The sequence below is a fragment of the Mytilus californianus genome, unplaced genomic scaffold, assembly GCF_021869535.1.
Source record: "Mytilus californianus isolate M0D057914Y unplaced genomic scaffold, xbMytCali1.0.p SCAF_27, whole genome shotgun sequence".
NCBI lineage: Eukaryota > Metazoa > Mollusca > Bivalvia > Mytilida > Mytilidae > Mytilus > Mytilus californianus.
This window is the reverse complement of record NW_026262676.1, coordinates 1,021,826-1,093,914: the sequence shown is the minus strand read 5'-3', so window position 1 is coordinate 1,093,914 and position 72,089 is coordinate 1,021,826. Positions and strand designations below refer to the sequence as shown.

General features: G+C 34.3%; 2 protein-coding genes across 2 annotated transcripts; both read left to right on the top strand.

Moving 5' to 3' along the window:
- Window positions 1–25,981: 25,981 nt before the first annotated feature.
- Window positions 25,982–34,747, top strand: LOC127732754 (uncharacterized). The gene is made up of 5 exons (XM_052241946.1): window positions 25,982–26,811; window positions 27,858–27,919; window positions 28,881–28,952; window positions 30,937–31,026; window positions 34,712–34,747. Exons 1-5 carry the CDS (start codon window positions 26,409–26,411, stop codon window positions 34,745–34,747), a joined length of 663 nt encoding a protein of 220 aa, XP_052097906.1. The 5' UTR covers window positions 25,982–26,408.
- LOC127732770 (uncharacterized) lies at window positions 34,434–42,333 on the top strand. Its single transcript, XM_052241955.1, has 3 exons — window positions 34,434–35,988; window positions 37,420–37,615; window positions 39,250–42,333. The coding sequence occupies exons 1-3, from the start codon at window positions 34,927–34,929 to the stop codon at window positions 40,452–40,454; spliced, it is 2,463 nt and encodes an 820-aa protein (XP_052097915.1). The 5' UTR covers window positions 34,434–34,926; the 3' UTR covers window positions 40,455–42,333.
- Window positions 42,334–72,089: the final 29,756 nt, after the last annotated feature.

The following is a 72,089-nucleotide window of genomic DNA, read 5'->3' as shown; positions in this document are numbered from 1 at the left end:
CAGTTAAATCATAAGATTAGATTTTAATCCACAAAGTTTCCTTTAAAAGAACTATTACTTTTTCATGCATTATATTGTCTTCAAAAATATCAGGTGAGCGACACAGGGTCCTCGGAGCCTCTAATTAAAAGGTGATATCTGTTCATGTTCTCCTCGATGCAAAAATATTAACTAAGGTTCATTTTTTTCTAATATTTGTTCGAATGAAAATGAGTTCTGTAGTCTTCAGATAAATGTTGGGAGGACTTTCTCTGAATATTCTTAGATGCGGGCAGTTTTGGTCGTCTTGTCAGCATCAAAAGGAACATAATTTCAATCATGCTATTGTTTGTTACAAACAGGGTTATTAAGAGCTATTCTCTGTAAGCATCAAAGTTGGCTGGAAATGGTGTACAATGATTGATTGATTGATTGTTGGTTGCTTAACGTCCAGTGGCAAATATTTCATGCATATTCAGGACGAGAACAAGTTAACAATAAATACAATAGGTAGGTTCTGTAATAGGGGCTTCCGGGATGAAGGTCGGAGAAATTAAGACTGCCACGGGAAATGAGGGTATATTGGATAGGGACAGAAATTTAGCCTTACAACATGTCACCTACGGACCCCTCAAAGAGTTGTTGCAAGGGTTCTTAACGTGCAAAGAGCGTGGCACTCTCTTTACACGAGGCATCGGATTTAACGTCCCCATTCTGACCGGACGTGGCTGCAAATTTGTACATCCCGCACAGCCAAACGGACGCCCCACTTTAGCACGGGTTTTACTGCCGGTCGGAGGAAGACCAATGGTGACCATACTTCTATGCCCCAGTCACCCTTGGGGGTTGGTGTACAATGAATTTTTAAAATATTTGGTCACATTAAAAAATCACCTTTTTTACCAATTTAGCCTTTTCTGTATTTTACCTTAAATTGCTTTTTATTTTTTACATCAAACAATGATATATACATATAAAGATATCTGATTTCAATCTCATGTCCAAAATTTTGATCAAAACAATTGTGTTTTAGCTTGTTTTTACAGCTAAACAGGTGTAACTGAACCAAATGATCACCAATTTAACCATCAAATCATTTACAATTTATCAGAAATTTTAATATACTCTTATTTGGAATGTATTTGTTATTTTCACCAAAAAATCAGGATGGGTATTTTTGATACAACAAAGATATTTGAAATTTATAATCTGTCAATATGGCTTCTAGGAATCTATTTTTAGAAAAAGGGAAACCCACATTTGACAGGTATTTTCCTAAACTACACATTGCAGCCAGTTTCATCAAAATAGTTTACATAAACAAAGAGTCTGTTCTGGTCATGCATTTAGCACTTGGTAGCTTTGTTTTTTCCTTTTTGGGCAAGGGTTATCTCTCTTTTTACCAAAGATGTAGTTCTATAAAAGCAGGTAGGTGAAAAAACTAGAACATCTGTTTATTAATATCGGACGTATTTTGATATATATAATACATTGCTACAGTTGTTTCATGATGAAATGAAGAGATTTTAATATGACTTGCAAGTTCAGTTATGTAATAAGCTAGGCTGAGTGCCCAGATGACAGTTTCTCTAATTGATTGTGTAAGACATAATAGTGTCCACCTGGACAGTTTTTCATTGAATTTTGGTATTTAATAATGTCCATTGTCATGAAATATTGTCGCTTAAGTGGACAGATTTTTACTCCAAAAACCATGAAAAAGTGTCCACATACAGGACAAGTTTTCATAGAAGTTGCTATTAAATTGTGTCCACCAAGGATAGTTACACAAAGGTCATTAACAAGTTTAAATATACTTGAATTTTAATAAAATTTAAACAATTGAACAGGTTAATTTACAAATGTAAACAAACAAATAATAGATGGAAGTGAACGTAGAGACATTTAAGTTGCCAGAAATACCCAGTTAATGCTAATGACAATGAATGAACGAAGTGTGTAAAGAATAAAACAACTTTACTATATTAATTATGAAAAGAAGGCAATAGAAAATATAGAATTTTGGTATTAAATAATGTCCATTGTAATGAAATGTTGTCCCCTAAGTGGACAGTATTTTACATTAACAGTTACCGGTATGAAATTTGGTCCATATGTTTTAACTTAAATAACTATACATGTACATATTAAAAATATAAATAGGAAGATAAGGATGGTAAGAGTACCAATGAAACAACTCTTTGTCAAAGTAACAAGCATTAAGGTTCGCAACTATACTTGTAGGTTTGAAAACGTATAGTCTACAAGGCAATGGACATCATTTAATACTTTAATCATATCAAAAATTATCCTGGTGGACACAATATCCTGAGATAAAATGTCCCCCTCAGGCCCTGGACAGAATGATGGTATTAAATAATGTCTATGCCCATGGACAGTTTTCCATACCTGAGGACATATTTTCAAATGAAATTGTGTCCATGGACAGTATTTTATGAGGGACACTATTTAATCCTACAATTGCAGTGAGAATAATATAGTTATGGTTCTGACTGAATGCGGTATTTTCCCTAACGATATCAGCATCATCGTATATGAAATATGTCCCCAGCACTATTGCCATCTCCTTGAAAGAAATGCGAACAGAAGAAAACGGGTTTACTGTGAAATTCCACCAATAGCAAGTACTCATCCAGACACGACAACTTCAGACATAACCAAGTTCAGGTGCAAGAATACAAGGAAGAAGGAAAGGCAACTGACTTTGGCAAATGTGGTCATCATCAGGAATACAATTGGCATTGTTATTCCTATTGGGACTTGTAAGTGTGTTTATTATTTATAAAAACACATGATTGTGAATTAAAATTTATATAATAGCCAAACATAACAAATATGTATGGCTCATATTTGATTGATTAGTTGTTTGTTGCTAAACGTCCAGTGGCAAATATTTCATGCATATTCAGGACGAAAACAAGTTAACAACAAATATATTAGGTAGGTCTTGTCATAATAGAGGCCATTTGGGGTGATGGTCGGGAAAATTTGGACTGCCACTGGAAAAAGTGGGTATATTGGATAGTGACAGAAATTTTGCCTTGCAACAGGCCACCTACGGACCCCTCAAAGAGTTGTTGCAAGGGTTCTTAACGTGCAAAGAGCGTGGCACTCTCTTTACACGATGCATCGGATTTAATGTCCCCATTCTGACCGGATGTGACTGCGAACTTAATACATCCCGCACAGCCAAACGGACGCCCCACTTCGGCAAGCGTTTTACTGCCGGTCGGGAGAAGACCAAGTGACCATATTTTCATTCCCCAGTCACCCTTGGGGGTGACTCATATTTGAATCACTAACTATAGTATAAGCATGATAAGTATGAACTATAAAATTGAAAATAGCCTGCACTCAACCATTGCTTTTGTCATTATACAATAGGCGCTGTTAAGGTCAGAATGTCTTTTCAATTGTCTTCATGGATCCCCATTTTTATTCCAGTTGGTCCTCGTTTCTCTGTCCGGACATCAGTCACAAAGCTCACAACAAATAATAATAATGCCACTTAAACCATAAAGCTTTTCCCCTACTGTATTTGACAGGTGAAGAGGGGACAAGCAAATACAGCAATACATTCCCACTGCCAGGAGATCTAGTTCAACTATCCTCCTCCCCACACCTCAGGACTGTTGTTTCCCATTAAGTGAATCAGTGATCTCAGCCTCTCCTGCTATATCTGTGTGGTCATGAATGTAGTTGAAGTGGTCATTGAGTAAGCCAACTACCTCGGGGTCCTTCTGCATTTGACCATTTGAAAAAGTCAGACCTCTTGTTTTTCTTTACATTAATATTGCCATTACATTTGCTGATTTTGTCTCTTTGCTGGTTCATTTATGGGAAAATTTGTAACTATTTATAGATTAAGATAGATTTAAAAGATTAACGAATAATGCAATAGCCTAATCTTAGCAACAAGTAAACATTCGAATCAGGATCTTTAAAGGTCTTGCATATTGCATGTAATTTTAAAACGCTGCAATCAAACAGACCAAAGAATTAGAGTTATTTTCTTAGATAATGTTTACCCCTTAATTAAAATTAACAAGTGGAAAATGGCATTATGAAATTTGAGTTTTCTGTCGGTTTTCAACATATCATAATTACGAATTAAAAAAAACGTTTTTGATTTTAAATAATTAGGTCTCATACCATTGAATTGACTGACTAAACACTGTAAATGTCGATAAACTTAAGATCTGTGCATATAGAGGCATAAAATACAAGGTTACATACGTGAATAATACATCACAATAATTTTACTTTTTAAACGCAGTCCGGCAATCTCGAAGTGAATGAAGATTTTATTTAGTATTAATAAGTTGGATTCATAAGCATGTCAACTGAGAAATACTTGTTTTGCCTTGATAACTGCTTCGTTATAGTCATGTGCAGTGTTGATATAATAAACTGTACCATTTGTATCTTTCAAGTAGATCTTGTCGTTGAAAGTCCAGCATTGTGTAGCACCTTTTGTTTGGTAAGTTATATGTTGTGATAGTACAATCTGTTCCTATATTTGGTCAGATCTGTGTTAATATGATTGATTGTTGGTTGCTTAACGACTAGTGGCAAATATTTCATGCATATTCAGGACGAGAACAAGTTCACAATAAATACAATAGGTAGGTTCTGTAAAAGATTAAGGGATTAAGGTCGGCGAAATTTAGACTGCCACGGGAAATGAGGGTATATTGGATAGGGACAGAAATTTAGCCTTGCAACAGGTCACCTACGGACCCCTCAAAGAGTTGTTGCAAGGGTTCTTAACGTGCAAAGAACGTGGCACTTTCTTTACACGAGGCATCGGATTTAACGTCCCCATTCTGACCGGACGTGGCTGCAAATTTATACATCCCGCACAGCCAAACGGACGCCCCACTTTAGCACGGGTTTTACTACCGGTCGGAGGAAGACCAATAGTGACCATACTTCTATTCCCCAGTCACCCTTGGGGGGCTGTGTTAATATAACCGTTGTTATAAATCCTGGAGGATTTAAGATGTTTTTGACATCTCAAGATTCTGACTTTTGTGTTGGCATAAATATATTATACATTGAAGGATTATAGGATTTCAAGGTTAGAAGGATCGTGCAAGGTATTAATGATTACCATAAGAAGTTTGTTGCAGGATCGGAGTAAAGTGCCAGAAGATCAGCTTGAGGCAGGAATGGAGTCTTTTATAATAAAAGCATATTACAACATGTGCCACCTTGACTGCATCAAAGCAGCTAAAGAAGACTTGCCATTTCCCGCTTCTCTTAACAAGCTATGGAAGACCATAGAGTTCATTATATTTTGATAACAATCATGCATTGCTACAATGACGTTAACATAAAGTACTGGTAATGTTTTTTTGGATATGAATGCAAACAAGTTTACCAATTTTTGTGAACAAATGACATAATTATCAATTTATCCAGCATATGTTAAAGCTTTAATACAGACAATCTAACAACGTTTGAAAGTTTGTACGAAATACTTTCCCAAAAATGAGTAAACCCTTTGAAGACTACTTTAATGATGACCTTATAGATGAGTTACTCGAACCAAGTGTACCTTGGGTTTAAGAATCGTGAATGTGTACGATTCATACTCTGGAATGACAAACAACATTGCCGAAGGAATGAATACAGTCATCAAGGGAATTAATGAATGGAAAGAAGTTACAATAGACAGTGCCGTATTGAACTTTCATTATCTCCAAGTGTATTATTGTCATGAATTACTGAGAGGATTATGCGGGACTGGACACTACTATATAAAACAGAGACATATTTCTGCATCAGTTAATCAATCTTAGGTAGAAATTCCAAAAGACGTTTGCAATCCCGATGAGATTGTCAGTCGGGTTTAAGCTGAATTGACAAAAGGGGAACCAAATGATGTAAAATGTCAACAAACAGCTGCCTTTTAGGGCCATGCCAATTTACTTTTATGTAATTTGTTATAACAGATTATTTTCTTAATTCACTCTGTTTAACCGAAATAAATTATTTATGTACTCTAGGCTCCTTATTTTCTGACGACACCCTAACACCAACCACTAAAAAAAATACGTATGTCTCAAATATTTGCAGTGAAATTATTTCTGTATTAATAAAGAAAACACAATTATTGAGACTGTCAGGTGTAGTTACCATCTTCACAATTAATAAAACACAAGACAAATGTCCTCAAATGGTTTTCACCACAAATGGCATCAGTTCATTGAAATAATATACAAATGCATCAGTTCATTCAAAAACTATTCAATGGCATCAGTTCATTCAATTAATATACAATCTACAAAAGAAAAGCGCATAATTAGAATAAGAACTCTACATATATAAAGCATGAACAGTTATACTGAAGATTAATCTTCGTATAAACAAATACACGTAAAAACTACTCGTTAGATTGTCTCCACCCTTGTTGATAAATTTTCTCGTACACGCACGACTTTAAATACCAAGAGAACTTCTTCCTTTATTATTATAACAATAAGCCCGCTACCTGAACTCAAAAATTCATACGCCTGTCGAAAATAAATATATTTATTAATTTGATATAACAAATTATCAATTTAATACAACCAATTATCAATTTGGTATAACATATTATTAATTTGATATAACAAATTATCAATTTTGATATAACAAATTATCAAAATTGTGATAATTTGATATTATACTATTCACAGCGGGGCCAACTGAGATGGCTTATGATATTTAAAAATATTAATATAATATAGAATAACAAACCAGAGTATACTGATTTGTATCACTACAATATAATTAGTTATTACGATGAGGTTGAATTCCCTGTTATTTATTCGTCATCCACGCACGAACTTGTGTCAGAAAAAAAAAATATATATCTCTGAATATTAACCTCACTTTCAAGTATAGAGATGCGATTTTGTTTCTGAGACAAGTGCTTTTGACCTTCATCCGATGTTCAGTATTCAGTACTTTGAAACAGTTGGGTTAACAATATGGCTACCATTACTAAAAATAGAACATAGGGGCAAAGTAGCAGTTAAGGCAATACATACATATCTTGAAATTGTTCCATAAAACAAAAATATGGCAGCAATATTTACATAAATTAAGCAGGTCAAGATATATCTGTGCAGATGTTTGCGCTGCCTAAAAAGGGGAGAGGGTCAGTGTGGCAACTATTCAAAAACTGTGGTTGTCTGGTGAGCCATTCAGGCTCCTGTGTATTTGTATTAAACATGTTAAATAACTTGTTTAGGAAAGGAGAGAACATTGCGGCATCAGATACTATCAAAAGACAAAAAGACAAAAAAAAAAAAGAAAAGTAAAGCAGTTGACTACACATTTCTAAAGGAAGATGGCTTACTGAGGTATTCATTTTAAATTTGACAAATAAATACGCAGTCATTTTTTACATGCGAAATAAATACCACAATGTACCATTTTATAACCACAAATTTGCATTCAGTGATTAAATTTTTAAAATTCTATTTAACAATAGACATTTTCCCTTTAATTATTATTTTTTTTTTCTGAAAAAAAAGAAAACTATTCTGTTCCAGACTATGTCAAACTATTTTCTATGATAGATGTATAGTTTTAAATCAAAGAAATGATGTGGATTTATTAATTGAGTGCTACTATTTATAATATGCTGGTTACTTTTCTGAATGATGACATCCCAAAATATTATGTGTATATTTTTGTTCATTTTAAGGGATAATTTGGAACTGATAAAAAATATAGCAAGATACATTTGCAACAGAAAACATGAGATTAAGGCATGAAAACCTGCAAAGAAGTAATCGAGAGCTGGAAAATCAATTCACAGAGGAATTAAATCAAAATGAAAGGATGGAGAATGAAGTAAAGAAACATTATATTTCATTATTACTATTCAGTTGTATTTTTCCCATGAACTATATTTTATTATAATTATAATTATTGACTGTCCCTATGGTATCTTTCGTCCCTCTTTTATTAGTTATATGTTTTCCAGGGCACAAATGGGCGAAAAATAAATGTTCTGGACCAAGGTTGATATCCCAAATCTAACAAACAACATACCTAATCTATAAGATAATAGTGAATCAGATCTACAAAGTATATTAAATACACCACAAAGTACCCATCACCTGAAGAGGCAAAAAAGCCAGCAGATTTAATTGATCAGCCAACAGTATCGAGTTATGACAGCTCTATCATCAAATGAAGAAACAATCTAGACCTATATAGATCAACACAATCAAAACAACCAGCGTACTTAGGATCAGATTATGCATTGTCTTCAACATTACAAGTCATACGATCTTAAAGCCTCTGACATGATTGCACAACTGCACTAATAACAACATCATCAAAGCAACCGTCAGCTTCAGAAACAGTTGTATCAACAGGAATATATCCAATCAAAGTCTCATTAAGTCAGATGCCGCCTTTTCGCGGGTATGTTAAGGCAATTTTTTCAGGGGCAAATAACTCTTGTGATGCTCATGAATATAAATGAGCAACGTTGCGTCTCCATAGTGACGACACTGTCCGCTTCATATCTCTGGTCATCAATCGCTCTCGTATTTTGTTCTTTTTATTGATAAACTATGCAGAATTAGATAAAGAATGATAATTTGTTGTAATTAAAAACCATATGTCACATTATTTTACAAGCCATAACTTGTATTGTATGAAAATCCTTCTTGTCGATCTCGCAACGGAGGCGTGGCGTATTTTCCTTATTTGGAAAACCGATTCAACAGGAAGCTTGAAACCCACATGTTTTGAACGGACGGATTGTTTTTGTTGCATGAGGCGAAGAATGGCCCATCTACCCAAGGATTTCAGCATACAAGCAGAATCGTACGACATAACTTGACTATGAGTAAGTATTCGGTCGTCTTTTAGCTGTTTTCTGTAGCCGACTATCTTCATTTTGACAAAAATCTACCCTTGAAGTTGCATCTTCTCCCCCTTTTTTCCATCTGTTCAGTAGAATTTAGAAATTATCCCTGAACCAAGGATTTGTATAGTTTACTATGCCTGAACTATCTTAAATGCAAGTCCATTGATGGTCCACAGTGTTTATGTTCAATTTAGTTGAAGTTTTAGAATACCCATTAGTTGTCCTGGAAATTTGTTATGCTATAGCCTATACAATGTAGACCCCACACCACCCCCCCCCCCCCCCCCCCCCCCAAATGTAGTTACACTTTTTGATATAAAAAAAATTAATGTGCTCTAGCCTATTCCGTGGTTGGCCAGTTGGCATTCAATCTGTTTGAATTCATGAATCATGGATATTATTTCTTTTGAAAGCGAGTGATATCAGAACCTGAGATTGGCAACTCTGATAACAAGTTACTGGTCTAAAATGAATCTGAAGGCAACTGTAGAAGAAGAAGACACTAGACTGAATTTTCAACAAAGACCCCACCTCAATATTATCAATATAAACTGTATTGAGCACCTTTATTATCACAGAGTTTATAACTTCGCAGACAGTGTGTAGGCAAGACACTGCCAGATGTTTTGAAGTTAGCTATGTACATGTTCAAACTACACTTTCCCTCAATTTCAAAGCTGCATCATGCAAGGTCAGTTTTTAGACATGCCAAAACAACAAAAATTCTAGATTTTTATTCACATAAAGACTTGAAAGACTTAAAATTAAGTGTAACTGTATGCTGATTGATTTTTTATTCTTTGGCTACCGCAGGCCAGATTCTTATTTTCTAAAGAAAATTTTGCATAGCACGTATACCTATTCGTCTGTAGTGTACAAAAAAAATGTAGTACTTACTAAATAGAAATTCTGAGAGACCTAACAGAAGTTTTTTAAAAATCTGGGCTGTTGGTCCTGTGCCCAAATGTAAATCTTATATATACAAATGTATATACTCTTATTTTATTCTGTATGCTACTTTGTACATCTGTACGTACATGTTGTAGTTCTTTAATGTGTATATGAATAAAAGGAGATGTAGGGTAGGGTGTACATTGTTCATTGTTTGTGTACATAATCATATATCATGAGACAGCTACCGAAGTTCTTTCTGTTCGACATGTTGTACTACCAGAATAAAGTTCATTTTTGTTTCATTCTGTTTAATTATATAACAGTCTTTATGAAATATGTTACATGTATTAAAAGGGAAAATAAATATTATAATTATTCAGCCTAAGGCTAAATTGATGTCATGTCATGTCATATGGAGGTGTCTTAAAAAAATATTGAAAAACAAATGTCACCCAGGGAATCAGACAAGTATCAAATAAAAAAGATTTACATTTGTATCTAGCTTTCCTCTCTTACAAAATAATATAAAATAAGTAATATCAAAACTGGAAAACATATTATGATTGCCAACAATTCACAGCATGAACAGATCCAAATGAAGTAGAAGTTAACATCTATAGGTCACAGTGTTCTCCCAAGACACTTTATTTAGCATCTTGGTAAACTGGGAAATTAGAAATATCATCTTGTTAAGGTTTTTGTTTAATGTCACAAGTATCATTTTACTCATATATATGACAATATAGAATTATTATTATAAAAATTATAGCATCACATTCATAACATTATCTATACAAAATCTTATTCAGATACAGAGGCGGATTCAATGGGGGGGTCCTGGGCCCACCTTTTCTGGGGAAAATTTGGTTGTTTATATGAATAGGAAATCACTGAAGCATGACTTTCTTAGGCAGTCTGTGCAGTGGGCCCCAACTTATGAAAATTTCTGGATCCGCCACTGAGATAGCATCACTTTTTAAGAAATAAAGCATCACATGATGCTGAAAGACCGTCAGGATCGCGAACACTGGGTTGCTGTATGGCGTTTAATGCTAATTTGGTATAGGGGCCCCCCTTTTGTTTGAAAAATTTGGTTGATTATATAGGGAATCACAGAAGCATGACTGGAGTGGGCCCTACAGCCGTACAGGTTGATCTAAAGTGAACAGTTCTAACTTTCAACACAGAGATTAATCTAAACAAGTACGATTTGATCAAAAAAAGAATTTGAACACATATACATTGTATATGTAATGTATAGTGGAAAAATTACATGTGCAATTAATTACAAACAGAAGACCAACATAAAAGGGCTAAAAGTTGTAGATATCTGTAAATTTACAAAAAAAACAGCAGTATCAACATTTGAACAGTAACTTCATCCATTAATTTTTTGTCAAGTGTGTGTATCAAAACATTAATTTGATTAAATATTTCTTTTTATGCACTGTATTTACAATTTCATGAGTAAGTAGGTCAGATCGATTTCAGATTTTTATGAAAGTTATTGGGTCTTTCATCACAATTATTTATAGGTCACTGTACAGCTTTCAACAATGAGTAAAACTCTTATCATGTGCATTTATACATATAATTACCTGAGTTATGCTACATTAAATACATAAATTAAAAATAAAGACGGACAGCAACCACAAAAGAACAACATCAGCTTTAGCTTGAGAGACTGGCATATTAAATGTGACATAGTAAACATGTTTTTGAGAGTTTTACTGTGACATTAACATGATTAAGAAAGGGCATTAAATATCATGTACATGTATGGGTACATATAAAATAAGAAAATGTGGTTTCATTGCTAAAAAGACAACTCTCCGCAACATGGACAAGCAACTAAATGATGTAGAAGTCAACAACTAAAGGTCAGTGTAAGGCCTACAACTATGAGCAAAATTAAAACAACATAGCCATTTAGCTTAAATGCTCGTCTTGTAAATTGTACAACTGCCTTTAACAATTGAGGGTGTTACAGTACAAAATTCAATAAAAAGAAACCAGAAAAAAAGTTCAACCCTGAGAAATCCAATGAAAATTGTGTAAATAATGACACATGAAACATGCAGTGGTGGATCCAGGTTTAAAATTTGAAATTCAGGTTGTTCAATAGGAGGCGGTACCCCGTACTTTTAATTCCCATGTTACAGAAAGTTTCATGTACATTCACCAGCTAAATTTAGGATTTTTGTCGAGCCTGCGACCTTTGTCGCAGAAAGCTTGACAAAGGGATAGTGAGGCGGCGGCGGGGTTAGCTAACTTCTTAAAAGCTTTATATTTTAGAAGGTGGAAAACCTGGACGCTTCATACTTTGTATATGGATACCTCATGTTGCGAAGTTTCTGTCAGTCACATGTCCAATGTCCTTGACCTCATTTTCATGGTTCAGTGACTACTTGAAAAAAAAGTTAAAGATTTGTTTGTAATATTAAATTTTCTCTTATTATAAGTAATAGGATAACTATATATGGTATGTGCGTACCTTGCAAGGTCCTCATGCCCGTCAGACAGTTTTCACTTGACCTCGACCTCATTTCATGGATCAGTGAACAAGGTTAAGTTTTGGTGGTCAAGTCCATATCTCAGATACAATAAGCAATAGGTCTAGTATATTCGGTGTATGGAAGCACTGTTAGGTGTACATGTCCAACTGGCAGGTGTCATCTGACCTTGACCTCATTTTCATGGTTCAGTGGTTATAGTTAAGTTTTAGTGTTTTGGTCTGTTTTTCTTATAATGTATGCAATAGGTCTACTATATTTGGTGTATTGAATGATTGTAAGGTGTACATGTCTAGCTGTCAGGTGTCATCTGACCTTGACCTCATTTTCATGGTTCAGTGGTCAAAATTAAGTTTTTGGGTTTTTTTTTCTTTTTTCTAATACTATATGCAATAGGTCAACTATATTTGGTGTATGGAAATATTTTATGATCTATATGTCAGTCGCCCAGGTTTTATTTGACCTTGACCTCATTTTCACGGTTCATTGCTCAGTGTTAAGTTTATGTGTTTTGGTCTATTTTCTTAAACTATAAGCAATAGGTCAACTATATTTGTTATATGGAAGAATTGTTAGCTGTACATGCCTGTCTGGCATGGTTCATCTGACCTTGACCTCATTTTCATGGTTCATTGGTCAATGTTTAGTTTTCTTGGTACATGTTAAGTTTATGTGACAGTTGTAATAAAGCTTTATTTTTAGGACTATCAACATAAAATCAATGATTAGTAAAGAAGGCGAGACATTTTAGCGTGTGCACTCTTGTTTATATTTTTGTAATATATTTAAAAGAATCTACTATAAGGTGAAAAATGTCAGTCAACATGAGAGATAATTAAAACCCTGGTGACTAACTCAAGTATAGATATCAATGAATACCAGCAATAAACAAGTTCAAATTCCATGGACAATGCAGAAAAATAAAATAAATATATCAATAGCTCAATCAAAATTGATGTCAAACACACAAAATGTGCAAAAGGAGAAGTTATGGGAAAAGAAATATTTAAAGAAGTTAAACATAAAAGCAACGATTTGGTATTAAACATGAATCCCAGGAAAAGTTGAACTTGTGCACGTATGTTCCATTAGATTGTATTTGGACAGAAAACATACTTTCAGTCGTGTTAAATTTACAGATACATGTACATGTAATAATACAGTATTGCCAATTAAAAAATCAAAATTAGATATAGGAAGATGTGGTATGAGTGCCAATGAGACAACTCTCCATCCAAGTTACAATTTAAAAAAAGTAAACCATTATAGGTCAAGGTACAGCCTTCAACACGGAGCATTGGCTCAACAGATGAGACTTCTATATATTTCGTCCGTAAAGTTCCATTACACAGATTGCCCTTTTGCATACATTATATAAATATGTACCACTCAAACTTTATATACTGTAAATTCAGAAATTATTGAATGCGAATAATGTGACTAGGTTAGTATCGCAATAATAAGAACTTGCATTCTTATAACTGAAACATACACATTTATGCAGAATTATTTGAAATCACAATCAATAAACATTTTTTGGTAAAATTGAGAATGGAAATTGAGGAATATGCACGTCAAAGAGACAACCCAACCAAAGAGCAGATAACAGCCAAGGCAACCATTCTTGAATAATTGCAATAATAAATGCATGCAAAAATTTCAGTATTGACAGTTTTGAAAAATTGCTGGGTATCCTGATTTTACATGTTTTATAAACTGTTTTTATTTTAAATAATAAATCATTTTTTTGATAATAAAAAGTTGAAAATTGACATATATATATATATATATATGTGAAATCCCATTTCAAATAATTCTAGTGTTGGTTATTATTATATATAAGTTTATCCAGATTTTTTTTAAAGAGGGGTCAACAAGAAATCTGTAAGAAATACATGGTCACACAAAGACTTTAATGCCATTTGTCTGTTTTTATATCAAAATTAGGAGATGTAGAATGATCGCCATTGAGACAACTATCCACCAAAGTTCAAAGGAAGTAGGATTTAGCAATTATACTTTATAGGCAACTACCGCCTTTGACAATGAGAAAATCCATAACGTACAGTGGGCTAAAAATGACTTGGACATAACAAAAAAATTGAGAAACTTAACAGCCTAATTTATAACAAAACAAATATGACAGACATGAACCAATTTAAAGGAAGCCACTGAACAAATGGTCCCTTTAATACTGTAACACAACAACACAAATTCATTATTTTTGTCACAAAATGAAATGTGATGCTTGATAACACAATATACATGATATAGATTGATTGATTGATTGATTGATTGTTGGTTGCTTAACGTCCAGTGGCAAATATTTCATGCATATTCAGGACGAGAACAAGTTCACAATAAATACAATAGGTAGGTTCTGTAATAGATTAAGGAATTAAGGTCGGAGAAATTTAGACTGCCACGGGAAATGAGGGAATATTGGATAGGGACAGAAATTTAGCCTTGCAACAGGTCACCTACGGACCCCTCAAAGAGTTGTTGCAAGGGTTCTTAACGTGCAAAGAACGTGGCACTTTCTTTACACGAGGCATCGGATTTAACGTCCCCATTCTGACCGGACGTGGCTGCAAATTTGTACATCCCGCACAGCCAAACGGACGCCCCACTTTAGCACGGGTTTTACTGCCGGTCGGAGGAAGACCAATGGTGACCATACTTCTATTCCCCAGTCACCCTTGGGGAGTGATATAGATAAAATGTATGCGAGTACTGACTGGGACATCAATTTTGAAAATGAATATCCTGGCCTGGTAAGAACTGGAAAAACACAAAATTAAAGAAAAAAAAAAAAGTGAAAATAATTTTTCACACAGCAACCCCCAGAAAAAAATATGTCTGTGTAGCAACAGATGAAAGGAAACATTGCATTTTTCCCACCCTTAATACCAATTTATCTTCCATTTAAAGTAAAGTGGTTCTCTATACTTTTCAAGACTTCAGATTGAACTTGTCATACTCATTTCCAAACATATTCTACAACTGAATATGTCAGAACTGCTTCTTTTCTTTTATTCTTCTGTTATATAATTTTTAATGCATACCATTAGCATAAATTTGAAAACCCATATTTAATAAAGGATTTATATAGTTAGAGATCAAGGATTTCATTTATATAGTAAGAGATCAGTGATTTATATAGCAAGATCTTGCTATACACAAAATAAATAGTCTTATATGAATATAAACCACCTGGGGCTGGTGGAATGTAAATGGTTGATAAAAAGAACCAAGGACAACCCATAACAGAACTCATATTACCAAACTATACACCATAAGACTACTCTTCAAAGTTGAAGCGACCAAATTTGCATAGAGATTGGTAAAACAATTTATATTTATGTTGAAGGTGGAACTGCACATATTTTGTCAGTCCTTTTTTGAAGAAAATTCAACATTCTACATACAATTGAAGCCTAAAAAGGGGCATCAAACACAGACAACTTGTTTTACTATCGTCGGTTACTGCAAAGGTCAAACGATTTCAACATATATTGTCAATAAGACCAATTTATGTTGAGGTTTAATAATGTCAATATTCCCGCATCGTCAACTCTGACAACAGAGTTGCGGTTCTTTGATGATTGTACGAGTCTTCAGTGCGCTTGAATAACATAGACAATTTATCGAAACCATAGTTACCAATTCTAAATTCACAAAAAGCGGGTTACCAGAGACGATATTTCTCAAAAAAATGAACTGAAATAGAAAGTTATAGATATAACCTAATAGAAAAGTGCTGCGCGCTTATTGAATATGAAACTGTAATCAAAATAGGAACGAAACTATGTACAAATTTAACGTTATATGCTGCCGGGTAAACTAAAGATATTATTTTTATTTAATATGTTCACTTCTGGAAAATCGCGCAGCACTTTTAATTAACGGGAAAGCATAAGGATTCGTTTAAAAAAAAGTTTGTTGATTTTTATTCAGTGTAGTAACCCGTTTTTTGCCAATTTGGTTAAGGAATTTTACCCTTGTAGAAGTCACGTGACCTAGGCGATCATGACCAAAATTTCGGTTTACTGAATCCTTACTACACGAATATATAAATTCAACAACTTAGATTCCTGAATTTTGGGTTAAACAATTTTATTCTTGATATATCATAATTTTGCCACTATTTACGTTTCAAAGTTCCTTAACCTACCTGCGTTAACAGGAATATTATCATCAACACCACTTTCGACAACCATACTGCAACATGTTGAGACACAACCTATTTCAATTTCGAACTTACCAAACAGTAGACCTAGCAAAGAGGTATCATCATGTGAGACAAAGACAATAACCCAAAATTTTATTGGTGCACTGTCGGAATTTGTTAGTCCAACTGATACGCTTGTTGCTCTTCCAGATACAGATGGTCACAGAAAAAGAAGTGAATTAATTGTGTGTAAAGAGAATAAAGAAATCTTGAACGTGGCGTATGAGGAAGGAATGACAAACAGCAGCAGATACTGTCAAGATGCCATTAGGAGTGTAGCTGAGAGTTTGGCATGTTCAGAAGATATGGCAAAGGTAAAGAAATACTAAAAATAAACGTTGATTTAATCAATTGCTAAATATTATTCAATACACCTCTTTTATATGAATTACTAGATACCAATTTTTAGCTTCGTTGAACTATTTTAAAATTGATGACAACTTCATAATCGTCTTTTCTGTTAAGTGTTTTTCTATATTATATATTTATAGTTGGTACTTATTTTACAATGTTCTTATGATTTTTGTATATAAGCTAAGGGTTTTTAAGAATAAAACTCATTGTAAAAATAGTAGCGTTAGTATGATAGAAGAATTACCAGTTGAACAAGAAAGGAAAAGAAGGATTATATTTAACAGTTTCTTCCAATGTGGTATTTATTTGATTCGATAAACTGTACATACTGTTAATAATTGTTAGTTAGTTTATTCAAGTTATAAAAGGATTCCGTGTTCGTCTTATTTTGCAAATAGAAATCAATGATTCTAAGCTCAATGGGACAATTCAAAGGGATGGAGTCCATTATTCCTAAACATATTCGTCACCCTTACACAGTAGCAATGGCAGAGAAAAGTCAATTTTTTCAGCTTCCCCTTCAGCATTATAATGAAGCGAAAAATGAAAATGTGACCATGACGGCGTAACAATTACTATGAACATCGTCGAACCAGAAAGAGGCCCGGGTTATTGGAAAATGAACAATAGTATTATTAAAACCGACCTATTCAAAAATACTTTTGAAATATTCTGGAAATCTTGGAAACTTAACATAAATAAGTTTAAAAATAAAAAGGAGTTCTGGGACTTAACAAAAACTAAAATAAAGGACATAACAATAACTTTTTCAAAGAAACTTAGGTTAAATGAAAATGAAGTTTAAAATTGGGAAGATAAATTAGAAAATCTATAAGAAAATGATGGAACACAACAAAATCTAAATGAGGTTGAAAAACTAAAAAATGATCTATATAAATATTACGAACAAAAAACAGAAGCAGCACGCATAAGATCAAAAATAAATTGGTATGAAAAAGGTGAAAAATCCACAAATTATTTTTTTAGATTAGAACAAAAACGAGGAAAAGAAAAACTATGGTCAAAAATAAAAGCCGAAAATGGCACATACAAAAAAAATATCAATGAAATCTTAGGCGAACAATTAAAATATTACGAGAAAATTTTTACCTCGGGGGGTTGTAATAGAGAGGCTGGGGAAAAATTACCATATAATGTAAATAAAACTCTATCTGAAGCAGAAAAACGTTTATGTGATAGTGAAATTACAAAAGATGAAATTTTCAAAGCAATTAAATTAATGAAAAGGGATAAATCACCAGGGGAAGAGGGCATAACTGCAGAATTTTATCAGGAGTATTGGTTTTTGATACAGGATGAGCTTACGCAAATATTAAAAGAAACCTTTTTTTGATAAAACACTTTCCGAATCGCAGAGACTTGGAATGATAAGCTTATTATATAAAAGTGGGGAGAGGGAGGATATTAAGAACTGGCGACCTATAACATTATTAAATGTAGACTATAAAATCTGCTCAAAAATTCTGGCTGAACGTTTGAAAATAGTTCTACCATCAATTATAGAAACAGATCAAAAAGGGTTTGTTAAGGGCAGAAATATTTTTGATTCTAATAGAATGCTGCAAGATATTTTCGATTTTATAGATATGGAGGACGAGGAAGGACCAATCCTTTTTCTTGATCAAACACAAGCTTTTGACTGCAGAATGGGAATGGTTAGATGCATGTTTAGAAAAATTTCAATTTGGGGAAACCTTTCGGGAATGGGTTAAAATGTTTACTAAAAAATGCTAAAACCTGTTTAATGACTAACGGTTTTCAATCAAGATATGTCCCGATTTCTAGATCAATCCGTCAGGGCTGTCCAATATCGCCGATGCTATACATTTTACACGCAGATCCGATGGCAGCCACGATTAGGACTAATCCAAAAATTCAAGAGATAAATTTACCCCACCCTAACAAAGAAAATGAAAAGAAAGAGGTTAAGATTAACATGTTTGCAGACGATACACAATTTTTTAATAGAACAGAGGAATCAATCGAGGAAACATTTAAGGTTTTAGAAATATACGAGAAAGCGTCTGGAGCTAAGATAAATTATGAAAAGACTGTAGGGGTATATGTGGGTCGTTGGAAAAATAAAACACCAAAATATAAAAAAATTAGGTGATCAAGTGAACCAATTAAAGCATTGGGAGTCATGCATGGATACAGTGTTGATATAGAAGCTATATGGTTAGAAAAAATAAAGAAGATTTAGGCGTGTCTTGAGGTTTGGAAATCTCGTGACCTAACATTGAAGGGCAGGGTCTTAATATTAAAATCATTGATTATATCTAAAATAGGTTTCGAAATCGAAATGAGAGGTATACCTGAAAAATATAAAAAAGAAATAAACAATGTCATGTGGAATTTTATATGGGAGGGAAAAGTAAATTTAATTGAAAGGGACGTGTGTTGCTTACCAGTAGAGGAAAGGGGGATTGGTATGATCAATATAGACTCGTTCATTAAATCCAAACAAATCAATAGTATGCAAAAGATTTTAAGATCAAAAACCGATAACTGGAACACAATAGCCAAATGGTGGCTACAGAAGTTTGATATCAAATATAATTGTGATAATTTTTTAGCAAAGTGTTCGGATTAACGAGGATTACAAATGGAAAATTTTCTAAAATACTATCTTGATTTAATTAAAACGTGGTCAAAATTTTTAAGTATACAAAGTCCAATAAATAAAAACTATATCCTAAAACCAACAACTTTTTGGAAACATAAAAATTCAATACAACAAAAAACCAATTTTTGTTTCGCTAACTTCGAAAAAAGTGGAATTCATACATTAAAAGATATTTGGGATGAAGAAACGAAAAATATCAAAAGCGACAACTTTATATACAGTATCCTTAAAGATAAAAGAACTGGATTTCGGAATGGACAAGACTGAAATTACCTATTCAAAAATTGTTCAAGGACAGACTAAAAACGTCAACGTTGATCCCGAACCCCCAAAAAATTGTTATTGATTAAAAATACATTTGAATTCTACGATAAACAGAATAAAGTAGTAATCCCAAGTCAGATATCTTTGAAATTAATCCAATATTCGTTAAATTTAGGTATAGTTCCAAACTGTCAAATAAAATGGAATATTCAGTATAATTCGGAATTACCGTGGAAAAAGATCTGGATAAATTTAAATAAAAGTATGTCCTCTAGGAAAGCAAATCAAATTAGCTGGAACATTGTTCATAACATTATCTATACGGAGCAAAAACTATTTAAAATCGGAAAATCAAATAATGGTAAATGCCATTTTTGTAAAACAGAAAACGAAACTCTCACACACCTTTTTCACAGCTGTAACATTATAATGGTTGTTTGGGAACATATTTGTGATGCGCAAGAGACCAAAGGACATAAATATTAACAATTGTATGTCATTTTAAAACCTTCAACAATGAGCAAAACCCAAACCGGATATCCACGGATGAAAGGTAATAATATGAGTGTCATTCCATATATAATACTCTAGTTTTATGACTGTACATTAATAACCAAAAACTAATTCAGACATGAAAATCATAAAAAAAATGTAATTAGGATCTTAACGATAATGAAATTGCCTATTACCTTTTATTATAAATTAATTGGCATTTCTATGTATAATTGGGTTGCTATTAAGAAATTCTACCTCATTGAAAGATGCATTTATCTAACTTTTTTTACCATTATTTTGAGATTGTTTATGCATGTGCTTGTCATTTTCAGTCATCTAAAAAAGAGGAAATATCCAGATGTTAGATAAATATAGGGTGGTAACAGGAGGGGATCACTTGACTAAAGTGAGGTTTGCTGGAGCTATCAATCTTCGACTGATGTCTTCTACTTCAACAGTGAGATTGGAGCATGTCCAACCTGTTGTATGTGAACTGTGGCATTTAAACAGGATTATCTTGAGGTGAGTGCTGCCTTCATGTTTAAATAATACATGTTATATTAAAATCAATCGGTCATTTTTGAAGAAATGTACAACAATATGCTACACTTGACTGTACTTCATTTTTAATTTCATGACAATCAAAAAGTATGCTCTTCTTAATTACAAAAAGATGATCTGGACGCAATCGTGAGTATTTCAAGATACTGACAGAGTCCCTTATTAGGAGAAAAGGCTCGTGAAATTTTCAACATTAAAGAGACAACAGCTATATTTCCTACAGGTATAGACAAGGCATGCCGGGCAACAAAACAGCTTGCCATGCGTAATATTGGTAGCTCCATACTCGGCATGCTTGGTTTCCTGCAAGAGAGAATGATTCTTACAGAAGACGAAAAGTTCAATTATTGCTGTAATTTTTGTCTCAGAGGCTTGATTATCTGCAAGTTAGATGTGAAATGTCTAGAAACATTTCTAGGTTATAAGAAATTAATTTATGAAAGCTGAAACATTTAGTTTGAATAATATTTATAAATACAATTTTTATTTATAGTAATACAAAGAGAAACTCCAAATAGCCTGATTCCATCAACTGATTCTATGTACATTATCATAATTGGGGACGATACTATAAATCAGGATGTATTAAATCAGGAAGCTATTAAACCAAGAGTTCAAAATGGTGAAGTTGAAATCATCCCTTCGTAAATTTTACGGACGCCATCACGAGTTGGTTGACCGTTATGGAATAACCGTTTCACAAATGATATCGGATATGTTTCTTACGTCGTAACTACAATTCCCTTCCCTTTCATGAATGTGACCTACCGAATTAGACTTTTTACCGGATTTGTTATCACATAAGCAACACGACGGGTGCCACATGTGGAGCAGGATCTGCTTACCCTTCCGGAGCACCTGAGATCACCCCTAGTTTTTAGTGGGGTTCGTGTTGCTTATTCTTTAGTTTTCTATTATGTGTCATGTGTACTATTGTTTGTCTGGTTTTTTTTTTTCATTTTTAGCCATGGCGTTGTCAGTTTATTTTCGATTGATGAGTTTGACTGTCCCTCTGCTATCTTTCGTCCCTCATTTTGATATTTTTGGCCCATCTGAATTGCTGACAATTATTTCGTGTTCTCATTTTATTTATAGCTAATTAATTGATTTTTTGCCCCAATATAAAAGTCTCCAATACAAAATGCAGTAAAAATAGTCGATCTGACTCCTGGTGTAGTCTATCTTTCTATAAAAACAAATATTAAAATGAATATTTCTTAAAATTTTTGGTTCGAATGGAAATAACTCAATGATGAGAAAATAGTATATTTGAATACCATAAAGATGAAAAATCAAAAATGAGAGTACATCATATCATGAAAAGTGAACTTGATGACTAAGGAAACAGCATATCAAAATTTAAAAAAAGGGAATTTTCAAAGCCTTTGCATGTAAATGAGCTGACACTATTTAGTTACCACCCTCCAAACATGCATCTTCAAAACAATAACAGATTTTTCATTTCAATCCCAGCTAAACACAAAAATAATTGCAACAAATAAACATTATGTCATAGAACACACATCTGTCTGAAAAGAAATCAAAAAGTGAAAATTCAAAACATGGTTTTGATAAAGCCCTTGATAATCTCAATGATCCAGTGGCAGTCCAAATTCCCCTCGACCATTATCTCGAATGGCCTCTATTATGACAAGACCTACCTATTGTATTTATTGTCAACTTGTCCTGAAAATGCATGAAATATTTGCCACTGGACGTTAAACAACCAACAATCGATCAATCAATTCCAAATGGGGAAACAATTGTCTAAACAATAGATTAACATTAAAAGTTCTTTGGCTAAATCCACAAAAGGCAATTAGTTATTTTTCTCAGCTCCAGGATTTTCCTTTCTTACGTGTGTAGAATTGCTTTACGTAATTTTGTTGCACTAATAATTTTTTTTTGACGGGCCTTGCGCCAACAATCTATTGATTGTCATATTGACTTGGCTGCTAGTGAGTGGTACTAGTTGATTTTCACCGTCACTCTTCGGACAAGTTGTAAATACGCTTCTGTCTTTATCAGGTTTAAAATGAAGAATCCTCTTGCACATTTTGACAAATAAATGACATTTTTGCAGGACAAGTAGATTGAGAGCCGGATCAGTAGATTTTTAAGATCTTCTTCGGTCTTCTACCGACCGGCAGTAAAACGCTTGCCGAAGTGGAGCGTCCGTTTGGTTGTGCGGGATGTATCAAGTTCGCAGTCACGTGCGGTCAAAATGGGGACGTTAAAGCCGATGCCTCGTGTCAAAAGAGTGCCACGCTCTTTGCACATTAAGAATCCTTGCAACAACTCTTTGAGGGGTCCGTAGGTGGCCTGTTGCAAGGCTAAATTTCTGTCCCTATCCAATATACCCTTATTTTCCAGTGGCAATCCAAATTTCTCCGACCATCATCCCAAATGGCCTCTGTTATGTCTAGATCTACCTATTGTATGTATTGTTAACTTGTTCTCGTCCTGAACATGCATAATATATTTGCCACTGGACGTTCAGCAACCAACAACCAATCAATCCATGTCCACTTTTAAACAACACATTCCACATCAATTTTATGTAATAGCTTTTGATCCATCCAGTCATATGAATTTTTATAATAGACAATTAATGGGGAGAATACGACATCAAAAATGTCGAACCCTTTCACATTTACTATAAAATATACATGGTCCATGTCAGAAACCTTTAAACTAGTCGCTTTTCTCTTATTTTATGTTTTTCAGCCAAAATAAGGTCCAAACAAAAATTTGCGTCGCTTCGCTAGGAGAAATATTCATGTACGTCCCCTTTTCGAAAATCCTGGATCCGCCCCTGAGGTGTCTCAATCTGTTTTACATTTTATTGACGAAAACTTGTACCAATTATAATATCATCCAAGGCCGTCGGAAGGGGCGGTACGTAGGGTTTGATCGGACGCCCTCTTTCAAAACAAATATATATATATATGTATACATTTAAGAATTTTCAAGCAAGGATGAGCACTTGTCTTCCACGCTGACGGGTAAGCGCCAGGATAAGACACACATGATACAGTTTGTGTGAACATCTTTGCTATTATATAGAGAGTCGGCAAATTTCATTATATCTACCAACTCATAATTGCAATTTATGAAAAGAAGTACGTACGGTAGTCTTAAAGAAAAGATTCTCCTAATCTCAAAGTTGTTTATTAGTGTCAAGTGTTTTTCAGAACAATAACTGGTCTTATTTAGATTATATACTTCAAACCTCATTTCTGAGACTGATTTATTTGCTTTTTGATTATATAATATATAAAACATCCACTGGAACAACGCAAATGGCAAAATTAAGGGTACTTTATTCACATGATTTGCACCGCTTGACTTTGGCCCTTTTGATTAAATTACTTCCTTTAGTTTAAATTGAAAATATAGATTATATAAAATTTGCGGATAACCCAGTTCTTTTCCGTCATGGATCTTAAACTAATGTTTCTTTGAAAACTTCCTTTGCGGAATATTTACAAAAAAAATTGTGTAATTCTAATGTAAAATGCTGAAAATTTGACTTTTTTCAAAATGGGAAGGTTGAAATCATTATATTTTTATAAGGATTTAGCCAAAAACTTAAGAAAGCAGGGAAGTGTAATGTTAGTTAACTTTAAAATTCAACATACAAGGTGTTTCCCTATATGTGGACAAATCATGAACAATATCTTCTTGTATCTTGATTTCTGTTTTTAAACGTTGCATTTTGTACGATTTTATACGATTTTTAATATAGCAATCATTCTACAGTTACGCTTCCGATTTTCAAACTGAAAAGGCCGAAAATTTTCAAAGTAGACGTACATTTGTACACAATCAGAACCATAAAACATGTTCAATTCACATATATGCGGACAAATTGTTGATACAGTTTAGGAATTGGCATATTGGCATTTCTATATAAGGGACATATATAATCCTATTGTAATGGCTGCCGTCACGATAAGGCAAAATGGCCGATATGCAAAATAGCAAAGTACCCCAAATTTTGCCATATGGGTGTTTCGGTAGCGACATCCCTGAATGCCTCTTGACAATAAATGGGGCGTTTCAAAATAGTTTGACTACGGTTATACACACTTTTATGAAGTGCAAAATTACAAGAATGTTAATGATTATAATTAATTGAAATACTAATTAGAATTTGTGTCACCGGGGTACTGAGATAACATATATATATATATATCATCTAGAACACAATGATACAAGTTATAAATCAAGGCAGGTAACAATTACTGTAGAAAAAGAAGTAGAAGAAAATAGGGGGTGTTTATGAACTTGGATAGTATGATTATACCAACACCTACTTATTAAACAAGACGACTAGTAAACCAACCGCTGTATAATTTCATTTAATAAAAACTTATGCCCATATTCCCTTTATTAAATATATTACATGTAGTTTTATTTCCCTAAACATTACATTTAACATTCCGTTATTCGTAGCTTGTACTAGTACCTTTTTTAAATTAATTATTCAAAAAGTAAACATGGCGGGCATGTTTAAACCGTAAAAAATTTCAAAAAGTAAATGTGTAGTTAACGCTTATTATAAATAATGGAACTTGATGAATCCATTCAGCGATCAATAGTGACACAAACATTAGAAAATGAATCCCGACAGATGAAAAATAAGAAGCTTAAAGATGCCGGGAACACATAAGGATTCAATGTTTTACAGAATGTACCATATGACGGGAATTGGTTTTTTTTTCATGCTGTTGGCCTGCTATGTGGGAAAGATGGGCTTCTTTTTTCAAGAAGAAAGCTTCTCCACCAAAAAAAGTCTGCAGTGCAAAGTCTTTATTTTAGCCAGAGGAATGCAATGTGATTTAAAATTATAATTAGACGTTTTTACTTTGTCTATACCTTATACTCATTGCTATAAGTTGAGCATTGCTTATTATGCTTGTTTCAAAAATTCTAATAGGGAACATACTTTACATTATTGTAGCAATTAACCAATTTTGAAGACGTTTATTTAAGCTTTACTTTTTAGTTATTTTGCAATTATGTGAACATTTCATGTCGGAAAATGTTCATCATTTGCTCCCAAAATTTTGGCTTGGTTTTCATGTTCATCATTTGCTCCCAAAATTTTGGCTTGAAGCGTGTCTGATGATGGTTATTAAGTAGTAGTCCGCCTAAGAATCAGGCAGATACCAAATAATGTTAGGAACATGAATTTGGTCAATCTGATGCATTATTTGTATATAAACAGTTATTCTCAACCACTTTCAGCTGACATAGTTAAAAAAGTGGTATATATTATAATTTGTCTATTTTAGCATGTCAGATTGTGCCCTAATGCCTTTAATAATGTACTATAAAAGTACTGAAATATATATTTTTCATTGAAAAAATACTTGAAAAAACAAATGGGAAACCTTAATATCTTTACAAATTAAGAAAATAAAGTGTCATATTTTATTAAAACAATAATTGTTTCTGTGTGTTTTTGTCTCATTAGTACACATATTGTCCTTACAAAAAGACTGGACAATGCTAAAAATAGGTTAGAGTTATCTCCCATTACCCACAATGCAATAGATTTCAACAATGGCAGCCCCCATGGGCTCCTGCTCAATTGGATTTTTTGCCTCAACAAAGTGTGGAATATCATCACTGCACCCTTCACATACAACTTTATCAAGATTAAAGGACTGCCAGAGGAATATCCAAGCTCATTTGTTGAAAGTTGGATTGAATGCAGGTGTAACAGGAGTAGCAGACGTCACATACGAGGGGGAACTTATTTCAAAAAGAGTGGGTTTGTTCACTGTTGAGAGTGACTTCAGTGTTTGTCCATATCATAGAGATTTCCTTGGAATAAACTGGAGACAAAAGGCTTTGTGCCAATATCCAATTCATGAGGGAAAGGCCAAGCCTTATCGGAGCTTTACAACGGCCATGAGCAGACGAATGTTAGCCGACTTTGGTGTATTTGTGCCCATTGGCTCTGGTAAGTACAATGTACTTTATTTTGTTTGTATTCCAATTCATTAATTATATTGTCAAATATATACATGTTTGTTCATAACTGATGCATTGAGTTTGTTTGGTAACAAACGTTTGAAATCTTTAAAACAGGTTCAGTATGTTGACATTTTCAAGGACACTTCTCCCTAAGTAACTGATAATATACATATATGTGTATTTTAAAACAAAGTGCACATTTTTATATTGACAAATTACCCATACATGTACCTTAACATTCTCATTTTTTTTGTATTAACATATGCCCCTACATGAACTTTATTTTTGAAATCTGCCATGTCATATGATAAAGTTGTGCATGCAGGTTCTGTAGAGGCATTTAAGACTGCCCTACAAGAACACCCATAACAATGGGGCTCTTCTCCACTTTGTATAAAAGCCATAAGCCCATAACAGGATTCTACACATACCAATACAGATACAGATACCCTCCCCCTTTTTCCACCACAAACCTGAACCCCCAAAAAATAAGTTTTACATTATATAACCACAGTTTTTTTTTTATAGGTGAGGATCAAGTATTTTGAAAGGGGGACATAGCAAGTTAATGTTTTCACTTTTGATTGATACTTGTAAAAGTTTATGCATAAACATGATGAAGTTTATCATTTACTTTCAAATTTTCAAAAGTTCAGAATGTATCACCTCCTCTAAATATCCAAAATACATCTAAATATATACTTATATAATATGAATGTTTCTTAAATCTTTAAGTTTTATATGTTTGTAAATATTGTTTATGCTTCTCTTGCAAATGTCTTGGTTTTGGGATTTTATACCAATTAAATAATTTAATTTGACTTAGACAGTACATGATTTTTTAAATAAAGTATTTATTATTATAAGCTACATAATGGAACCCCCCTCCCCCAACTTAAATGCTTCCTATCAAAATTGATTTTGTCCCCATATTTAAGCTGAATATACATGATATATAATCCATTATGACATAGACATAAATATATATTCTTTATATGAATTTTATGCATTCTTTTTTCTTTTTCTTTCAAGGAATATGCAGAAAATGTAATGGAGAATACTTGAAAGCATATACATCATGTACAGAAAAAAAGGTAACATAGTTTTATTACATATACCAATAGAAAACAAAATGTAGGTATAACTGCAAACGGTTTGGGTTTTCTTATACAGTATCTCCACTACCGGAGGGTTATGATTCTTTTTCTACACTTCATGTGAGGTGGATGATAATTCTGATCTATGTAAATAAATTGCTAAAGGAACCACCATTAAAATTGCATTGAATTTATCATTTATTTTTATACAACCGCAAAAAAATTTTTGGGATCGTATAATGGTATGATGTCGTCGTCCGAAGACATATTGGTTTCCGGACAATAACTTTAGTTTAAGTGAATGGATCTCTATGAAATTTTTTTAGAAGGTTGAATACCACAAAAGGAAGTTGGGATTTATTGAATCATGTGAGGGAGAATTAAAAAAAAAAAGATGTTTTTAATGACAATACTCTCAATCAGAAAATTAAGTAGCTTCAGGTCTGTCATTTTATTTTTGCTACCTATACATGCTATATACAAACATGATAAACTAGGCAGTTAGTCTTCTCAATTGAATAGTTTCATAATTTTTATGTCAGGGCCTTTCATAACAGACTATATGATATGGGGTTGGTTGAAGGCCGTACAGTTGCCTCAGCCTGTAATTGTTTTTATCCAATTCATTTAAACTTTGTTTGATATTTGTCTCATTAACCAATTACATGTACCTGTATACCATATCTCATTAGTTTTTGTATGTACATGTATGTATATGAAATACAATAAAAAGATGCAGATGTATGCCGGCATATTGTTTATGACATAGTATACAATAGACATGATAGAATACCAACATCTGCACCTTGAAATTTGCAGTAAAATATAATATGCCATAATATTAAATGTTAGTAAGAATTGATTGCTTTTTTTCATATGATTTATTGTCTTCACTTTGTAAATTGTATCAATCAAAAATTAAATATAATCAATGATAAGCATTGTATTTTTTATGTAGGATATCAATGGCAATTGCATGGATATAGAGATTGATGATCCAAATGAAGACAAACCTAATGTTAATAAATTTGTAAGTATATTTTAGTGTGGCACACATACATATATCATGTATATTGTTCAGTATGATGAAGTAGTAAGCAGGTGGGTGAGGGGAAACAGGGTAGATAATTTTTACAATTAAATAAGAGCCAAATGATGTTACATGTGTATGCAGTTATAAAAGGTTGGTGAAAAATATATACAAAAGGAATATTCAAACTCATAAATTGAAAACAAACATATCATGAGGGAAAGAATTTTTTTTTTGGAAGAGGGGAGGGGGCAATTTTTTTTCTCAATTCAGATTTCAGAAATTAACAAATAAAATTTCTTCCAATATTTTTTTCTTGTTGGCAAAATAAAGGGTGAGGGGGAGGGGGTAACAAATTTATTTTTTTGGAGAGGAGGGGGGTCAATACGCAACAGCATAGTGTATTGCTTAAAAGCAAAAAAAAAGGGGGGGGGGGTTCAATTCGCAACAGCATAGTGTATTGCACAAAAGCAAAAAATTGAATATATAAATATAAATTCAAATCATATAACCAATTCTAAGTTCTTTGATTACAGTTAATCTGTGTCAGAAACCTATTATTGTAAAATATTTAATTACAATCCAAATTCAGACATGTATTAATATAAGCGTCGCCAGTAAAACTGCATTTGTGACAGTCAAATCGACAATTGACCGTGGCAACTCTTCAACTACAGTACTGTTATTCCTTCAGTGTGCTTATCAGTCTATATGATTGTGACCTCATTTTTTTGTTTGTTTTCCAATGCTAAGTTTTAGTTTTTATACGACCGCACAAAAATTTTGCGGTCGTATATTGGTATGGCGTCGGCGTCGTCGTCCTAAGACACATTGGTTTTCGCACTCTAACTTTAGTTTAAGTGAATGAATCTCTATGAAATTTTACCATAAGGTTAAATACCACAAAAGGAAGGTTGGGATTGATTTTGGGAGTTATGGTACCAACAGTTAAGGAATTAAGGGCCAAAAATAAGCATTTTTGTAACTTCCAGACATAACTTGTGTGTTAGTACATGGATCTCTCTGACATTGTACCACAAGGTTCCATATCACAAAGGGAATGCTGGGATTGATTTTGGGGGTAATTGCCCTAAACGTTTAGGAATTTGGGGCCAAAAAACAAACATTTTTCTAGTTTCCAGACAATAAATTGTGTTCAAGTGTATGGATCTCTCTGAAATTGTACTGCAAGGTACCATACCTCCACATTTTAGGAATTAGGGGCCAAAAAGGGGGCAACAAACAAGCATTTTTCTAGTTTTATGAAAATTACTTGTGTGTAAGTGTATGGATCTTTCTGAAATTGTACTACAAGGTTCCATATCACAAAGTGAAAACTGGAATTGAGTTTGGGGGTAATTGCCCTAAACGTTTTGGAATTTGGGGCCAAAAAACAAGCATTTTTCTAGTTTCCAGACAATAAATTGTGTTCAAGTGTACGGATCTCTCTGAAATTGTACTGCAAGGTACCATTACCCAAAGGGAAGGTTGGGTTTGAGTTTTGGGGGGATGAATCATAAGGGGGTTCAAAAAAATTGAGGGGGGATTTTTTTTCCTTTTTTTTCTATAAAAATTTTCCATTTTAAATTGGTTATTTCTGATTTATAAATAAAAGCAAAATAATAATGATATGGTTTGAATAGGTAAATTAAAAATGTTTAAGTTCTTAGACCACATTCATTCTGTGTCAGAAACCTATGCTGTGTCAAATATTTAATCACAATCCAAATTCAGTGCTGTATCAAGCTTGAATGTTGTGTCCATACTTGCCCCAACTGTTTAGGGTTCGACCTCTGCGGTCGTATCAAGCTGCGCCCAGCGGAGCATTTTATTTTAGTATATGTAAGGAATGAAACAGGTGAGAAATTTTAGCAGTTGCACTCTTGTTTTTTAGGACATGTAGGAGTAGATTTGTATAAGAGAAATATATTGTTGTTACAAAAGTCAAATTTAAGTCAACAAACTTGCTTTCTCTATATTGTAGTCAAAATTAGTGGCTACAACAGATGATGAAGATGAGCATTGTAACTATACACTTCGCACGAGAAAGACAAATTCATCTACCCTTGATAAGGTAAGTTAGTCACTGTAATCATAACACATTTAAGAACAATATAACCAAATAAAAAAGGTTGAAAACTTCTTGCAGAAGAATTGTATCCATCCAGATAACTTCATATTCATGGAAATTAATATTATCAGACATATAACATTAGAAAATGAATGCGCTTATTTATCTGTATATCTTGAAATAATTCTCGCTTAAATTTATAAAAAAAAAATCTCTCTTACAAACGATGTGTTATTTGGTCCAAGACAAACAGAAAGAACCCACATGAGAAGCAGCATTCAACAGTTGAACACAAGATAAAAAAATACTATTTCAATTATTTAAAAAAAAAAAATGTGGATAGTGTCCACATGTGGACACAGATGATGCCTCCGCTTGAATATCATATAGTTATAAAGGGACATAACTGAAGAACGGTAAAAAGACGCTACCCAAATTTGAACTTGATCTGAATTTTGTGGTAATAAGCATTGTGTGTAAGTCTCATAACATTTGGTTGAGGCTAACTTAAGTAGAGAACAGAAACTAAAAATTCAGCAATTTTTCTATTTGTAAACACGCATAACTCTAGAACGGTTGTGTATAAGTTTTATAATATTTGGTTGAGACAAGCTAAAGTTAGAGAACGGAAATGAAAAATTCAGCAATTTTTTATGTTTATAAAGGGACATAACTCAAAAATGGTAAAAGTGTCGCCACCGAATTTCGTACTTAATCTGTATTATGTAGTAATAAGCATTGTGTATAAGTTTCAGGTTGAGGCAAACTAAAGTTAGAAAACGGAAACAAAAAATTTGTACTTGATCTTAGTTTTGTGGTAATGAATATTGTGTATAGGTTTCATAATGTTTGGTTGGGGCAAACTTAAGTTATAGAATGGAAACTAAAAATTTTGCAATCTTTTGATTTATAAAGGGGCATAACATAATAATGGTTAAAGTGACACTACCCAAATTCAACTTGATCTGTGTTTTATCTGTGGAAGTCAAAATTAAACATTGCATTGTATAAAGCATTGATTGTAGTTGATTCAACTATAATCATGGACAAAGGAAGATAACTCCAATTTTAAAAATTACTTGATATTTAGAAGAAAATAAAAATTTTGCAATGTTCCCATTTATAAAGGGGCATAACTCTAGAACAGTTAAAGTGACGCCACCAAAATTCAAACTTGATCTGTGTTTTGTGGTAATAAGTATTGTGTATAAGTTTCATAACATTTGGTTGAGGCAAACTTAAGTTAGAGAACGGAAACTAAAAATTTTGCATTTTTTCCATTTATAAAGGGGCATAACTCTAGAACGGTTAAAGTGACGCCACCAAAATTCAAACTTGATCTGTGTTTTGTGGTAATAAGTATTGTGTATAAGTTTCATAACATTTGTTAGAGGCAAACTTAAGTTAGAGAACGTATTTTGCAATTTTTCCATTTTTAAGGGGCATAACTCTAGAACGGTTAAAGTGACACCACCAAAAATCAAACTTGATCTGTGTTTTGTGGTAATAAGCATTGTGTATAAGTTTCATTACATTTGGTTGAGGCAAACTTAAGTAAGAGAACGGAAACCAATTTTGGGACGTACGTACGTACGTACAGACGGACAAGGGTAAAACTTAATGCCCCCACCGCTACGGCGTGGGCATAAAAAGCTCTATAACAACATGAACAATATGACCTCTCATATAAAACAAAAAGTAAGACCAGATGCTCCTGACTAGTCAGCATTACTTGTTGCATGTATGGTACCTGTCATGTAGGGCAGCACCAAACACAACTTTTATTGCGAAACTATGGTTATCACAATACTATAATAAATACATGTACATGCAGCATAAGCTTTGACAAACATCTTACAACATTGTATAAAAAAGTACAAATGTAATATAATGAACTCCCTTTTGATTTTTATAAATTTTAGACTATACGTTTCCGATTTATGGGGCTTTATTCATTACAAAAATGGGGATTTTCCAGTTTTCGGACAATAACTCAAAAGTTATGAAACTTTGGTAAATTTTTTATATCTATTTTTGTAAGCTCCCTTTTGATATTTATAAATTTTTGAATTCAGGTTTCCGAGTTATAGGATTTTATTTGTTTATAGTCTGACAACAGATTAAAATGAGATTTACTAAGCATTGCGCAACAGTACAGTGTTTTGCACAACAGCAAGAAATCTTTAATTGAATATAAATTCAATTCATATAACCATGATTACCAATTTCAAGTTCTTCGACTACATTTATTCAGAAACCTATAATATGTCAAATATCTAATTACAATCCAAATTCAGACCTGTATCATGCTTGAATATTATGTCCATTTTTGCCCCAACTGTTCAGGGTTGGACCTCTGCGGGGCGTATCCAGCTGCGCTCAGCGAAGCTGTTTATTCTAGTTTCCAGACAATAACTTGTGTGTAAATGTATGGATTTTTCTGAATTTGTACCATAAGGTTCCATACCAAAAAAGGAAGGTTGGGATCGATTTTGGGGGTTATGGCTTTTTCTGTTTAGGAATTAGGGGCCAAAAACAATATTTGTATAAATTGTTTATTTCTTGACCAATTTCAATGGGGTTTTATTCTTGAATTTTTGGGGTTCTTTAATATGCTGAATCTAACCGTGTATAACGTTTTTGGATTTTGGGCCCTGTTTTTAAATTGGTCCACATTGAGATCCAAAGGGTCCAAAACTAAAATTTGTTTGATTTCATTAAAAATTGAATTATTAGCGTTCTTTGATATACGAATCTATCCGTGTATTTAGATTTTTGATATTTGGTCCTGTTTTCAAACTGGGATACATTAAGGTCCAAAAGGTCCAAAATTAAACTTAGTTTGATTTTAACAAAAAATATTCTTGATTTCTTGGGGTTCTTTGATATGCTGAATCTATACATGTATTTAGATTTTTGATTATGGGCCCAGTTTTCAAGTTGGTCCAAATTTGGGTCCAAAATTAAACTTTTTGTGATATCAACAAAAATTGAATTATTGGGGTTCTTTGATATGACGAATCTATTCATGTATTTAGATTTTTAATTTTTGGTCCCGTTTTCAAATTGGTTTTCATTTAGATCCAAAGGGTACAAAATTAAACTTAGTTTGATTTTAACAAAAATTTAATTCTTTGGGTTCTTTGATATGCTGAATCTAAACATGTATTTAAATTTTTTATTATGGGCCCAGTTTTCAAGTGGGTCCAAATCGGGGTCCAAAATAAAACTTTGTTTGATTTCAACAAAAATTCAATTATTGTGGTTCTTTGATATGCTGAATCTAACTGTGTTTGGGTTTTGGGCCCTGTTGTCAAATTAGTCAACATTGAAGTTAAAAGGGTCCAAAATTACACTTTTTTTTTTTTTAAAAGATAAACTTTGTTTGATTTCTGACATCAAAAATATAATTAATGTTAGTCTTTAATTTGATATGCTGAATTCTAACCATGTATATTAAGAAATTGTTGAACATCCTTACATATGATATTGTTTAGGTCTTTTTGAATGACAATTGTTACCTGCATGATTTTCTATTTATAGAATTTATACACATATTCACAAGACAGTGAGGGGCAAGTTAGTACAGTGTGCAGCAGTCAAGATTCAAGTTGGAGCCAAGGGGACGAAGCATTGCCTCTTAAAGAAATCCAAATTGCTGATATCAACAAGGCTATTTATGTTCTAGGTCAAGGTTGTATCAGTCCACTCAGATCAAAGCTGAACACAAATATAGATGAAGCAAAAGACAGAACCATCCGATACTACAAAAGAAAGGCTGAGGAAACATCTGAAGCTCTATATAATGCTATTGCACCTAAACAAGGAACTAAACTAAGGAGAATTTCTGATCAGGTTCCAGTAACGAAAGGTGATGATGACCTTCTTCATGTTGTTTCCCAGATGTGCAAAAGTATAAAGGATGCAGATGTAAAGTGTCAACTTTTGTCTCTTGTTGTGAACCAGTTTTCAAAGACTGATTTGTTGACATGGATTCCTGAGATCACAAAATATCAAATAGATAAAGCCAGAAAACATGCATTTGTTAATGGTCCTGGCTCATGTATACAATCTTCAAAGACACAACAACATAGACAGAGAATAAACTATGCCATGTTACAGCATGCTGTAGAATTCTTCAGTGACCCATCTTTCAACCAAATATCATCTTACACTACCCATGACCTAAAATTAGACTCTGGAGATATTCTTGTTATCCCAGATGTTGTTAGAACAGTCATCCATTCAAACTTGATTAAACTGTATAAACTCTACTGTGCCGACAATGATTTCAATCCTCTAAGTGACTCAACACTGTATCAAGTTTTGAATGCATGTGAAGCATCCAAAAGGAAGTGCCTTAAGGGTTTAGACAACATTGCTGTAGATGGCACCACAGCATTTGACAACATTTTGTCCTTAATTTCCAAGCTGAACAAAACAGAGGACTGGAAGAGTACAGTTAAGAGCAGACTTTTAAATAGCCGACTGTACTTAAAAACAGATTACAAACTGCATATAAGAAGAGAAGATGAATGTGCCTTCCATTGCCTGCAGTATTCATTAAGTGATCCAAAAGTTGGTGCCCTTAGTGTTGGATGTGAACATTTGCATCAAAAGGCATGCGACAGATGTCTGCTGCTTGGAGATATTGTTGAAGAAGTTCGGTTGGCCATTTTATCCAGCTGTCCAGAGGATCAAGAAGCTTTCCTCCAAGACCTGGAAATATCAACAAGGCAGATTGAGGACTGGAGATCTCACATCTTGAGAACAATCAACCAAGATGATGCCAGGTTTGATCTTCTGAACAGCATACAAGGCAATGAAGTAATTATTATCATGGATTGGGCAATGAAATACCTTCCACAGATGTTTAGGGAAAGAATGAAAGATTTCTTTGGTCAAAAAGGGATGCACTGGCATGTGTGTGTTGCCATTTTTAAAGATGAAGACAACAGTTTAAAGGTAAGAGTAATATTATTTAAATGATAATCCTATTTACCATTATAATGAAACTAAATGTCATCAAACATGGCAGCCATTATTACTGAAAATTTGAAATATATATGCAACAAAAATCTTTAAAAACTCTGTAAACAAAAACATTACATTACAAAAATTATTATTGACCCAACAGCTAAAAGTGGCACATTGATTAGGAAAAACTACAAGTAATGCAAAAAAATTAAAAATCTTTAAAAAAACAATTGTTACTGAATTTCATGGAAATAATTCACCAAGCTTGGCCACCACTATTCCTTAAAGGTGTAATACCACCATTGATTTTCCCCTATTAGTCTTTGTTAAATTTGCACTTTTCAAAAAATTGTGCATAATGTATCTTTTTTTCAAATAAAGAAATACTTGGCATGAATAAAGTTTTATCATGTCCAGTACTATAGAAAAAATTTCACATAACATTTCATTGCATATCAGAAAATAACCATCACTGGAAGTTAACCAATCAAATTTTCCCCCTTTTTAAACCTGTGTACAAGCTTTAGTAACCATGTAACCTCAAGTTTCCAAAATATTCTATAGAAACCCCAAATAAAAAAAATAATGGTGCTTTGAAATACCCAAGATATATGTTTAAGACCCAGAAATGTTTTACTGCAATGAAATGTAGGATCAATTACCTAGGACTGTCAAATTCAAGGGAATATTTTTTTCGACCTATTTTCGTATGCAACCGGATGTGACGTACTATGATTTGGTGGTATTACACCTAAACAAACATTTTTTTCCGAAATGATTGGACAGTAACATGATGGCTGCATGGAACATAGTTAGGGAACCAACAAACCCTATGGGAACATTTTTTAAGTACACATGTATGCTTTCACCAATCTGAACCAAACTTGATAAGAATGATATTTGAAAATTCAATAAGTTTGTCAGGTACTTCATTATCAAGCATGGTTAGGTCTGCAATTTCCCTTGAGTACTCTGGATTCCTAAAATATTGGCATTGGTGACCAATAGATAAATAAATCCATTCCCCATTTCCATTCTCAATTTTATTTATATTAAGGTAGATAGGGTGTCTTCCTCCATCTTGGATTTTGTAATACCTGAAAACAATCGGTCTAGATCTTTAATAGAATGTGCAAATTTTGAGAGTAGTAGGTAATTCATGTGTAAGAATTTTCATTTCAATAGTTCATAGTAACAGAAGAATTGAATAATAGAAAACAAAAAATTACGGATTTTGGAAAAAGGAGGATGAAAGAAAAAAATTGTAATGTCAGCCTACAGAAGTTTTACATACTTTTAACCACGGTCTAAATGACAGCTATTTCGCAGGTGTGTTTTAGTTTTATTTATTTGTAGAAAGTCATATTAAACACCATCCATACTTTGACGGTATACAATAAGAACTGATTTTTATTTTAGCACAAGACCTTTACTCATTTAATGGACCATGTGAAGCAGGACTTCTTCGCTGTTTTATCCCTGTTGGAGCACACACTATCTTCTATTAAGAAACAGTTACCACAAATCACAGAGGCATACCTTAGATCTGACAACGCTGGTTGTTACCATTGTGGTCAGCTGTGGCTAGCAATACCAAGTTTGTCAGAAAGAACAGGTAACATTATATTACTTTCACCGAAATACAAATATGGAGTTTTTTAGGATTTTGTTTTGGTACCATGCTCAACATAATAGGAGGGGGAGGGCATAGAAATAACAGTGAGTTATGTCCCTTGGAAATGTTAATGACATAAATTGCTTTGTAAGGGCTCCTACATATACCATAATTGCTAGGTTTTTATAAAACTTGTATCAAACATTGTCAAATGCTTATTCAAGAATGAGCAATTTCTGGGAAAAATTATTACACCAGGGTTTTTGATATCATAAACTAGTCAAAACATTTACTAAATTTTATCATCGGTATAAAGGACATCATTCGTAAATATAACTCAACATGCAGACATCTTATACGTTCGGGTATTTCACATCCAATCTTTTATGGTAATATTCTTTACAAAGCACAAAAATGTCAGTATTCACCTCAAAAGCTAACAAAACCTTTAAACAGACTTATTAAGAAGGGATATAGTTATGATACTGTTGTCAGGTCATTAAAGATTGTATATTTTGGCTTTAATATTGATTCACTTATACATGTTATAGGGTCTTTGCATCTGAATTAAACACATTTATTCTAAAACCAGTTGTTGGCATGACACGGGTTATGTTCTTCTCATATATTTTATGACAGTATAATACTAAACCCCTAACAGGAGGGATTGTGCCCGATATTCATATGATGAAGACGTAATCTTGTCATAATGTCAGTAACTGCTAGTAGTCTGTTGTTATTTATGTATTATTGTCATTTTGTTCATTTTCTTTTGTTTCCTATTCTGACATCGGACTCGGACTTCTCTTATACTGAGTTTTACTTTGCGTACTGTTGTGCGTTTGTTTTTTCTACATAAGCTAGAGGTATAGGGGGAGGGTTGAGATCTCAAAAAACATGTTTAACCCCGCCACATTTTTGCGCCTGTCCCAAGTCAGGAGCCTCTGGCCTTTGTTAGTCTTGTATCATTTTTAATTTTAGTTTCCTGTGTATAATGGAGTTTAGTATGACGTCCATTATCACTGAACTAGTATACATATTTGTTTAGGAGCCAGCTGAAGGACGCCTCCTGGTGTGGGAGTTTCTCGCTGCATTGAAGACCTATTGGTGGCCTTCAGCTGTTGTCTGCTCTATGGTCGGGTTGTTGTCTCCTTGACACATTCCCCATTTCCATTCTAAATTTTATACATGTATATCCTGCTCCACATTTGTAAATTTTAATCCATCTCCAACATAAAGATAAATTAAGGAACAAGTGAAATGTACTGTAGGATAATATACCTTTTGAAAGGAATTTTAAAATTGGTGTATTTGCTGGACCAATTCACTAACATTTAAAGATGAATGCGAGGAAAAAATAAATATTTTAACTTCAAGCCAGTTTGTGTTAGTATCACCAAGATCTTGTTCACACTCGTTACAAAAAGTAAGTTTGTCAGGGTCATCTATCTCCAAAAAAAAGAAATAAGGTCAAAAGACACTACCAGAAGCCCTCTCGACCAATCATATTATCTTATTCCTTAATATGCAAATCATATAAGAATTATTTCAATATATATGTTTACTCTCATCAATGTTTGTAGGTTGTATCTTTATAAATATGAAAAAAACAAAAGCATTATTTATTTTTTTAGGGATACAAATCAAACGTTATGATTATAGTGAGGCCCAGAGTGGCAAAAGCTACTGTGATGCTAAAATTGCCCATATGAGACAAAAAATGAGAATTTTCTCTGCAGAAGGCCATAACATCACTACAGCTATGCAGATGAAGGAAGCGATTGATAGTGGAGCTGGAGTTAAAGGAGTTTATACATCAGTTGTGGATGTTGATACAACAAAGCATCAGCTTAAAACACATTCTTGGAAAGGTGTAAGCTTTATCACGAATGTAGAGTACACAAGTTCTGGAATAAAAACATGGAAAGCATACAGAATAGGAGATGGTTGCTTTATCGACAACAACAAGGTAAAGCAAATGTTTCGCGGTGAACAACCAGCTACTTGTTTACAGATCATCAGTGATGACTTTCAAGATCATGAGTCATCAGGGCATATCAATCTAAAACAAGGAACATCAGCAGAAATTCATGAACAACATGTATCATCCAACCAAACTGCCTTAGCAAATGAACAAAGTTCCTCATCATCAAACCAATCAATAGTCATAGAACAACAAATTCCTGAATCATCAAATTGTACTACAGTCTTAGAAGAATTGGACACTTCATTACAAGACCATGAAGGCAATAATGTTGACAACGTATTTTATTGCCCAGAGTATGGCTGCACCAAGGCTTATCAGTCATTTGAAAAAATGCAAGATCATATTCTCATTGGAAAACACTCAAAACAACTATTAAATGACTCAACTTATGACAGAGCTAAAAAGATATGGGCTGAAAAATGTGAAAATCTTCAGGCTTCTACTCATGTCACTATTGAATCTGATCCTGGAACCTCTAGCAGCAACAATTTCAATATACCTGCAATGGGTTGGGCATTAAAGAAAGAGAAAAAGTATGTCAGATTTTCACAGAATGTGAAATCATATCTTACAGAATTATTTAAGATTGGAGAGGCTAGTGGCAAGAAAGAAAATCCAGCCGCTGTTGCTATGAACATGCGTAACATGTCAGAAAATGGAAGTCGAAAGTTTTCCCCCAATGAATGGTTACAACCTAGCCAAATTGCATCATTTTTTTCAAGACTTGCTATGAATGCAGGAAAGACAATAATGTGTATAGACAGCTGTGATTTAGATGCTGGTGACAGTGATTTATTGGCCGTGCTGAATGAATTAGAGAATCAAGAAATCCATGAAAACTTAAATTTATAGTCAATCACTCTGTTTGTCTGTTTGTAACTAAATCTTGAAGACATTTTATTTCACTGTGACAAAATTTCAATGTGAGGGATATCAATCCTTTGGCTTTCATTGCTCATACCTCAGTTGACTGAACATAAAGTTTTGTAAGAAAGTTTATTGAAAGGTCATCTATAAAATTCATGTTTTATGCCCCACCTGTGATAGACACATTGGTTTTCTCACTCTAACTTTATATAAGTGAATAGATCTCTATGAAATTGTACCATAAGGTTAAATACCACAAAGGAAGGTTGGGATTGATTTTGGGGGTTATGGTACCAACAGTTAAGGAATTAGGGGTCAAAAATAAGCATTTTTGTAACTTCCAGACATAACTTGTGTATTAGTATATGGATCTCTCTGACATTGTACTACAAGGTTCCATATCACAAAGGGAAAGCTGGGTTTGAGTTTGTGGGTAATTGCCCTAAACGTTTAGGAATTAGGGGCCAAAAAAAACAAGCATTTTTCTAGTTTCCAGACAATAACTTGTGTTCAAGTGTATGGATCTCTCTGAAATTGTACTGCAAGGTACCATACCACAAAGGGAAGGCTGGGATTGAGTTTGGGGTTGATGAATCATAAGGGGGTTCAAAAAATTTGGAGGGGGGATTTTTTTTTCTTTTTTTATTCTTTAAAATTTTCCATTTTAAATTGGTTATTTCTGATTTATATATAAAAGCAAATAATGATGATATTGTTTGAATAGGTAAATTAGATTTTTTAAAGTTCTTAGACCACATTCATTCTGTGTCAGAAACCTATGCTGTGTCAAATATTTAGTCACAATCCAAATTCAGTGCTGTATCAAGCTTGAATGTTGTGTCCATACTTGGCACTTGCCCCAACTGTTCAGGGTTCGACCTTTGCAGTAGTATCAAGCTGTGCCCAGCGGAGCATTTTTTTTCCAATTTTACTTTTCCTCTAAAGCTTTAGATACATATATATATTGTAGCTTGATGCAAGGTGTAGTTAGATTAAATAAATTAGAAGGATGAAAACTACACACCCTCAATATATCATAACAATCTGACTATCTTTTGGATTATGGCATATGAAATGTGAATTTTTTAAAAAGTGATTTTTGAAATTTTTTGCCTCCAGTTTGAGCTATTTAGGCTGTGGGCCTCTAGTTTTTAATCTTTTAAATACTCGCACCCATGTAGACAACTGATTGTTTATGTTGCCATTAACTTATAATTCTAACCAAGTTCATGTTATTTTGCTGGTCTTCATTATATGAAGCATTGTATTGTAAAATAGCAAAAAAGGGTTCCGATGATCCCATTTTTTTCTGAAATTTTAGCAGTTAGGCAATTTGTTGAAGGTCATTATATTAAGGTCAAGGTCATCAAAAGTTGAAAACAATTAACAGAATTGATAACTGAAGTATTTGATTGACAAATGTTTTGATTCAGTTTACTTAAGTAAATATTTTTTTTAATTGTCAATTTCAAGGGTCAAAATGGTAATTTGTTGTGCCGTGAAATTTGAAGTTATTTTGATAAACTTTTTTCCGGCAAAAAATAAAAAAAACACGATTTTTTTTTTTCATCAAAATATTCAAAAACAGCATTGTTTTTAATATCAATAAATGAAATGTTCCTGTGAATGTGTTTTTTTTTTAAACCATTGTTCAAAAATGTCAAAAAACAGCCTTTTTGGACAATTTCGCTTTCTCTGATTATATGTTCAACAGAAAACATTAGTGTTAACATAGAAAGTAAGATAGGAGATGTTCATGTATAGAAATGCATTCTTAAATGTAACTTTTTAACATATACTTTAGTTGTTTTTGCCATTTCTTAACTGGATGTGATTATTTTGCATTAAAAATATAGTCAAATTAGTGAATTTTGATGTTTTCAATGACCTTTCAAGCAGTATTACCTTATCTTGCGTTACCATGGAAACGGTGAAAAATTAAAAAGATTTAAATAATGAAAATTAATAATATGGGTAAGGTGTTATAAAAAGAAAACTTAATATGCAATTTTGTGATATCAATGTACCATGCTCTGCCTGACTCTTAGCTGGAACAGTACTTAAGAGTTTCTTTAAAGATTGATTGATTGATTGTTGGTTGCTTAACGTCCAGTGGCAAATATTTCATGCATATTCAGGACGAGAACAAGTTCACAATAAATACAATAGGTAGGTTCTGTAATAGATTAAGGGATTAAGGTCGGAGAAATTTAGACTGCCACGGGAAATGAGGGTATATTGGATAGGGACAGAAATTTAGCCCTGCAACAGGTCACCTACGGACCCCTCAAAGAGTTGTTGCAAGGGTTCTTAACGTGCAAAGAGCGTGGCACTCTCTTTACACGAGGCATCGGATTTAACGTCCCCATTCTGACCGGACGTGGCTGCAAATTTGTACATCCCGCACAGCCAAACGGACGCCCCACTTTAGCACGGGTTTTACTGCCGGTCGGAGGAAGACCAATGGTGACCATACTTCTATTCCCCAGTCACCCTTGGGGGGGGTTTCTTTAAAGAAGTACTAGCTACGAGATATGGAAAAGATAAGAATGTCAGTTTGTTCGGTTCAATCATTATTATAAGTGAAATGATACTTCTTTTTCAGCAGCCAATTTGGTTCAATTTTGTCAAAATAATTGCCAGTGAATAATTCAAAATCCTTAAATCGGTTTTCTTGTGACATCCATTTTAAACCAAGATATGCAAAAAAAAATACCATGTAAAAAGTTTAATCATAAAGAATTTGATAAGCATCTTCCTTAATTTGTTTTTTAGGAAATGACCTTGTTATTGACAAGCATGGAGTTTCGGTAAAGAAACTATTCCCTTCTGAGGAGGGACTGATTGGAAAGATACTTAAAAAAGTGTCAATCAATTCCACAGGAGGTGAATATCACTGTGGCTGATTGTTTTTGTTAATATAATTTGTTCTTTGAGGTCCCTGTATTGAGTAAGGGTTTCTTCAATATTTTGGTACGGAGACTTTCTGCACTGGATAGTTTTGTGTAATTTTTGCGTTATTTCACATGTACCTAAGCATAAAAGGATTATAGGGTGATCCAAGTATTTAATGGTGTCTATGAGTGCTTTTAAATGGTTTGTACTATCTACAGATCCCCCTCTCTTGTGATTTGTAAAAACAAATCCCAATTTAATGGTGATGAACAACTTGTGCTTTTCCGATTTGTAAATGTCACTAGACATATCACAGAAATCACGTGATATGAAAATACAGGTGTGTGTAAACATGAATCGGTGTTCTAAATTTTTTTATTACATCTGTATGAACATTTTTCTATAAATTGTGATGACGAATTATGGCTAGATGAAATGCAAAAATCTGATTAAATGAGTATTGTCGATTTTAGGGAAAAACAGGTCCATAAGTACTTTTACCTACCTGCGTATGCAACATTAGGGTTTTGACCCATATTTAGTGTTCATTCAACAAGGAACACTTCATTATATTCCCACACAGATGAAATGATAATGTAAATGATTGCAAAAAGTTTGTGTTACATGTATACAAGGTAAAAGTAAGATATTTCTAAAGGACACTTAATACTGTATCTAATATTTTAGTTTAGTATACCTCAGTAATCATTTTCTATATAAGATAAGTACACAATATTTTCACTATTTTGCAAATTACAAGCTTTGAACTATTGGACCTAGGAGAAACTATATGACCGCAAGCGTCGTTATATTTCGCGGAGTTTTAAGTGCAGCTACGCGATTGGAGGATTTTGAAAGTAACGCGGGAGCAACGACGTCGTGTTTTACCTATTGTATCCAGTATAGAATTGACGTCAGTGCAAGACGTAGCCTTAATATTTGAACATATCTATGAAGTAAACGTTTCTACTTTTTAATATTACAATAGTTGATTTATCACCGCCATTTATTGTCTGTTGTCTTTTTCGATATAAAAAAACACTTACTGACTGGATATTCGTGGAATAGTAAGTTAATTGTTCCCTCGGCTACAACTATTGCTACAGGATTGGCTGTTGAGAATACTGCTGGAGCTACGACGTCGCGTTTTACCTATTGCATCTAGGGTTGACATCGGTGTAGAACGTAGCCTTACCGTTCAGAATATATATGAATTAAATATGAAACAGTATGGTGGTGTTGCTTCTATTTATATTATGATAGTTGATTTAGCCCCGACATTTATTGTCTGCTTTCTTTTTCGGTATAATAAAACACTTACTGACTGGATATACGTTGAATAGTAAGTTTATTGTCCCCTCGGCTACAACTATTGCCCTCGGCTACGCCTCAGGACAATAGTTACACATCGGGGACAATAAACTTACTATTCCACTCATAAGTCATGGGTATGTGTTACGTAATTATCTTCCTAAAGGAATTTCACCACAACTCTACATCTTTGGTGGCAATGACATATATACCGATGAACACCTCTTGCAAACATTTTCAGCATTCATCACTGTAACAGATTGTGAACTGGTCAACCATTTTTTTATCAAACGCAAACTAGGATGGCCTACATGCAGAGATCGTAAATCTCATTCGACATATGGTGGTTTCGATGTACAATCGAAAACAAATGTTAGACAGAGTATTCTCAACATAGCAAAAATAACAATGACCGTGATTCCATGTCTGCCTATTTCGAAAATTAAAGATGGTATGGACTGCTACCATTTGTTATGGAACGTTATTACTGAACCTGTGGATAATAAATTTGATGGATCAATATAAACCTTATCCTACTAAAAGTAACAAATGGTGGGCCTGATCAACACAATACACTTGAAAAAGTAATCTGTACGAACATACTTTATTTCGTGAATTTGACTCAGTTATGCTGATTCATGTGAGATGCGCTCCAGGGCAGAGCTGGGTAAATCATGCTGAGAGAGTAATAAGCATACTAAGCTTCAGACAAATTGAATTGGTGGGTTATACTCAAATTTTCTTTTACATGTTGAAGATTGACTACTACTTGAAACACTTCATTACTTTTGACTTGGAAGGAGTTATAGAACTACCATCTGACTTCAAAGAAAACGGAGAACAAAAGGTCCAATGGTTACTGAATGTATGTTCAAGTGTTATTTTATAAATACTGATATGTTTCAGATGATTATTTGGGTTCTCGATTAAGAGAGAACATCTCCCTGTAGTTATTGCATAAAAATATTTTTAGGAAAACCATGTGGGGATCAAACACTTCCTGATAATATACCGACCTTGATGCAGTCATTGAGAAGTCCGGGAGCAAAGTTGAAAGTGTCTCTTTAAATTCAAGCCTTACCTCTTGTTCATTATCGCGTCCCCATACGATTGATGATACTTTCAAGTTGGTTGTTGATGGGTTGCAGATCTGTAAAAGTAGTGATTTGGATGGTTTTTTAGAGATGAGCTGTAATTTTCTATGGATGGTAGATGAAGAACACGACCTATTCGTTGTCATGGATGTATGTGTTATCATTGTCTGCCTGTCACAAATCCCTTTACATTGGACATACAAGTCATCAATTGTCAAGTTCTGGTTGTCTGAAGAATATAAACTGTTCAATAGTAATGGCCTTTTGGCAATAGTTGGGGCTGGTCCAAAAGAATTTGTCGGAAACACCATTAAGTGCAGACGAAGCGACTGGTCTTGTTGAACATGAGTAAAGTGCATTTAAAAGTTCTTGCTGTTGGTCATTTTAGGACGCTGTACACATTTTCACTTTTCTTCTTTTAGTTTCTTTTGCTTTCTTCACTCTGGCTGCTTTATAGAACTTGATTTTGTTAATTGTTTCCGGGACAACCTTTTTGACAAAGTCTGCATTCCACTTGCATGGTTCCTCTGTACATGCTGTTTTGGTGTAACCCAGCTTGACAGCCGCCTCTACTTTGAAGAGTAAAGCACCTATGTGTGAACAGGACTCTGACAACCTGTAGTCAAAAATAATATTATAATATTTCCGAAAAAAAAGAATTAAGATCTATTGAATAGAATAATTGCCGTTTACAGCTTCTCTCTATCAATAATTATATTCAAGATAATAACCAAAACTGCAAAATTTTCTTGAAATAACCAATTCAGGGCAGCAACCTAACATAAGATTGTTTGATTCTTCTGAAAATTTCAACAAAAATATTTTAACAAAAATTAGCACCTGCTCTATCTATAAAAAAATATTTTTAAAGTGTAGTGTATTCATTTTTGACACATCATAGAATAGTAAAAAAAATGTCGCTCAAATTAAGGGTCGGTTGAAAACAAAACTTTACGACAAAAGAGATGATTTCAGCTTTCCAATTGTGAACTTTCCATTTCTAAGTAGCAACATTCCAGCAGCACCTGCATACGGTGTATATATCTCCCAATTGATACGATATTCCCGTGCTTGTATTTCCTATCATGATTTTCTTGATAGAGGGTTGTTGCTCACAAGGAAGCTATTAAATCAAGAGTTCCAAATGGTGAAGTTGAATTCATCACTTCGTAAATTTTACGGACGCCATCACGAGTTGGTTGACCGTTATGGAATAACCGTTTCACAAATGGTATCGGATATGTTCCTTACGTCGTAACTACAATCCCCTTCCCTTTCATGAATGTGACCTTCCGAATTAGACTATTTACCGGATTTGTTATCACATAAGCAACACGACGGGTGCCACATGTGGAGCAGGATCTGCTTACCCTTCCGGAGCACCTGAGATCACCCCAAGTTTTTGGTGGGGTTCGTGTTGTTTATTCTTTTTGGAATTTTGGATCCTCAATGCTCTTCAACTTTGTACTCGTGTGGCTTGATAAATATTTTGATATGAGCGTCACTGATGAGTCTTATGTAGACGAAACGCGCGTCTGGCGTACTACATTATAATCCTGGTACTTTTTGATAACTATTAAAAAGAAACAATTTAACAGAAGAACACAATGGCATCTATCAAATTTAAAAACACATTCACTGCTTCGCGTATATGACGACAGAATATATATACGTCACATAGGAAGAAATTTTGTCGTTCAATGTTTATACAAAACAATTTCAAAATTTTACATGGACAATGTTGACATACAGGATTAAAAAATCAAAAGTATGTTAGAATTAATTTCAGATATAGACCGAGATTTAAAATAGTCCAAAAGTTCTATAGAATTCATAAGAATCCACAAATGGTTAATTCCACTACGCGATTAAATAATTTAGACGTTTGAGGGTCATCGTATTTTCTAAATTAAAATAGAAATATAACATAATTTTACTAAAACATATATTGAGACTTTTTCCTGTGACTTTTTTTCCTAGGGATTTTGTGACTTTTTTTCCGTTTACCATAATGACATATAATAGAACAATAGCATACTGACGGGATCTTTTAAAGTACAGAGTCACGTTATAAGAACTAAAAAACACAAAAAGTCGCATATACAAAACACACCAGCATAAATAAAAGATAATGCAAAGACGTTGACGGGATGTATAAGTACCGAACCACGTCAAATGTATAACACAGAAAATAATCAAACAGTAAAGGTCATATTAATAATAGATCAAAGACAAATGAAAGAACACTATAACACGTTGTTATTATAATAAACAACGTGTAAAGGATAAGTAGTTATCAAAAGTACCAGGATTATAATTTAATACGCCTTTCAGCATCCCGGTAAGTTACTGTTAATTTTCATGGTTTCAGCATCCTGGTAAGTATCTGTTAATTTTCATGGTAAGTCCGGTGCCACACTTCGATTACTTGCTTATGTGAAGAATCGCCAGCTTCTACATAATTATCAGCCTTCTGTGATTCTGTTACCGATGGGAGGAGGTAATGAAATAAGCTTGGAACCGTTCGAGTTAAGTCTGTTCGAAATCTCCTTAGATGCTTTCACGTCGTACTGCCAATCTTTTAGTTGCGACGTGATCGTCATGGGCTTTTGGAAGCGACTTCTGTGCAGAGATACCACTGTTGACGAGTAGGGGAAATTCGGGATAATTCGATCACGCGGGCAACTTCGATCACGTCGTTTAACCCTTTTTAGTACATTTGTCCCCATCTCTGTTGTAAAGCCAATACACTATGTCGCATTGCGGCATTTCTGTCGACCAGGTGCATGGGGTGTCACATGATAGCAATCTGTTTCGCGTCGTTTGATTGGCCAAAGAGTACCGTTATCCGCCACACCCACAATTCCGAGGGAATTTTGAAAACTTTATTGGATTTTACTAAACGGTTTTATAGCTATACAAAAGTAAGTAAACATATCATTTTAGTGTTAAAACCTTTCATTCTTGAAATTATAGTGTTAAAGAATAGAAAAACTTCTTATATGCATTTTAAAGTCTATTTCTGTCACTGTTATAGGACTTCTAAAACGATCGAAATTACCCGCAACATAATTTCTCATTGTCGGCTAATTTCGATCACATCCTTTTATATTTTTATTCAAATCATTTAGGATTTACAAATGGATATTCATAATACTGATGACGATTTCTGATGATTTTTCTTTAAAAATAAAATTGCCGATATTATATCACAATCATTTTTAATTTGAGTAATTATCGATCATTGTAGTGGCGGATCTAGAAAGGGGGAGGTGCCGGGGGTAGGAACCCCCCTTTTTCATTGGAAAATTTTGTAGATTTAGGCAAAACTGGACAAAAAAATGTCTCCTTTCTTCCTGCACCCTGGGTGGACCCTTCCCTTTTCTAAAATTTCTGGATCCGCCCCGACAATGTAACGAGAGTAACAAAATATACTGTGAACAACAAGTGGAATGTCGAAATGTGAAGTTCTGACAAGATAAAATAAAAATTTGCAAAGTTATTTGCCTAGACTACTCCTGACTTGGTACAAACAGAGACAAATTTATGTCTCTAGTAGCAAACATTATAAAACAATACAAAGACAATAGCAAATGTTGTTGACATTAAAATAATAAGTTCCTATATTTGGAGACAAAACCATAAACATTTACCTATGACCTAAGACGTGATAGTAAAACTAATGTACCTCAAATTAATTATTTTGTTCACAAGTTTGCCGTTTTCCTACCTGGCTGCACGGTGGGTGTGTCGTTGTCCGATTTCTTCCGCTGCAAAATGGTTGTTTTTATATGGGTTGTTGGAATTTGTTCTTAAAAGATTACTATAATTTGCGAAAACAGTGGATTCAAATATTATATACACGAAACCATGCCATATATCCGATTACGTTATATTCATTCAATGCCACATTTGACCAAATTCATATATTAAATATATTTTTGCAGCATGAAATATCTCATTATACCCAATCTATTGGCCTTCGGCATGCACCACTGGGGACATCGACATCTGGAAGTTGGGCTGGGGTATAGGGTTAAACGGGAACCAGAGAATCCAAAGGATCCTAATGCAGTGGCCATACTATACGACGGGGAAAGAAAGGCCTACCTCAAGAAAAATCACTCTTTTGTGATAACAAGAATTTTAAAAATGAACATATCAAACTTGATTAGACTAAAACCAAAAGAAGACGCACTGGTCAAGAACAAACATGTGGGACCTCAGCAGCTATGTACGATTGGATTAAAAGTAAATGAAGAAATAAACTTGAAATCAGCAACAGACATTTTAAAGTTACATGGTTTCCAGTTTGAAATCAAAGATGCTAAGTGACTTATCTGAATGAAAAATAAAAAGATATATAACAATTTGTTTATTCAATAGACCTACAAAATACTCATAAGAGCTAAATCTTTTGGTTGCAGTTTTAAAAATAAACTTCTTTTGTTTTCCTCAGATGAAGCGCGATATACATAATAAGAGGCTCCAAGGAGCATGAATCGCTCACCTGGGCACCTGAAGTCTGACAGGTGTGAATGAAAATGCTGCAAATATCGGTTTCAATTTGCAAACCAAAATTTATTTATAAAGATTTAATAAACTTCCAACATTCATAGGCTCCCAGTTCTAAGGTCTCTGTCATATGCATGGCTTTATGGTTTTGTCTCCAAATGCATTTTATCTCTATGTAATCAATTATCTTGTAAATATTGTGTTTTAATGAATTTTCAGCAATGCCAAAGAAACGGAAGCAAAGTGTTTATAGGACATATACCGATGAAAATTTCATCAAGGCAATAGATGGCATCAAGAGTGGGCGAGTATCACAGAGAAAGGCGGCATCTCTCTATTCAATACCCCAAGCCACGTTAAGCGACCACATGCGGGGTCGAGTTAAAGATAACACACCTGTCGGACGCAAGCCAGTAATACCCATAGAAATAGAGAAACAAATCGTAAACAAATGTGCCCAGGCTGCCGAAATGGGATTGGGCATGAATAATGCCCAAGTAATGGAAAAGGTGGGGCACTTAGTCAAAGAGCTTAATCTTGATCAAAACTTCAAAAACAATACACCAGGCAAAGACTGGTGGTATGGGTTTAAGGGAAGAAATCCCACTGTTACACTTAGATCTCCGGAAAAATTGACAAGCATCAGAGCAAGAGCGCTCAACTCCGTAAAAGTAGGGGAGTATTTTCTGGATTTAAAGAAAGAGATGCATAGGTTAGGGTTGAATGATAAACCAGAACTAGTTTGGAATATGGACGAGAAAGGTGTACCACTTGAACACACCCCAAGCAAAGTAGTCGCTGCCAAATCGTCTAGGACCATACCTGGAAGGGTTTCAAATACACGTGAAAGAAACACAATAGTCGGGTGTATCAATGCTCGAGGTGACAGAATGTCCCCACTTATTATCGTCAAAGGAAAAACACAAAAAGCAGTAATGAGCTACAACACCGCAGACGGGCCAGTAGGTGCAACATGGACTTACCAAGCCAAAGCATGGACGGAAGATGTCCTAGGGATTGAATGGTTCACCAACATATTTTTGAAGAAATGCGGAAATCAGCGGCCGCAACTTCTAATACTGGACGGTCACCATTCACACGAAGTGCTTGGGCTAATAGAAAAAGGTAGGGAAAATATTATATAACACTATTAACTCTACCGCCACACACTACACATTATCTCTGTCACTTGGATCGCACTGTCTTTGGTCCTCTAAGTAGAATTTATGATAGGATCTGCTCAGAATATTGCCAAAATCCTGGCAATCTTATTAATAAAATGACTTGGCCAGGTCTGTTCAGGAGGGCATTCGAAACGGCATTCAAACCAGAGAACATAATAGCAGGATTCAGATCGTGCGGAATATTCCCATGGAACCCCTTAAACATTCCATCTGCTGCCTTTGCTCCTGCCTCTGCCTTTGATACCAACAAGCCTGACACAAATGAACATCCGTTACAATGGGTGATCCGTAGGTCCTTCGAAACCGAGTCTAGAGTAGAAGAAGTCACCGTAGTGAGGACTAACCCAACAGCCGGCCCCGAAGCTAGATGTATCACTACTGAAATCACTGACACCGTCCCGTTAAATGAAATTCAAGTGGAGTCATACGAACAGAATGTCATCGATGTTCCAGGAAGTCCAGAAGATCCGCATTTTATGCACACTCTCTCTGCAGATGTTCTTTTACCAATTGTTGACATTGAGACCAGAGAGGCAGTTGAATTCCTGATTTCACTCGATAGCAGTTTCAGTGAAGTTATTTACGAAGTCGACTCGGTGATTCAACCAGTAGCAGAGACCCTATCTACACCTTGTTCGTCAACTACTATTGATTGGAATGCATCCGTAAATGCTATCTTTAGCGTTGATCCGCCGCCGCAGAAAAAGGCTCGAATAAACAAAAAATCTGTGACAGGACACAGAATATTGACATCTGATGAAGTAACAGAGAGCAAGCGAAAGATCGAGGACATGAAACTGAAAAAAGAGCAAGCAAAGGAAAAGCGGCTCAAGATTAGAGAAATGATAAATGCTAAGAAACAAATAGAAAAGGAAATAAAAGCTGTGAGATCGGAAATTGATATAAATGTATAAAATTTAAATTAAAAATGGTTGGTGCTTTAAAGTTTCTGGTTACTAGTACTTGTCTTACTTACGAAGTCTAAAGGTTTGACCCTATCTGTCTACATTGTATGCCTGTCTGTCTGTCCGCAATATGTTGTCCTCTATTCCTCCTTCACGACTTGCAGGTGTAATTTCCAATGAGACAACTCTTCACAAGAGACCAAATAACACAGAAATTAACAACTACAGGTCACCGTACGACCTTCAAAATGAGCAAAGCCTATACCAATGTCTTGTTTATACTCAAGTTATATCACTTCTTTGGAAGACCTGGTATAGATAGAAAACAAATTATACAACCCTCATCTTTGCCAGCCAAAGTTACGATCACTTTATTATTCTCTACACGGATCGTAACTTTTGGCTAGAGAAGGTGTTTTTAAAATTTTAAATGATGAACTGATAACTGTCTCTGCCTTGATGAAAAAAATAGACACACTGGGTTTCTCAGGAACTGGATTGGACGTAAAAGTTAACTTTACAAAATCGTTGGTCACACGGAAGCTCAAATAAGCAAACAAAAAAAAGGAGAGAAAGAAAGTTTGAACCAAAAAAAAAAAAGCAAAAAAACACACACACACAAACTGATTATCGTGACACCAGATAACTTGTTTCTTCTTAACAATGAACAGGGACTATATATTGCTAGCTACATGTGTACAAAAATTGAGTCCAGCGTACGCTAAAACAATCGCAGTAAGTACGGCGTACGTTTTAATTGTTTTATTGAGTCCCGCAAAACTTTGTATCTGCGTACGTTTTTACATAGAACATACATTTTTTTCTGCGTACGGTAGTACATGTACATGTACCGCGTACGCTCTAAAAACAACCCCGAATCCTGCGTACGAAAAGTGGGGTTATACCCAAATACATGTAGGTGTTTCCTGAATAAACCAGCGATGAGAGCATTCAACAGATTTAATCAAATGAGGCATGCATGTTTAAAAATTCAAACATATATAACATTGAAATAACAAACATGCAAGTATTATATTTAATAAAAACTGGCATTGTCAAGACTGTCATCCTAATTCCTGTCCTGTAAAGATCGTTAATTGCTCACAAGTGTGGTAAAATGAGGTGCTCCAAAAGGTAAAAAAATGCAGACTGTGTGATCGAAATTGCCCGAATGTGTGACCGGAATTGACCGATCGTTGATCGAATTTAGCCGAAATTAGATCTCGGCATCTATTGCTCTTTTACCGTTACTACTTGGTAAATGAAGGTAAAACGCAGAGAAGTACGCATGTAAAGTAAAGCGTCTTTCCGACGCAATTTGGTCATTATAATTCGAACATGTCAACTCTACAGAAGCCATCTCTAAAACGCACAATTGATTATTGATCGAAATAACCCGAATTTCCCCTACAATTCGAGAAGGGAGTCCATTGACAGAATGCAAATCTTTAAGATAACAACTGCCATTTTCCTGACTTTGTACAGTACATTTGAAGGAAAATTGATATCTGCTCAAACTAACAGGGACCGAAATAATCTTTATACTGTAAACAACAAATTCATTTCCTTTTACCTGTGACGTACTGAAAAGTAAAATCACAAAAATACCTGACTCCGAGGAAAATCAATTCGGAATGTCCCTAATCACACGGCAAAATCAAAAGACAAAACACATCAAAAACGAATGGGCAACAACTGTCATATTCCTGACTTGGTACAGGCATTTTCAAATGTAGAAAATGGTGGATTGAAAAATATATTTGCGCCTAGAGGTATCTTACATTGTTTCGTCAGTACATTTACACTATAAACGAAAAACAACTTATTTTATATTAACTGCTGTCGACGAGTTATGAAAGACGTCGATGAGATTGTATATGGCATTGCTAGATGTGCCGAAATAAAATTGATGTTTTGTTTTCTAAATATATCGATTGAGAAAGTATTAAAAATTTGATTATTTAATCATTATTTAAACAAGAAGCTTTGACAGGAAGCCGGAGTATGATCTGAACTTTAAATTTTCAATGCAGTGTTCAAAAAGTTGGTCGGACAATTATACAGATTTAGAGGCAAGAAACCTGTATTTTCCTGACCTAATTTTATTTGTTGAAAAAAATGTCATTTACTAGTATTTTTCAAACTGAGAAATATCAAGTGAAGCTTACTTCATTATAAAACTTCCAGTGTTAGACTCAAATCTGAATTTCCAATTTCATCCATTGCAGTCTGAAGAAGGCTAAATCTGTCTATCAGTATGAACTACTTGAATCTGAAAACAGGGTAATAAAAAAAGTCCAATCAAATGTAGAGCATTAGGCGGGAATCTAATCATTTTCAGACCATTAATGAACGGCATGCGGGTACGCGGCTCAATTGACTTTCGTAGGATTTCATAATGAACCGTCGGCTATTTCTTGACTTTGTGAAGTCAATGATGATAATGTCAAATAATATATGTGTATGCCCCACCTACGATAGTAGAGGGGCATTATGTTTTCTGGTCTGTGCGTTCGTCCGTTCGTTTGTCTGTCCCGCTCTAGGTTAAAGTTTTTAGTCAAGGTAGTTTTTGATGAAGTTGAAGTCCAATCAACTTGAACCTAGTATACATGTTTCTTATGATATGATCTTTCTATTTTTAATGCCAAATTAGAGTTTTTACCCCAATTTCACGGTCCACTTTACATAGCAAATGATAGTAGGAGTGGGGCATCCATGTACTACGGACACTTTCTTGTTTAAATTGAATTAATGTATTAGTAAGAAAAATTGAATTAATGTATTAGTAAGAAAAATAGAAACTAAAAGAATAAAATTATACTGAATTTGATGTTAAAAACTCGAGCGTGAAAGATAAATTCTTTCTAAATTCGGAACAGAAACAATCATTTAAAAACATCTAAAACGACTATCAATAAAGTTTGAGTGTATACACAATTTAAAGTAATACGATAAAATACGTTTAAAACTCATGAGATGCATTTCGTAAATATATATCCATTCAGAACTCTGGATTCATTGCTTTCTACGTCTATTTCAGGTCTTCATTTATAATGAAAATTAAGTGTTATGTATGATGAATTAATTTATTTGAATTAATCATGTGTTATGTAAATGAATACATAATCTATAATTATAATTATTATTTAAAGAAAAATATTCAAAAACTAACCGGGATGATTGATCGTTTCTACGATGTTTTTTTTTTATTTGTTTAAATAATATCCTGATTTTTCTAAAAAAAAAAAAAAAAAATTTGATAAACAAAAATATTATGGTCAAGCAGATGAAAAAAAAAATATTCTGACTCTGACAAAAAAAAAACAACAACTTCCCCCTTGAAGTTAAATGGTCGGTCCCTAATACAATATAACAATGCACTCTTGCTAGATGTTCCTTTTGACATGTTTGGTGATGGTGTAGATGTAATAGGTTGTCTAATATGAGTACTTGGTGTGGTTGCTCATGTTGATGCAGGTCGGTTAAACATTCTAGCAACTGGTACTTGACATCTGCGGGCAGATTGAACTGGAGGTGTCTCACTCATATGCACTGCTGCTGTGGTTGTCTGCCGTATTGGGGTGGAACTATATGGAGCAGTTTCCATACTAGTACTGTCATCATCATTATCATTCAGAACTTGGTTTACTGATAAGTGTCGAGTCATTGTATTCCCTACCTGAAAGGAGGTGGTTATATGTCATCTTGTAATAAAATTATAATTTATTAGCTCTCAAACAATTTTATGAAATGTCTAAAAAAAAAACCACAAGTATATTCCAATAATACAGCATTACTAAAGTCATCATCAATTTTCTTGTGAAAACCTGTTGCAGGAATACTTCTGGCCCCACTTAGGCCACATCCGAATATCTTCCAGGGATACAACAATCCCGTTAACATGGGCCTTTGAATGTTAATAAAAATAATTTATTTTATACACTGATATATTAGAGCAGTAAATCAAACATTTTAACAACAATGTGTCCACAACATAACAAGTAGAGAAAAGACAAAATAATCACTGTTAAAGCCCACGAATAACATTTAGGAGATAACTGTATTTAATTTTAAGCTCCAACAGCATCAATTAGTGATTTGATGATCTCAAATTAAGTTATCTGGCAACATGTTATCGAAGTCTAGACATTTTGTAGTTAAGAAGTAACTGTATTGAAGGTGGTGGTAACGGCCCCTTGATTATTGTTGTATAGAGATGTGTGATAATTATACCAAATGTGTATCATGAATATTAAAGTCCTCAATTTGCACCATGACAAGTATTTTTTTTCTGCAAACATTCTTCATTCTTTTCCTGCATTTTTTCCTTTGACGAGAAGTTGCTATGTGCATTGTTATATTTGTTTTACAAAAAATTTAATTCTTCTAATATCCCCAAGGGTGACTGGGGAATAGAAGAATGGTCACCATTGGTCTTCCTCCGACCGTCGGTAAAACCCTCGTCAAAGTGGGGCGTCCGTATGGCTGTGCGGGATGTACAAATTTGCAGTCACGTCCGGTCAGAATGGGGACGTTAAATCCGATGCCTCGTGTAAAGAGAGTGCCACGCTCTTTGCACGTTAAGAACCCTTCCAACAACTCTTTGAGGGGTCCGTAGGTGACCTGTTGCAAGGCTAAATTTCTGTCCCTATCCAATATACCCTCATTTCCCGTGGCAGTCTAAATTTCTCCGACCTTAATCCCTTAATCTATTACAGAACCTACCTATTGTATTTATTGTGAACTTGTTCTCGTCCTGAATATGCATGAAATATTTGGCACTGGACGTTAAGCACCAACAATCAATCAATCAATAATTCTTCTAATACACAAGCATATCATCAAGAATATATTAAATCAAATACTTCGAATAAGAATTTTCTACAAATATATCTATAGCTTTATTCAACATTTAACAATGGACACATCATAAAATTTTAAAGCATGCATTGCTGTGAAAGATAATTTTATCATATCCAACCTGTTTTCTTGCTTGCTGCTTGCAAGAATGTCAGAAAACCATGACCAGTTTTCATTTCACCAAGCCTGCTGTTGCCTTCACTGTATTTGAAGTTCAGCAGGTTTCTCAATCCAATTACTGTCATGGGTCTTACTGCCCAGAAAAAAGACCCATCACCTTTGTTCAATTTCTTCCTGTCTTAGAAGATATAAGACTTGATGTGTGTCGAGTCCTTTAAAATATAAGCATAGAAACTTTAAAAATATCTTCTTTTAAACTCACAAACCACATCTATCTTAACTGTAATAAGGTTATCAAGTAATATCAAAGATTTCTAAAAATAAACAAAAAAAAAAACCTTACATGAATAAGAAGGTGATGACAATAGGTCTATTCCTCTCTCGCATGGGTCGACATGGTCTCCATCGGTGAAACACCCTAATGGGCTCTTGTTTAAATTTAGAAAGGCCAATCATTATTGTAGCTGATAACTGGACAATGCCAAAGTGGGGCGTCCGTTTGGTTGCACGGGATGTATCAAGTTTGCAGCCACGTCCGGCCGGCTAAAGCAGTGGAGATGGCTGGGCTCCAGTTAAGCCCGATAACTACGTTTTGAAAGGCTAGCGAAACGAGAGTATAGTATACGTAACGAAGCGTATCGAAACGTAGTAGAAGCGTAAAAAACGTACTAATCCTATGTTCCAAATGTCCCGTATGTTTTGAAAATTCCAAAAGAAACGAAGCGAAAATTGAAACGAAATTGAAACCTAGTAAATACGTATCAAAGTTTACCCGCCCCCCCCCCCCCCCCCCCCCCCAAGGGTGACTGGGGTATAGAAGTATGGTCACCATTGGTCTTCCTCCGACCGGCGGTAAAACCCTCGCTAAAGTGGGGCGTCCGTTTGGCTGTGCTGGATGTACAAATTTACAGCCACGTCTGGTCAAAATGGGGACGTTAAATCCGATGCCTCATGTAAAGAGAGTGCCACGCTCTTTGCACGTAAAGAACCCTTGCAACAACTCTTTGAGGGGTCCGTAGGTGACCTGTTGCAAGGCTAAATTTCTGTCCCTATCCAATATACCCTCATTTTCCGTGGCAGTCTAAATTTCTCCGACCTTAATCCCGGAAGCCCCTATTACAGAACCTACCTATTGTATTTATTGTTAATTTGTTCTCGTCCTGAATATGCATGAAATATTTGCCACTGGACGTTAAGCAACAATCAATCAATCAATCAATCAAAGATTTGATTTACTGAAATTATGATATTACAGCTATAAATATTACATTGTTTAGTATTTATTACTTAAAACTGATTATGCAAACAATTAATTTTTGATGTTATATTTCAGAATGACAACTAGAAGTCAACACTCTGGACATGCAGTGTCCGTTCAGCAAAAATACGTTGTCACGCTACTGTCAGCGGGACATTCAGAGGAAGTGTACGATCCTTGAAGAGAAGAACCAGACGGCATGGGACCAATATATGGACAATGTGATAACAACGACCCAATTCTTGAAGGTTATTGCCAAACTTTACAAGTCGTCCGACAACCCACTTGACAATGTTCAGCCGCTGCAGTAAAGAGCAGGAGTTTGAACTATGAACACTTTTCAAGTACAATCAGTAGCATGAATGTATAATTTTAGTGCTAATGTATTATTTATATTGAACTTTATTTATTAAATCATGATGTGTAAATGTAAAGTGAATGAATGTGTGACTGTCTTTGTATGTTTTAACCCCCCCAAGGGTGACTGGGGAATAGAAGTATGGTCACCATTGGTCTTCCTCCGACCGGCGGTAAAACCCTCGCCAAAGTGAGGCGTCCGTTTGGCTGTGCGGGATGTACAAATTTGCAGTCACGTCCGGCCAGAATGGGGACGTTAAATCCGATGCCTCATGTAAAGAGAGTGCCACACTCTTTGCACGTTAAGAACCCTTGCAACAACTCTTTGAGTGGTCCGTAGGTGACCTGTTGCAAGCTAAATTTCTGTCCCTATCCAATATACCTCATTTCCCGTGGCAGTCTAAATTTCTCCGACCTCAATCCCAGACGCCTCTATTACAGAACCTACTTATTGTATTTATTGTTAATTCGTTCTCGTCCTGAATATGCATAAAATATTTGCCACTGGACGTTAAGCAACCAACAATCAATCAATCAATTGTATGTTTTAGTGTTCTTTTATATAGTAGTGTAACGACTTAGTTTAAGATATTTGGTATATATGATGGTGAAGAACAAGTGATTAATGTAAATCAGTGTGACTGTGTTTTTGTTATACTAAGAGTAATTCAATTTAAATATTTCTCGTTTAGGAAATAAATGTGTGCGAAGTGCAGTTCGAGATTGATCTTGTTATACCCAATAATCAACTGTTACGCGAAAAAAAAAATATCCACAATACCGCTTGTCCAACATTGAAGTGAGGTAACATTATTTTAATACAAAAATAAAGCAAAATAAAAAAAATATTATTTGTAAAAAAAGTTGGATGATTGCAGAATATCATTTTGTCCAATAAATGATCTACCTACATTCTTATTATTAATGCGGAAGAAAGAAAGCATACAATACTGAACCCAAATTTAATCTTATTGTTATTTTAATTGTAGAAAATATTTGGAGAAAGCATGTGTCGAAATTTAAAACTTCTTTGTGAATAAATATAATGTTACAGATACCTCATTTCATGCCCAAAAGAGGTGATTTTTACTTCAAACATGAACCAGATTCAAGTCCCGGAGAAATTGAGAAATAGCATCATACATTAACAAAATATTCAAAGTTATTACTGAAAAACCTGAAATTGAAACATGGTTCAAATTTGAGCCAAGTCTACATTCTCTCCTTCAATTTTCCTCCTCATCTCAATTTTCCGTTGCAATGAACTCCTACCCTTCTCAATAAGAGCATTTACTGCAGGTGTCCTGGAAATGTTATGTTGTCTCATTGGTAATCATACCACATCTTCTTTTTATATATATTTTTTTTGGATTTATTGGTGCATATGGTGTTTGTATAAATTAAAAACATTTATAACACATAGGTTCAGCATGTAGAAGAATTTTGTATACCACTTGCTTGTTATAAGTAAGCAAGAATAGTACTGATTAATCTGATCAGACAAATCAACACCTCCCATGAAAGAGCAGTATAGCTTGTTAATAAATACTCCGTATCAACTTTAAAAATGATACTTAGAACATATTAAAGACATTCCTGAGCTTGTCTTGTATAGTAAGATAAAGCACCCTTACTTGTATGATATCACATTTTTTATAACTGGCTAGTGATGGGTTCAATAGATTCCCAGAACACTTTGTTTTGCAAAGTGTCTGGTGAATCCAGATTGAACACTCCATACGAATATAGCTTTACTATATCCCTTTGTGAAATAGCTATTTTATGAACAGTGGTATTTTTGCCATCACGTTTTAGAAAGTTAACAACACATGGTTGGATGTGATAAATGCTCGATCTGTCATGATTTTAAATTCTCTGTAATACGGTGAGCTGTTGAGATGCATTGATATTGCGGCCCTGATTCGTATAGTAGACTTGGAATTTTCTTTGCCTTGTTTGGTTTTTAGACTTCCATAAAAAAAACTTACGCGATCATTTATCGTTGACTTTTCTAATTTTTCAAATTCTATCTTGTGATCTTTCTCCTGTAACCAACCTGAACATTACAATTGCCCTATGAATATTATATTTTTTTACTATAATGTGGTAAATCAATATAAAGTCATGCCGTGGTAAAATTTATATAAATTCATGCCCTATAAATGTTATTTTTTTACTATATGTGTATACATTGTATATATACATGAAGTGATGTGTAAAATATCAGCATAATTGGTAAACCGGTTTAATGAGGTAAAATTTATATAAATTGATGCCCCTATGAATATTATGTGTTTAATTATTGGTCAACCGGTTCAATGACGTGGTAAAATTTATATAAATTCATGCCCTTATCAATGTAATGTTTCACATGTTTTAAATGTAAATGTATACATTGTAATCACTTTATATACACACGTAGTAAATTTCAATGGTCAACCGGTTTTATTTTGTGGTAAAATTTATATACATTAAACCCCCAAGGGTGACTGGGGAATAGAAGTATGGTCACCATTGGTCTTCCTCCGACCGGCAGTAAAACCCTTGCTAAAGTGGGGCGTTCGTTTGGCTGTGCGGGATGTACAAATTTGCAGCCACGTCCGGTCAGAATGGGGACGTTAAATCCTATGCCTCGTGTAAAGAGAGTGCCACGCTCTTTGCACGTTAAGAACCCTTGCAACAACTCTTTGAGGGGTCCGTAGGTGACCTGTTGCAAGATTAAATTTCTGTCCTTATCCAATATACCCTTATTTCCCGTGGCAGTCTAAATTTTTCCGACCTTGATCCCGGAAGCCCCTATCACAGAACCTACCTATTGTGTTTATTGTTAATTTGTTCTCGTCCTGAATATGCATGAAATATTTGCCACTTGACGTTAAGCAACCAACAATCAATCAATCATTCATATACATTAATGCCCCTATGAATATTATTTGCTTAATTGTATTTGAATACATTGTTTATACAAGTAGTAATTAATGGTCAACCGGTTTAATTTATAAATCCATTGATTTAAAAAGATTATTTTTCATCTTGATTGTTTTATCAGCATTACTAATGAAATAAACATTGCATATATGGTGGAAGAAAAAAGGGCAGAACTAGACTAGTGACTATTCTCAGTAACGTCCTTGTATTAGGAGAATCTAAATATGTAAGTTATGAATGTATATACTAGTATGCATAGTAGATTTCTCACATTCTATATTTGATATGCTCTGCCATTATGATAATTCACTAAGTTTTATATTTCATCAATACTACTAGTATAATGTTTTCATTTACATTATTTTTGTAAGATTTATATCCGTTTATATCCGCAACAAAGAATATAAATAAGTTGACACATAGTGATAAAATTGCCGAAAGTGACTCTTGACAAACTTGAGGAACAAAACAGGTTTTAAACCGTAATCCCTGCTTTATAATATAATCCATTAACATAAACAAAGGCAGCTACAATGATTCTGTTCCAATGTTTAATGTGTCTTGTCCAGAACAATTGTCATATTTATTGACGTTTTTTTTGCTTCACCAACTTGCTCCTGAATATCTAACCACATTTGTCTTATTTGGTCATCTCTGAGAGGTGTTGATGTTGGGTTGAACGACATTACCTCTTTCAGATAAAATACATGTATCATATAAAAAAGGACATGTATTCAGTGATCACTATTCCGTAAACTTTTTAAAAGAAATTCTTCTAATTTGTATTCACGGTAAGTAAACATCTGATTAATTCTAATAAGAATAATGCGAATAAGGCCAAGTCGTTTCAACAACATTTTTTTCGTAGATTTTCATTTGATCATGTTAAATAGCCCAAAGTAAAACCATCAAATAATTAATGATTTTTATAATTATATTTGTTAAAATTTTTAGCGAATCCGTCAGTTTTAGGGAGATGTCTTATCCAAAGTTTCAGATCAAAGATAAAACGTTATGTTTTTTGTTTAAAAAAAATATCATTGAATAGCAAACAGAAAAACACTTTTGCACTCCGGTAATCATACTAATATATGCTGTTTACTTAATGTATCTTGTCATTTGAAAGTCGACATTACCTTTTTTTTCATCAATTATCAAAATCGTCATCGGACGACTCAAACGCCACAACCTTTATTTTACTATAAGGGTTGGGACAACGCTCTCTCTTTTGTACTTGTGTAAACCTTCAGGACATCCATACTACCTTCTTGCAATGCCTCTAGTCATGGGTACGGAAGATAACCTCCTTATCTGCTTCTCTACCTTTCGCCCTCCTCTCTTTTCTTTAGAGTTTTCTGGGACAGATAGTCTGTCAGACACAGCCTGCACAGACACAGGCTGCTCATACACAGCCTGTACAGACACCCCCTGGTCACTTTCACCATCATGCGTATCGGATACATCTGACATCTTTACCACCTTTTCGTTTTCGGACACCCCCAAGGGTGAATGGGGAATAGAAGTATGGTCACCATTGGTCTTCCTCCGACCGGCAGAAAAACCCTTGCTAAAGTGGGGCGTCCGTTTGGCTGTGCGGGATGTACAAATTTGCAGCCACGTCCGGTCAGAATGGGGACGTTAAATCCGATGCCTCGTGTAAAGAGAGTGTCACGCTCTTTGAACGTTAAGAACCCTTGCAACAACTCTTTAAGAGGTCCGTAGGTGACCTGTTGCAAGGCTAAATTTCTGTCCCTATCCAAATATACCCTCATTTCCCGTGGCAGTATACATTTCTCCGACCTTAATCCCGGAAGCCCCTATTACAGAACCTACCTATTGTATTTATTGTTTATTTGTTCTCGTCCTGAATATGCATGAAATATTTGCCACTGGACGTTAAGCAACCAACAATCAATTAATCAATTGTTTTCGGACATGCTGAAAGTCGCATTGAAAATTGGATGCTCATATCTGAAGATGAACATAATGTTCAAATTGACAATTAGTTAAATATGTCCAATCATAAATCTTGTCCGAAACGAGAATCATAATCTTAGTTTTTATATAGACTGCAGTCAAAGCTAAATCTACTAAGGGGCGACATCAAAAGTTCAATTTAAATGTAGGATGAAAAACTTAATTCACATAGTTTTTCAATGACTCCCCTGTGACTTTCTGTCCTACATTCATATAACAATGCATCCAAAAGTTAATAAATGACTTACTTTCGTTTTCACAAATGGTATACACCATATTGACTTTTGTTGTTATTAAAGATAATCTGTTGGAGATCAAAATGTGAGTAAAATATGAACTTTTTTGCACATTTTGTTTATATTGTATTTGTATCACTCTAACGGTATCACATTTAATTCTTCTCTGTTTGGGTAATTCTCGTTTGTCAATTTTCTGATATTCCCACCCCCTTCAAGAGAGTTATTTAATTCTGAATGGAGAAATATTGTGAATGAGTTATGAATAATAATTAAATATTATTGATTTTATAGTTTTTCTTTTTATTCTCAATTAAAGAGAGAGAAAGGAAGGGAAAATGGGACTAGATCTACTAATTTGATTTGCAACCGCCTGACAGAGAAGTTTGATTTGTATTCACAATTCTCTACAATTAACGTTATTACAATTCACATAAGCTCAAATGCATTTTTATCAAATACAAAATATGCAAGTAAAGTTGGAAAGTGAGTAACCAGCATGTTTCTCATGACAATCACTTACAATACATAAAGCGATTCACCATCAGAAGAGTACCCAATTTTAATCGAGTACGATTTGAGGTACAATTTTTTACGGATTGTGTACCCTTGTGTTGATTCATTGCTAAACATATGGAAATTTTATATAAAATCCAATGTACAGTCTTCTTTCATTTCGATGGAAAAACTCAGGTACAGTCTTATGACCATGTGTTGCCATGAGATGTATCTTAAGAAGTTCTTCCTGCTTGAAGCTTTTTCTCTCCGACTTTCCTTCGGGGTATGTAGCTCTAAAACGTGTTATCTTTGACACATTCCCCATTTCCATTCAAAATTTTATGTATCACCGAATCCGTTGCACTTGGTTTTGAAATATTGAATCATGTTTTCTTCCGTCAGGGGTTTAATGAAAATTTGTGCACCAAAATATTTAACGTTATGTCCAAACAAAACAGCATTTTCAGGTAACCAAGTGATATGCTCTTGCAAACATTCTTCCCTGTTTTGGGGAGGTACTGGTATACTATTCCTGTAGAGTACATTTCCTAGTTTGAGATCCTGATCAACGATATACTGCACTGAAGATGAAATTTCAGGCGAGTATGGCTCTTGATCATGACTCGACTAAGTTGACATTGGTGTTTATGGGATGCTTCTGGACATGCCATGGTGGTGGTTACAGGTATTTTAGTTATTGTAGACGGAACTGACATGTGATAATGATGTTGATAAAGATGGTGTTTCTAGTGCATTTATGTATTGGGAGGTGACATATACATTGGTAGTATGAGTGGTCAGCAGTTGAAGTCATGGTAACATCTGACATCATAAGAAATGTACAGGTCATCAAATGAAGTTGCTGAGCTGGACTTCAATGGCACGAACTGAGGAGACCTATGCCCGAAAAACAAGTATTGTTGATGCCCCAGTTTTCCATTTATTCGTATGTTTTGCCTACCTGAATACACAGATATGCGATGTAAGTTGTGGTTCTATAACGGGACTTCCACGTGTGTGCTCCGTTTCCAAGAACTTCTTTATTTTGCCTGGATTGTCTACATCATCTAGTAATGATATTTATATGACTTGTCTACCAGAAACAATACAATTGATTTTTTTAATACTGGGAAACATTCCAAAAACAAGGGTTTTTTTTGTGGCATAACCATCCAAGATTTAGCTTACTTGAAACTCTATTGGAAGGTGTCATTTCGCTATCTGGATATTCATTGTAAAATAAATATTCTTTAAAGTAGGTGGGGAAACATTATGTCCATATGCAATATACAGAAGGAAAACAACGGGGGAAAGAGGGATGCATATTGATTATCTTCATTGAGAGTACTATTTTCCTTAGTATGAGGAATGTTCGTGTTATGAGTCGCATAATTTCATTATTGTCATCCTGAGACAACCTTCGCCATTAATTTCAACCTTGATGTGAGTAATTATGTAATCAAAGGGTAGTCTTATGTGTTAAAAAAAATATTATGTGTTGAAAAAAATAGTCAGTAAACGTGTATTTCGTTTGATATTTTTTCATACATTTGAAAAGTTGCAATAGTGTATTGTGATAACATACCATAAATCTGTTGAACACGATATCATTGTTGGTTTTGTTAAATGTAGGTAAACAATTCTTTTTTTAATTATCATCTTCAGTGAAATAAATGTCCTCAGTGCTACTAATGTACTGGAATATTTTGTTACAACTATATGTTGAAAGAATCTGGTCGAACATACATCTACTGGTAAAAAAAAAAGAAATGCTCATGAAGCAGAATCTGATTTTGGGTGTAAATGATTTCCAAATATCAGGTGCCTCATTATTACAAAAAAAAAAACAGATATAATATCGAAAAGAAATTCCTCGCTAACAATCAACGAGTCTCTACTCTGATTGATCTTGACATTGTTCTCTTAATTCCGGTCCTCTATTTAAGATCCCCCAAGGGTGACTGGGGAATAGAAGTATGGTCACCATTGGTCTTCCTCCGACCGGCAGTAAAACCCGTGCTAAAGTGGGGCGTCCGTTTGGCTGTGCGGGATGTACAAATTTGCAGCCACGTCCGGTCAGAATGGGGACGTTAAATCCGATGCCTCGTGTAAAGAGAGTGCCACGCTCTTTGCACGTTAAGAACCCTTGCAACAACTCTTTGAGGGGTCCGTAGGTGACCTGTTGCAAGGCTAAATTTCTGTCCCTATCCAATATACCCTCATTTCCCGTGGCAGTCTAAATTTCTCCGACCTTAATCCCTTAATCTATTACAGAACCTACCTATTGTATTTATTGTAAACTTGTTCTCGTCCTGAATATGCATGAAATATTTGCCACTGGACGTTAAGCAACTAACAATCAATCAATCTATTTAAGATAAACATACAATCTACAGAAAGATGGTATGACAGACAAGGTTTCTTTTTTATGTGCATGGACAAGAATTCAATAGTATACAATCTACAGAAAGATGGTATGACAGACAAGGTTTCTTTTTTATGTGCATGGACAAGAATTCAATAGTCCCATTTGGTTCCTCGCATTTATGTCGGAGTTTTTCTTCAATTCCATTGAATCGATTGTGAATACATACATTCAACTTGAATGCCATTGGAATAAACCAACGGTGAAATGAACCTAAAATCAGATGAAAAATAATTACAAATTTTCTTCTCCTCTCTTGTGTATCCCATTTGTTTACTAATTTGCAATTTCAAATAAATCGATGATACTCCTAAGATTTTTCATTTCACAATAAAAAAAAATCTAATTTTAAAAAAAAAATTTGTAAAACCTGCCATTGAAAAATAATTGTTGACAGTGCATGACTATGTGTTAAAAAGTATTCAAGTTCATTCAATGTTTCAGAGGTTTGTCTGTCAACTAGGAGTACTTTTACTTTATCGGACCCAAATGAAAGGTATGGGAAACTAGAGTAGTTACTAGTATATAGGGATTTGTCACGTCAGAAATCGGATCCTGATATACGGCTGTTCCTAATTTGTCTTGTTGTAGCAGTACCCATTCCTTGGCTTGATATTTCCCTGTGGTAGATCTTGTTGACACAGATCCCCAATCTGATCTCCTGAGCATGGCATTCTTTATCAAGAGACGGTGTACTTGTGAGTCGACCTACTTTCATCTATTGGAACCCCCAAGGGTGACTGGGAAATAGAAGTATGGTCACCATTGGTCTTCCTCCGACCGGCAGTAAAACCCGTGCTAAAGTGGGGCGTCCGTTTGGCTGTGCGGGATGTACAAATTTGCAGCCACGTCCGGTCAGAATGGGGACGTTAAATCCGATGCCTCGTGTAAAGAGAGTGCCACGCTCTTTGCACGTTAAGAACCCTTGCAACAACTCTTAGAGGGGTCCGTAGGTGACCTGTTGCAAGGCTACATTTCTGTCCCTATCCAATATACCCTCATTTCCCGTGGCAGTCTAAATTTCTCCGACCATAATCCCTTAATCTATTACAGAACCTACCTATTGTATTTATTGTGAACTTGTTCTCGTCCTGAATATGCATGAAATATTTGCCACTGGACGTTAAGCAACCAACAATCAATCAATCAATCAATCATCTATTGGAACAAGAGTAGTGTTTTTTTTCATCTGATTAGTGAGAAAGACATTGGATGTTGTGTTGCTGCACTCCGGTGACTATCAGAACACTTTTTTTTCAAATGGGTTAATGTTCGGAATGATGTCCTCTTCTTTCATTATCAGATAACACAAGTTTACAAAAAGCAACACACACATGTACAACATAATAACATGGCTACCGGGGCTGAGGAGGAAATGGGGGATGAATGGTATTTGACAGTAATTTTAAAGTAGGCAAACGCATTGTAGAATTAGGTGTACTGGCGAAAAAGATGTACTGTTGCACCTGTATTGGATGTTGTGATGCTGCACTCCGGTGACTATCAGCACACTTTTTTTCAATTGGAGTAATGTTCGGAACGATGTCCTCTTCATTCATTTCCAGATCACACAAGTTTACAAAAAGCAACACACATATGTACAACATAATACCATGGCTACCGGGGCTGAGGAGGAAATGGGGAAGAATGGTGATTGACAGTAATTTGAAAGTAGGCAAACGCATTGTAGAATTAGGTGTACTGGCGAAAAAGATGTACTGTTGCAACTTCATGATTCCCTCGATAACCGAACGACCGGATTCGGGAGCTTTCATCAAATTCTATGCACTAATACAGAATACAAAACGGTGACAGACGTGGGTCTAACTGGGTCGTTTACGTTTTTTGATCTTGAAATAACAGGTTTAAGTAGAGTTAGTGATATTACTCAGATAGGAGCTGTTCATGATTTTTTTTTTTACAGAGATGTGATATTTCCGTTGGAGCCTAAAAAGAACGGGAATTTCCTCTGCTGTTTTAATAAGAATAAAATGTATTTACATCGAAAAGGAAGTGGAAACCAAATCGCAGTATGGAGCATAGTTTGATTTTTTTGAATTTTTAAAAACAATTCAAAATCCAATTCTTGTTGGACATAACATCTGTAATTTTGACATGGCAATTCTGTCAAACATATATATACATACATTGTATAAAACAAAATTTTGTACTTTTTTACTATAAATTATGGCCATTTGGGTTTATTGGAGTCAATTTCGGTTATTTTTTTCTAATATTCTATTTTTTGGTGGGTCTGTAAAGAAAAGTATGTTGGAACTTTTTGACTCTCCTATTAGACAGACAGTAGAAGAGATAATAGAAGCATCAATTAATGTACCAGAGCTACCTATTGTGACAGTCCCAAGAGAAACACCTATCATAAGGGAGAGTAGCATTTAGAATTGCCTGCTATTGGGGATGAAATATGTCCTGAAGACAGATTTCAGGACTCACCATCCAGATTTCATACGAAGCCTCAAAATGTATGATAGTGGTTGAGAAGGCAAGGAAGGCTGGAAAATATAGTGGAAGTGTATTGTCCAGTGGTTATGTTGCCGTAAGGATAGAAGACGAAACCTGCATTTTGCCTGATGGTACCGTTGATAAACTGACAGCAATTTGGATACAAGACCCATCTTTCTGTATTTTAAAGGAAAAGAAAACACAAACAGAGATGCTACAACAACAAATATGTACACAAACAGAGGTCGTGCAAGTAACATCAGCCACCCAGGCAAGGATAATTGTATAGAGAGGGACGTTAAAACTGTGGAATATAACAGAATAGTTGTTGACAAAGAAACGGAAAAAGAAATGGAAATGGTAGATGTGTTTATATTCGGACAATAATAGATTGATTAATAGTTGGTTGCTTAACGTCCAGTGGCATATATTTCATGCATGTTCAGAAGAAGAACATGTTAACAATAAATACAATAGGTAGGGCTTTTCATAATAGGTGATATTAGGGATGATGGTCGGGGAAATTTGGACTGGCACTTGAGAATGAGGGTGTATTTTGTCTTGCAACATGCAGAGACACGATTGAATAACACTTCATATATAGCTAATAAACATAGACTTAATTATAGAGACGAGTTTGGAAAACACTTTTCGTATACAATGAATTATCACGGAAAAGGACAATAAAAGTTTAAAACCGTTAGATTTTTCTTTTTGTTTTAGAAATCATTTGGAGTACACTAATAGACGGAGGAACGAACAGTTAGTAGCAACCACGATGTTGACAATGCAGTACTTTATCTGATGTCCGTCTTAGTTCGGACCCCCCAAGGGTGACTGGGGTATAGAAGTATGGTCACCATTGGTCTTCCTCCGACCAGCAGTAAAACCCGTGCTAAAGTGGGGCGTCCGTTTGGCTGTGCGGAATGTACAAATTTGCAGCCACGTCCGGTCAGAATGGGGACGTTAAATCCGATGCCTCGTGTAAAGAGAGTGCCACGCTCTTTGCACGTTAAGAACCCTTGCAACAACTCTTTGAGGGGTCCGTAGGTGACCTGTTGCAAGGCTAAATTTCTGTCCCTATCCAATATACCCTCATTTCCCGTGGCAGTCTAAATTTCTCCGACCTCAATCCCAGACGCCTCTATTACAGAACCTACCTATTGTTTTTATTGTTAATTTGTTCTCGTCCTGAATATGCATGAAATATTTGCCACTGGACGTTAAGCAACCAACAATCAATCAATCAAAGATTTTTGCACTATTAAATGTAGAAATTTCAATAGATATTGTTATCTAGTCTTTTCATCTTGTATTTACGGCTATGCTATTGACATCTGTAAAGCCTCTTGATAATGTAGTGATAAAAAGAAACTCTCTCTTAAGTTCTCTACTATTACTACATAGTTCTCTACTACAGTACTTGCAACCTTAGGCGTTACTGTTTGACGTGAACTTGACTGATCGGTGAATGATCGGTGACGGATGTTTGACTGATCGATGACTGATCGGTGATCGATGACCCATAGAATCCGTCAGATACGTCAAATAAGCTATGTGAGAGTTACCATGACAACGGTCAGCGATCGATCAGTAAAGTAATTATATGCACGGATCTGACGGATATGTATATAATCAAAATTCTTATGTAAAACGAACTCCACAGTATTTACATTCGATAAACGCGGACCTCTAGGTAGACACCTTTGCTCGTTAATTTTTAATCAACGGGTTGCAATAACACATAAATAATATATAAATTACTTTTCAGGCATTATATTTATTACTTAATATTCTCTTGTACTTGAACGTGGTATGTTTTATTCAAAATCAAAAGGCCTCAAGTAACGACTTTTTTATAAGAGTTTCATGCTTCATTTCAAATTGTAAGGGGAAAAATACTTCAACTTTTTTTGTGTTGAATACGGTGAATACGAATGTAACAATTTCTTTATTTTGATAGAAATTACGAAATTCCATTAGATTTCAGTATTTTTTGTACATCAGAATTGATTGTTTTTCATAAAATATGCTAACTTTTAGGGAAAAGATACAGTACTAAATTTTTTTTCGTGTTGAATAAAAATGCAAACATTTTTTCTTTTATATCAGAAATAAAGCAACCTCAAATGCAATTAGACATTATAAATGCATTTAGATTTGTACATTTGTATAAGATGTGAATAATATAAGGATATATAAGCATAAACTTTTGTCTTTGTTGAATAAGAATGCAATATTTTTTTTATTTTAATGGAAATTATTGACCGCCATTGGATTTTTGTACTTTTTGTAGTTCAGGATTGTTTTTTTTTTTATTTAACTAAAAGACTATCAGGGAAAGTATACTAAAATGTTTTTCGCAATGTATAAAATTACTAATTTTTCTTCTTTTGATAAAAGATAATGAATTTTATTTGAAACTAATTATTTTAAAGGCCTCGAGATCAGTTTTTTATAAGAAATCTAATAATGTAAGGAGAATAGTACTTAAACTTTTGTTTGTGTTGAATACATATACAATAGCTTCTTTATTTTGATAGAAATTATGAACCGCCATTTGATTTAAGTACTTTTTGTACATCAGGATTGGT

Excerpts from the sequence above, each read along its gene's own strand:
- LOC127732754 (XM_052241946.1), top strand. The coding sequence starts at position 26,409 with ATGGCAGCCCCCATGGGCTCCTGCTCAATTGGATTTTTTGCCTCAACA. Across the intron at positions 26,812-27,857 it reads ATTTGTGCCCATTGGCTCTG|GAATATGCAGAAAATGTAAT; the intron begins GTAAGTACAATG and ends TTTTCTTTCAAG. Across the intron at positions 28,953-30,936 it reads AACCTAATGTTAATAAATTT|TCAAAATTAGTGGCTACAAC; the intron begins GTAAGTATATTT and ends TCTATATTGTAG.
- LOC127732770 (XM_052241955.1), top strand. The coding sequence starts at position 34,927 with ATGTGCAAAAGTATAAAGGATGCAGATGTAAAGTGTCAACTTTTGTCT. Across the intron at positions 35,989-37,419 it reads ATGAAGACAACAGTTTAAAG|CACAAGACCTTTACTCATTT; the intron begins GTAAGAGTAATA and ends TTTTTATTTTAG. Across the intron at positions 37,616-39,249 it reads AAGTTTGTCAGAAAGAACAG|GGATACAAATCAAACGTTAT; the intron begins GTAACATTATAT and ends TTATTTTTTTAG.